The following is a 69,194-nucleotide window of genomic DNA, read 5'->3' as shown; positions in this document are numbered from 1 at the left end:
TCGACGGCACCCAGCACCTGGCAGGATCCTGCTCTCCCGGGTACAAAGTAAACAACATTCCAGCTGTCTGCACGGGGGCACTTAAAAGGTGACTTATAAAGGCGGGGTGGGGTGGGGGGTGGAGAGTCCGCTACGGTATACAAAAGCCATCTGGAAAGACTATAAACAACGAACCGATTCCGGTATTTTTTGGCCCCCGTTTAGAAAAAAAAAAAAAAAGGAAATTCATCCTAAAGGAATCTATGGTGAAGAGCTGAAGATGGAGAAAGCGGAGGTTTTTAAAGCAGTTCTGCTTTCTCGCAGTCCTGATTTAATCGCAATGCCCAATTAGCCCTCAGGAGAAAGGAAGTCCTTGTTCCAGGACAAACCCGCATTTTCATGATGTTAGTCAGAAAGAAAAACCGAGCAGAAGGAAGGAACGTACCCAAGCGCCCACGGCTTATTTACATATATGAAAATGCAAACGTAAACCCAGCCTCGGGCCGAAATACTCTTTCCCTTGCAGCCTCCTTTGTTTTCACCTGAAAATATGCTGACGGACCAGAGTCACACACGTGGCGCAGCTCGAGCGGCAGCCGAGGAGTCGGAGCGCGAGTTCGGTGCTCTAACATGGGAGCAAAAGCCCCCGGAGCCGCCCGGCAGCCACGTGGAATCGGTCTGAGCAGCTCCCACTGGGACTCGGGAGTGTTTGGCTCTGGCTGCAGCTCCGTACTCGGAAGAGCCGTGGCACGCAGGGCACACCCTTGCACGGGACACGCAGCGGATGAACTGCAGCGAGGCCTCTGCCCCAGCCTGCTTTCGGGTCCGACGTGACCGTGCTCCACTACAGCTTCCCCTTCCCCCTCAAGGCACATTCCCAGTACCGCAGTATTTACGCAGTGGTGAATGTGCACTGGCTAAGGCAGAGACCGTGAGAGAGCCGAAGAGTGAGGTACTCCTGCCTCGCACACTCATATTCAACGTGCAAACTGTCTTGATGGAGATACAGCTAATGAGAAGGGCTGTGAAGTTCACTCAACTTGAAAGCAGGGACGTCAGAGCCCCATGATGGCCACAGGCAAATGCTGTCTCGTTTCCACAAGAAAATCGGCTTTCAATTCTTCTTTCACTAACAGACCTATGCTGAACTCAGGTCTCCACCCAGAAGTAATCTTACATCCAACAGGGTTAATTATTGCATATTTACCAGACCTATCTGCTGGATTAACCAGCTGATACAACTGCTGCCTTTTCTCACTGGCCTGTTTTAATTAAAACAGCGATAGATTATTGTACATAGTTGAGGTTGGACAGGTAATATCCGTCTGGATTAGTCACTCGGTTAATGGCTGTTTGCTCAGCCAGCTGCACGCCTGATCCTAGCTGAGACGGGGACATTCAGGGTCTGCAATACTCCCGGTTACCAAGATTTGCAGAGGTTTTGCCACCACGACTTGTCTGGGTGAGGTCAGAGGAGGCCTTTACATTTACGGGTCTATGAACTCTGGGTGCCATGCTTAACTCCCCGGGAAAAAAGATAAATCAGGGTCTTTGAAGACAAGGTGGCCAAAAATAGGGGCAACCAAATCAATCACGAGGGCCGCCTCTTAAAGCCTGCAGAGCTTCTGCTCAGGTCCCAGGTGAATTCCCCCTTGCTGGGAGAGCCCAGGCCACAGGGCAGGACTTCTTGTGGCATAAAGCAGAAGGAACTGCTGACCTCTGGGCGTTCACACGTTGTTTCTCCCACGGCCGGCTCTGGGCTCCTGGCGCAGGCCCCGACCTCACCACACCTTGGCTCTGGAGGTATTTTGCTGCCTGCTGGGCCTCCTCACACATGTTTACAACCACGTGCAGGAAAGCGTGAGGCTGATCCACAGCATTCCCGCCAGCAGGTGCCGAGCAAAGGATTCAGTTTTTAAAAATAGCGAGGCGCGGGGGAGCTGCTGCAATCAGGCAGCCCGGGATCTCCGAAGCACAGGCCGGGCGGCAGCCTGTCAACTGCTCCTAGGTAATCGGCCACGCTTTAAAGCCTGCCAGATGTTTGAGCACCAGCCCTAACGCATGTGGGGTTCAGCGGTAGCCTAGGGCCCCCCATCCAAGTACTCGTCTGCCCCCCGAGAGCTCAGCAGCCAAGACCGGGGGCCTCAGCCTGCCCCGGTAGAGGGAAGTGACTCTAGCATCACTCCGCTGAAACATGCGGGGTGGTCCAAACCTACAACCGCGCGAGCCAGGGCAGGATCCTCCTGCAGCTGGACCGCTGGCCTGGGGCAGGGGCGAGCTGGCTTTGACTACCAACTCCCTGCAAGATCTCAGCCAGATCATCGAACTTCTCTATGCCTCCGCTCCTTCTTTCCAGGAATCAGGGTCACAGTTTCTCCCGGGCTCTGTCCGTCTCATCCTTATGTTCCCCAGGGCCAAGGACTGCCTCTTTGCATTGTGTCACCCAGCTCCACAGACCTCTGATCTTTAGGCGAGACGTACAGGTACAGATCAGAGATGGGAGCCCAGCCTGTGTGCTTAGACCCCGAGCGTGTGACCTGCTCTTTCACTTGTTCGCTGGAAGCCTCCAGCAGCTTATCAAGCGCGTCTTCCCCCACCGATGTCAGCCCGATTGCTCTTCATTTACAGGAAAGGAAAAGGAAAGGAACAGAAAGGAAAGGGAAAGTGCAACTTCAGTGTCATGCACTGATTCGCAAGTCCCACAGCGATCCAGCCCCTTTGCAGGCTGCGTGCCTCAAGCTGAGGTTCATACCCAGATGGCCCCTGCTTCCTGCCTTTACAAGCTCCACGTGACATGACAATAGCGTGTGTGGGCGGGTCAGGGTGGGGACGGAGGTCACCCCCACTTTTCCAAAGTCCTCACCGCTTCCTCCGTTCACTCTTCCTTGACTGACACCTTCCTCTTCCCTGTGACGGATGACTAATGCCACAGCAGGACAGGTATCGCCTGCACTGAAGTGAGCTCTGAGTTATTCAAGAGGATCAAAGCAGTGATAAGAAAGCCCCGGAGTCAACCTCGTGGATAACACCCAACGCAGACGCGCTCCACCGTGGGCCTGCATTGCCTCTCGGGGGTGGCAGCCCACCGAGGCCGCGAGCCTGCATCCCGCTGCTTCTACAAGGAGCCATCTTCTAGCTCCAGACCTGGGGCCTTGTGTTTTGGGGAGCAGGGGGCTCCCAGGTTTTAAACCGGCTGCCTGCTCACCCAGGAGAGCCGGCAACGCCAGGCACCGATTTCATGCGGGAACGGGCCCCAGAACCAAGAGACAAGATTAAGATCCCTGCTGGACAGGCCATCTCCTGGAGGGCCCGTCGTGCCCCCTGGAGGGTAACGAACGTCCCGGACGTGCTGCGGGGAGCCGCGGTCTGACTGCACGCCGTCCCCAGCGCCGCGCAGCACTTCTCGGCCCCGGAGCCTCCGTGCCCTCTCCCTTTCCACGGGGCGGGAGGGGACAGAGAGGCGGCAGCCTGCAATGAGAACACTGTTGTAGCCGTTTTGAAAAGTTTGAGACGTCCCGGCTGTTTGGTCTGAAAGAGTCCCGAGAAGTTGGACAATCCCCCTGGCTCCCCATTCCTGGGGTCCCCCCGGCCCCGACGCACGTCAGTCCGGCTTATGAAACAACGCATGACGCTCGCTGTTGGGAGCCCGCGTGTGCTTGGAACAGCCTGTCCCTCTCTGATTATGCTGGGAAACATGAGCAATTTAATTACCAACTGGGAGGATGGGATGGAGGGAGCCAGGAAACCCCGCTGGCTCCACCCCACCTCTCCGGAGAAGCAGTCGGGACCTGCAGTCGCTGCCGCCCAGCTTACTTCACAGAACGCCACCGAGCCTTTCAGCCTCCGTCCCTTAGCAGAGGGGAAGGGAGCCAGCTGCACCCCAGCCCAGCTCCCGGCAGGACCCTGAACCCAGGCTGATTTCTACAACAAAGAGCGAGCTGGAAAGGGAAGCGGGGGTTGTGGTTAGACCAGGCAGCTGGGGTCGTCCTTGGCCCTTGAGCATGAGGTGCCTCAGTTTACCCACCCCGTTCGAGAAGCGTGCTGAGAGCTCCTAACAAGCCAGCCAGACAGGGGACTTCATCTTGAAGCGACGGGTATAGAGGTACAGGCCACCCCACCTGGATGCCCTCGGGGCGCCGCGCTGTTCTGGGCTTCACGTGGTCAGAGCGTGCATTTGACCGCGGCTCACCTATACGCGGGTCAGCAGCGCTCAACCTCTTGGGCCCTGCGGGCTGGATCCCGTGCTTGGGACACACACACACGAACACATATTATATACAGGCGCGCGTCGGCGTCTAGCGCCGCAGGAGATGTCAGCCGGCGTCGCCCCCCGGCCGACTCGTCCTGCGGCCTCACTGCTGGACTCTGCTGTTGCCCCCCTGCCACTTGTCACGCCCCTCTGGCCCCGCGCTGGCAGAGCTGCCCCAGGGCCGAGGGCTCCCACCCGAGCTCCTGCCCCACGCGGGTGTCCCCAGTCAGAACCCGAGCCCCCGCGCGGAGCGGTGCCCCGGCAGAGGCCGGGCCCGCAGTGGGAGCCCGCAAGGGCGCGGGGTGCTGGCCGAGAGCGGCGGTGCCGGCGGGCAGAGACTCGGGGGTGGGGGGCCGCCGCCCGGCCCCACTGCCTGGGCGGGGCGGGGCGGGGCGGTCCCGGGCCCTCCCGCCCCGGGCACTCACCGTGCCGCGCCGCGCCGCCGTGCCGCCGTGCCCGGTGCGCCCCGCCGCCTGCAGCGCGCGGAGCCGGCCCCGCCCCGCCCCGGGGACGTACCTGCGCGCGGGGCCAATGGCAGCGCTGCGCGGGCGCCGGCCTTCCCCCCGCCCCGCCCCGCCCCGCCCCGCCCCGCGCGAGAGCCGGCACACCCCACGAGCCCCCGGCTGGAGCTGGCGCGCGGCTGATGCAGCAGGTCCCCTGGGCTGCAGAGGGGTGTGCGGGGGAGGCAAGGCCCGGGCTGACATCCTGCGTCCCGCCTGTCTTGGCGGGGTGAGAGGGCCCCCCCCGGTCCCATTGCCCCAGGACGCCCCCAGCCAGCGGCCCGTGCTCTGTCAGGCTTGCATCTGGGGGCAAGCCCACCCACAGGCAGCCCCTTCCCCAGCTAAATGAGGAGGAGCCTGGCTCTTGCCGCAAGGCAGCCCAACTGCCTGGGAAAGAGGTGGCGGCGGAGGCTGGCGTGGCTGCGGCCGCCGTCGGCGCTGGGAAAGAAGCGGATCTGCTTGTGCCGCCACGCGGGTTTTGCTCCGGGAGCGGCGAGTAAGAGCCGTGGATTTTGCTCCTTGAATGTTCACCGCAATTCACCTGCAAAGCAAACGCAGGGAATCAGAAACGATGCATCCCTGGAAGCGGAAATTCCCGCTGTCCCCAGACACTTGATCCGTTGACCTTGGCAGCCGGTGGTGGCCTTGTTGAGCCAATAAAAATAATAATGGGGCTTTTGAGCGTGGCTCCCTCCGGGCCTGATCCCACAAGCTGCTGAGCCCTCTGCCCTCCCACTACCCTCTGCGCTCTGTATCAGTGTGCATTATTTCTATTCCCGTTTCGCAGATCAGGAGACTGAGGGGGCGGGGGAGGAAGGACAGTGCTAGGAGCACTCCCTTTCTCACAGGACTTGGCCCAGGTCACACAGACAGTCAGTACGGGATGCAGGCGTCGAGTCAAGGGCTCTCAGTTCCCTGCGTCTGGTCCACACTGCAGCCCTCTGAGCCCACAGCGTGCGACCTGGGCCAAGGGAGCCTCGCTGCAATGCCGCTGGCTCGGCCCTTGCACCAGAGCGTCGCTCCTCGGGGGGCCTGGATCCGCAGGGTAGCTGCCGGCCCCCGCTCAGGCGGACAGAAGCTGTTTCAGCATGCAGACCTCTCAATGGAGAACACAGAAGTGAGCTATCTCCTGGGTCATGCAGCCCGGTCCCCCGCTATCCCGAGCACTGTGTCACAGGTTTCTTTTCCATAAACTTAACAAGCCCCCGTCTCCATCTTAAACCCCTCAGGGCTTTTATTTTTGCCACCACTAGTGGAAGGAACGTGCTTGCTCTGAGGGTTGGGAACCCTCTCATTTCCAGCCTCAGTTTGCTCATTCAGGCTTGGGCCAACCTCCTCTTCCAGCTTCAACAGCTCTTTTCCCTCCAGTTCAGTGATGTATTCGGTAGCTGTATTGGTCTGAGACAAAAAGAAATGCAAAACTCTAGAAGTCTCAGTCCAGAGATGATACCTTTTATTGGACTAACTAAGAAATTGCAAAAAAATATATAACTTTTTCTGCAAGCTTTCAGACACATGTGCCCTTCCTCAGGCTCAGGGAAAATTACAGATGGTAAAAAGTCCCCATAAATAGAAAATAAACGTTCTTACCTATGGGGCCATTTTACTGTCTTTAAAGAGTCTGAAGTTTTGCATTTCTTTCCCCCCCTTCCCCCAGGTCTATCTCAGCCTGGTGTTTGGTGATTCTCACTCCCTGCCTACCTGTTTTGACCTGTAAGGCAGGGTTGCTTCGCTGACTGTCCTTTTCTTATTCCTCCTCGGCTCTTTTGCTTATTCCTTTCATCTTCCCTGAGGTGGTTATTTATCCAGTTAGGCCTGGAGCTCCTGCCTGCTGGTTTCCTCCCTTCCCTGGGATACAGATTCCTGATCCTTTTAGCCCCTTTGACCTAAAGAAATGCCAGGCCTCTTCCACATTGCAGCCCTTCAGTCCCTCCCTCCACCTGCCTTTACTTCCCGGATCCTTTGTGTCCTTTTGAAATCCAGACCCTTAATCCCACACCTCCTTTCCCTTTCCCTTCCACTGAATGTAAAAGGAAGCAGCCTGCAATCACTTGATCCAAGGCTATTTTCTCCAGCGCCCTCATTATGCGCCACGACCAAATCCAAAATAGCATCGGCTCTTGCTGGTTCAGTTCCTGGTTGATGAAGAAATCTGTCAGCTCTTGCATGCAGGAGTATCTGGGCCCTGCTGCTATTAGTAGCGTTCGCCCTCTGAGACGTACCTGGGGAGCCAGGCTCACATGACAGCGTGATTCCTGGTAGCCCTCTTCTCCCTAACAACGTCGCAGAGGCAAACAGACCCTGTCTCTAAGGGACTTGCTGGCTTTATCTACGGGTTGTCAAGTTTGTCGCCCAGGGATCTGCTCTGGGGTGGTGCTAGCACCGGGCTGTCTCATCCCACGGAGAGCTGAGGATGAGGCGCAGCCCAGCAAGCCCAGATCTTCCCCTGGGAAGAGCAGCATGCCCGTGCTTTGCTCGGACCACGGTAACCCAGAAGCCGAGGAGGTGCTGGTTGTGGGGAGCTCGTGGACAGCGGCAGAGCTACTGAACCAGCACCTCTTACTCTGTGGGTCTCCTCTTATACGAGCAGGGGCCAGATATCTTCCAGCTCTCTCCTGATCCATAGCCAAGTGGTCTCCTGCCTTGCACAGAACCAGGAGAACGTCCTCCGAGAAGGCACCAGACTACTTTCTTCCCAGCACTCTGGGAATCACTGCCCCAGATAAGTGTTTTCCAGTAAGGAGGTTGTGAGAGAAGAAATATGCAGGAATATGGTGCACTGTTTTCTTCTTCTGTTTTAATGATATATATTTGTGTTCCAGGTCAAATCAGCCAAATCAGTTCCAAATCATATCGATCGAGCCCCGTGGGGTAAGTTGGGAGGGCAGTCAGCTCTGCCCTGGCTTGAGTGTACCCCGCTGCCCATGTCGTATGCAGCCTCTGCCTCTGCTTAGTGAGCTGCACATCCTCCTTTGGCCCATACGCTCCTGCCCCAAGGCTTTGTTTATCCTGCTCTCCCACATCTCCTGGTGGCACCCAGGACTGGTCAGACTGGAATTTTTGGAGCCATTCACATGCAAATGGCCCTGCCCGGTGCATAGGCAGCTTGTGCAGTCAGGGCAAGAGCTGGGGGCGGGCAATGCTCAGCTCCGGGGGAGAAAGAGTCCCAGCCTGACGTTGCATAACAGAAAATAGAAATCACAGGACCCGACCAGCAACGGGCTTCTCTGTTATCCCTCCGTGCTGGGGATATTCCAGCCTGGGCGCAGTCCTCCCCCCGACACATGCACAGATCCGCATCGGGCACTTGCCCAGGGAAAGCTACCGTCTAGGCTCCGGGGAGCCGTGTCCATGTCTAGGAGGAATCGCTGTGCTGAGGAGAAGCCGTCGCCAGACTCAGCTCACACGTGCCAGGGCCTGGGAGGTGCTTACAAAGGTGTGCTAAGGCAGCTAGGCACTGCCGTGCCCCTTTCCTCTGCCTGGTGAGAGGCTTTGCTCAGCCCTAGAGTGTTTCAGTGAAGGAGAAACAGCTTCCTACTCTGCAGCCGGAATAAGGACTCGTGGCCAGAAGCGGGGGTGGCCACCGCGGGGATAAATGAAGTGGCACCAAACCCAGTCTGGGCCAGGACTAGCTTTGCTGGCCTCGGCTGCACTCACAATAGATGGTGCCCTGTCCCAGATAAAGCAAGCAATGGGTCATTTCCCTAGCGTGGCCTGCACGTGGCAGGTGTGGCAGTCACCGGCCCCTCTGCACAATGGTTTCTAACAAGCAGCTGGTTCCCAGGCTGGTTTTTTTTCAGCGGCGCCAATCACCAGGTTCACTATCAGCCACTGAAGCCTCATAAAGATCAGTTCAATGTTGGCTTCATATTAACATTTACATTAATAAAGCAAATGGAGCCATTAAGTTGTTTACATGCCTGCTAGTGCTGATTTAAACCTCAGGGTTTGGCTCGTATTTGCAAACTGTTGGGTGACATAAATCAGACACACGCAGCTCTGCATGCACATCACGAGCTCGCGCGCCCCACTCAAAGTATGTAAACGGATCTATTTTCAGGCAGCCGGCGATCCTTCAGCTTCCAAATGCACGCCGGTAAGAAAGGAAGATAGTTATGTTCCCAGAGCCACTGGATTATGAAAACGGGTCTGAAGCCAGCGGCCAGTTTTTCCTGATTTAAGGCTACAATGCCTATTAAATATACAACTGTTCTGTTTTCTTCTGTACACAGGGAACAGCTGTAATATTACAACTATAATATTTTCAGTGTGAAGGCCTTTATTTGCTGTTAAGGAAATGGTGCGAGAAGAGGAGGCTAAACGTATGGTCTCTGGGAGAGAGGACAGCATGTGGTCTCAGGTACAAATCTTCCCCAGCAATCCTGGGATCAAAATGGCCACTGGTCTCTGCAGACAGCAGGACTTCCTGGATGCCGAAAATTTGCGTCTATGCTGTATCTGGCTGTGTGATTGCAGCATGCACAGACACACCTGGCTTAAACCAGCTGACTCGGGTGCCAACAACAGAGATGCTGCAGTTGCATGGGCTTCGGTGCTGGCTTTGTATGCCCCATTGAACCACAGACAGTGGGGGCTGGGAGGGACCGCGGGGAGTCGCATCTAGTCCAACCCCCTGCTCCAAGCCGGACCAGCCCCAACTGCATCAGCCCAGCCACGGGTTTGTCTAGCCGGGTTTTGAAAACCTCCAAGGATGGAGCTTCCACCACCTCTCTGGGGAGCCTGCTCCAGTGTTTTCATATCCTCCTGGTGAGAAAGGGTAATATCCAACCTCAACCTCCCTTGCTGCAGCTTGAGCCCATTGCTCCTTGTCCTGTCACCTGCCCCCACTGAGACCAGCCCAGCTCCATCCTCTTTGCAGCCTGCTGCAGGGAGGTGAAGGCTGCTATTCAATCCCCCTCGGTCTTCTCTTCTGCAGCCTAAATCAGCCCACTTCCCTCACCAGTCCTGTCCCCCAGCCCCACAACCATTTTCATTGCCCTCCGCTGGACTGTCTCCAATGTATCCACATCTTTCTGTAGTGGGGGGCCAAGAGCAGGACACAGGACTCCAGATGTGGCCTGCCCAGTGCCATGCTACAGCCTTCGCCACCCCATCGTTACCCCCATGGGTACCTGAGCTAGCTGGGCTAGGACCGCCAGGGTACATCTCTGACTGCGGTGTGGACATCCCCAAACCCGCAATGCACATAAAGCAGCTACATAAGGGACCAACAGGAAGAGGTAAACCGGAGGGTGAATCCCTCTCTTGGCTAGAGCCCTCGCCGGGAACGCAGGGAAGTTGAACTCACTTCCATGCCCTGCACAGACTTCCCTTTGGGCAGCTCCCTCTCTCCTGCATCAGTTGCTAACCTGGAACAAAGATAGCCCTGCCTGCCTGCCTGCCTGCCAGGGGTGCTGGCTGCCCCATGGGTGCTTTGGGGGTAGATGCCACTGAATTCAGTGTTGCCACATCCCAGTGGCGATGGACTTTGGTGGCATGGGGCAACAGTGGTGGCTGATTATTAGAGGGGCACTAGCTTGTACTTTGGACCTGACTTGTGGCAAGCTGGCAGGCTGTGCCTGTGGCAGAGAACCAGAGAGAGCCGGTACAAACAACCCGCTGGAGGCAGCACCCGCTTGCACAGCAGGCAGGCGGGTGAGGCAATGGAAAATCAAACTAAGCGCCCAGCGCCGTTGCCTGCGTGTAGGGAACAGTCAGAGAGGCCGTCATGGGCTGGGAGCCAGCTCCAGGGCTGACGAGCTCAGCCCTCCTCAGCCCCTGGAGCAGCAAGCCCCAGCAGCTCCCCAGCCAGGACGTCCAGCCCCAGCCTGGCTGTGACAACAGGGGGTTTTCACGCTTACAGAAGACGTTGCTTTCCCTGCTGTTTAGTCATTGGGTTTATTATGCTGAGAGTCATGGTTAGTCTGAAGTCGTGTAGAAGGCAGGGCAGATTTGCACCTTATAGACTAACCAAAGTGATTGCAGATAGATAGATAGGTAATGAGGAACTTACAGTAAATGCTGTGAAAATAACAGCCCGGGAGATATATAGATATAGCTATATTTCTCTCTCTCTCTCTCTATACATCTATCTATCGATAGATAGCTAGATAGCTACATGTGAGTGTATATGTGTGTGTATGCATATATGTGTGTATTTATAATCCCATGAAAGTCTCTGCTCTATATCTATTCATGAGATTATAGATATGTGTGTGTATATATCTATGTGTGTATGTATAGCCGTGTGTGCATGCATGCATATGTGTGTATATATGATCTCATGAAACATTGCATGCTCTCTCTATATAGTACATACTTTCATGAGCTGTAGCTCACTTCATCAGATGCTGTGACAGGATGTGCTGGCCAGGATTGGGGCCCCACCATACCGAGCACCATACAAACACAGAGAAATAGATAGTTCTTGTCCAAAGATCTTGGTCTGAATGGATGAGACAGACTAGGGTGGGGATAGGGTGGGACACACAGAGCAAAGGTGTTTCCTCCAGCACTGCTCTGTAGGGACCATTGCTCCGGGATCTGGGGATCTTGCTGGGCAGGAGCCCCACCCTTCAGCTGATGCCAGAGGAGTGGCCCAGGGGCAAGGAGCTGCGAGGTCTCCTATCTCAGCCTACAGCCGAGGACTCCCTTGCCCCGGTCCCGGCAGCATGCTGCATGGAGGAGGCTTCGCTGGAGAACACCCTGGGGCTGAGCAAGTGCCCTGCCCCTGCCAGGCCTGCGGGATGGAGCTGGCTTGGAGATCATACAGTTACAGACACCACGAATTAAAGGCCTGATCGTTTTTGTCCTTCTCTGGGATACCACAATGACAGCCCCACAGAGAAATCATTACATAAATATAACTCCGACTCTGTGCCCTGAGCGGTGCTTCAGCTGGGATCATGTTTAACCTTCCCAGGCTGTTATTTTCACAGCTGTGCGTTTACTGGAAGTTCCCCGCTATGATTACATGACGGTCTCCTGCCATCTCCGCACACCTACCAGGGGACAGAAACGTTTGAGCCCAGCACTGCATGACGCCAGGACACCTGGGTTGTACTCCCAGCTTGCTCCTGACCCCCTGTGCGACTTTGGGCGAGCCTCTGCTCTGCTCTGTGCCTCAGCCCCCCCATCTGCAAAAGAAAATGCAGGAATATGTAAGAGCTTCCTGGCATTTCATGGGGCTTCATTAATTAATGTGTACATGATGCTGGGTGATGTGGCAGTGAATCTGGGCTGTCAAAGTCCCAAGTATTGTTAATAAAACAACCCCTACACAGCTGGCCTGGGCTCACACATGATGGTTAGATAGTAATGCCCTTTTGTGCCCATTTACTGGCCACATAAACGGGACTTTTGGCACTTCCACACTGTCTGCGAGTCTGTAACTTCTGCGGTGTGGACACTGGCTCTGTACCCAGCAGCCTAGTGGGTTGAGCCCTCGCCTGAAGCCAGAGACGCTGGTTTTAGGCCCCTCCTCGCCCAGAGGCTGTTGAACTCTCCCCTGCCTGCCCAAATCATCCAGCCACAGGTCTGGCATTGGGCAGTTTCCTCCAGCACTTCGACCTGGGCTGGGTCTCTCTCCTGGTCGGTGGTGCCGCTGGGGGTCCCCAAACCTGGAGCCCTTGGCGGGGGAAGCCTCAGGTTGGTGCTGGTGCCAGCAACCCTCACCCAGGGGAAGCGCTGCTCAGTAGGTCTTCCTCCTCGTGCATCGCTGCTGCAGGAGGTGCCTCTGTCCCCAGCAGGATCGGCTCCTGCCTGACCCCTCATGCAGCTCTGCAGGGTTGTGGATGGAGCCCGGCTGGGATGCAGGAGGGAGGTGGGTGGGGGGAGAGATCTGCTAGCTGACAGTGCCACCTGCCGATGGAAAACCAGGATTTCCGATGGCTGCGATGATGGGAGCGGGGAAAGCCGGATTAGAAAGAGAGCTCCCAGCCCCTACGCCTACCCGCCCCCACCACGCAGGTTGGATCACCAGGGGCATTGCCGGTGCCCACCCCCTGGCCAGGGGACTGCCCCACTGGCCTGGCACCCTGTCCTCTTCCCCGTGGGACTGAAAGCAGGGATTTAGGGGTGTTGGTGGTAGCCGTGTTGGACATACGCAGACCAGATTCTTTGGGTAAATGTGATGTCTTTTATTAGCCCAACTAAATCATTGGAAACATTGTTCTTTGCCAGGTTTTGGGCACAAACACTCTTCTTTAGGCCTAGAGAGAGTCTGCTGGTGTATTGTGCGTCTGGGCAGCGATTTAGCGTCCTGGCCTCTGTGCTGGGTGCTTCAGAGGAAGGCAGCTCTGGTGCACAACAGGGGACTTCTAAGGAGCAATTAATTCCACATTTAAACCACATCTGGACATCAATGGATTTGCTGCCAGGGGAAAAACAGCCATCTCCTGGCCTGGGAGGCTTTGTCCTGCCACGGCAAAGGTACAAGGCGGAGATCTCACCTATGGAAGTTGCTACCCTCAGAGCCAAGCAGGGCCTGATCCTAGCCACCTCCAGGCTGGATACACAAGCCCCAGGCCCTGCCCCAGCAGCTCTCCTCCCTGCTCCCAGCACCTTGTCTCCCAATCCAGCCCTGTAGCTCTCCCGAGGCACCAGGACACAGCCAGGGGTGCTGAGACTGTAAAATCTCTGGGGGTTTGGACTTTGTCCAAAATTAATTAAGTGGTTTGAAAAGAAAACACTGACAGGTTTTGGTTGCAGAAAACACAATGTTTTGTAAGAAAACACAACCTATTTTTTTGGAAGAAAAAAAAAAAAGCCAAAGATGTTAATGATTTAAACAAATTCTTTCCCCACAACTTTGAACTAAACATTTTGTGGGAAATTCCATAGAAAATGGGCCCCTTTCACGCCTTGTAAAAAAGGGAAAAAATACTTAACTACTAACAGATTTCAGAAAATTGTCCGCGGTGTTCAGCTGTTGCAAGAGGGCTGGACAAGGACACGCTCGCATGAGAACAACGAGGTTGAATGAAGCACGCCATCTCCATCGCCGGTCCGTCTTTTGCCTCCTTTAGGCTGCAGATGAACAGCCGGGGCAGCTCGAGGAAAAGCACTGCGATGGCTGATAAGAAGCTTTGATGAAACACTTTCAGAGGGAAACTGGGCTTTCAAGGACGTGGACATTGGCATGGAAAGTGAAAAATGCCTGCTTTTTCCTGAGAAAATCCATCTATAAGTATTTAATTTTCAGCAGGCCCCAGGTTTTTTGCCAAAATGTTTTGGGTTTGATGTTTTTAATGTTTGGGACAAAAGCTTGGAGCATTTTTCTAGCAAAACAAGCTAACCTCATTTTCCAACTTACTCTGAAAAGGTCTGGGGCCAGGCATGTGTCTACTGCCTGTCCAAGGTCTTATCAAACCCACAAGTTCTGGCCAGGACAACCGGCATAACTGTTGCGGTGACATTGAATCAGTGTATCTGGGCCAGTAAAAACATTCCTGTGTCTTTGCAGGCTGAATGGTGTCCTTCTCATCTCCCCCTTTGCAGCTCAGCAGGCCTGAATGAACTACACCAGCAAAAGCACAAGTCCACGGGTATGAGCTGCGTGCAGGCTGGGAAGGCCTGGGCTGAGGGCCCCCGCTGACCCTTGGCTAGGGTTGAGAAAAAGACGTTCTTTTAAAAAAATAAGAGGTTAAGTCGTATTTTGAAATGGTAGTTAAAATGATGGGGTTCTTTTACATTTTAAATGAGTGCGTTTAAAGTGAAATCTGAATTTAATCCAAAATGGGTTGAGAGCTAAATGTTTTAAGAGAGGATAAGGAGCTTGACTCATAATGAAATATGATGAATTCAGGGGAGAAACATCTACATTTCCTTTGCAATCAGGACAGCTGGAAACTTTCGTTTCTTTTCTCTTTTTTATAACTGGAAGCAGATGCTCACAGGATCCCCTGATGTCGGGATATGGTAATGCTGCCTGAGCACTTGGAAAACTGGCCTGAACGCAGACCAGCCTCTAGGTACCGACCATCTTAGCAAGCAGAGATGGTGCTGCATTTCAAGCTGGGTCTGTGAAATGGTCCCTTGCAAAGCCAGCAGACCAAGGCACTCCCTTGCAAAGCCAGAAGACCAAGGCACTTAAGGGGGCACTTAAGGGAGCCCACCCCTGCCCCAGCCCTGGCACAATCTGTGGGCAAGGCAAGAGCCCCCAAGGGCACACTTGCCTGCCTGTACACTAGTGCCAGGAGCCTGGGCAACAAGCAGGACGAGCTTGTCCTCCTGCTCAGTGCAAAGAAATACGATGTCATTGGGATAACGGAGACCTGGTGGGACTCCACCCATGACTGGACCACGGGGATAGAGGGCTATACCCTGTACAGGAGGGATCGTGTAGACAAAAGGGGCGGGGGTGTAGCTCTCTATGTGAAGGAAAGCTACACGTCCCTGCAAGCTGATGTTGGCGACCGGCATGGACAGCTAGAGACCCTCTGGGTAAAAATTCGTGGGGAATTCGGCACAGGGGACACAACGGTGGGAGTCTACTACAGACCTCCCACTCAAAGTCCCGAGCTTGACCAGGAGTTCGCCCGGGAACTGACTGAGGCCGCTTGCTCCAGGACCTTGGTTGTCATGGGTGACTTCAATTACCCGGACATCTCGGGGGAAGATCACTCAGCTAAATCCGAGCGGGCGCAAAGCTTTCTCTCGTGCGTGGATGACCTCTACCTGACTCAAGAAGTCTATGGGCCAACGAGAGGCAAAGCGCTGCTTGACCTGGTACTGGCTACGGGGGACGACCTAATCGGCAACCTAGTGATCGATGGGAAGTTGGGTGACAGCGACCACGAGCTGATCACCTTCACCATCCGCCGTAAAGCTGGCAAGTCAGTCAGCAACACAGAAGTCCTTGACTTCAGAAAAGCCGACTTTGACAAGCTCAAGAGGCTAGTCGGTCAGGCCCTCAGGGACCATGACCCCAGGGAGATGGGAGTTCAAGAAGAGTGGTTGCTTCTCAAGGAAGCGATCCTCGGTGCACAAGCTAAATCTATTGCAACACGGAGGAAAGGCAGCAGGAAGGCACAGCAGCCCCCCTGGCTCTCCAGAGACCTAGCTGACCTCCTGCGGCTAAAAAGGAAAGCCTACAAAGGATGGAGGACGGGATTCACCTCCAAGGAGGATTACTCCGCGCTGGTCCGGTCCTGCAGGGACCAAACCAGGAAAGCCAAGGCTGCAACTGAACTCCAACTAGCTTCAGGCATCAAGGACAACAAAAAGTCCTTTTTCAGGTATGTGGGGAGCCGGAGGAAAAGCAAGGGCAATGTTGGACCCCTGCTAAACCAGATGGGGCAACTGGCAACTGACATCCAGGAAAAAGCCAACCTGTTAAATAGGTACTTTGCGTCAGTCTTTCATCAGTCACACGGGATGCCCATGCCTGCTATGGGACAGGGAAATCTGGGTGAGGGGGATCCCCTACCCTCCATCAATGCTGACCTCGTGAAGGAACACCTTGAGAAGCTGGAGACCTTCAAGTCAGCCGGCCCTGACAACCTGCTCCCCAGGGTACTCAAGGAGCTGGCGAGCGTCATAGCCCAGCCCCTGGCACGGGTCTTCGAGAGCTCCTGGCGCTGTGGTGTAGTGCCCGAAGACTGGGAGAAGGCCAATGTGGTGCCGATCTTCAAGAAAGGGAGGAGAGTGGATCTGGCTAACTACAAGCCCATTAGCCTGACTTCTATCCTGGGGAAGATCTTAGAAAAGTTTATTAAGGAGGCCATCCTTGAGGGACTGGCCCAGGCTAACATCCTAAGGGAGAGCCAGCACGGGTTTGTTGCGGGTAGGTCTTGTTTGACCAATCTCATTTCCTTCTATGACCCGGTGACCTATCACCTGGACAAGGGAGAAGAGATTGATGTCATATATCTTGACTTCAAAAAAGCTTTTGATCTGGTATCCCATGATCACCTCTTGGCCAAACTGGCCAGTTGTGGCCTTGGCTCCACCACTATCCGCTGGCTGGGAAATTGGCTTCGTGGTCGGACCCAGAGGGTTGTGATTGATGGCAGTCACTCATCGTGGTGCCCTGTGACCAGTGGGGTCCCTCAAGGCTCTGTCCTGGGACCCATACTGTTCAACATCTTCATTAACGATGTGGACATTGGAGTCAGGAGTGGACTGGCCAAGTTCGCCGATGACACCAAACTTTGGGGCAAAGCATCCACGCCAGAAGACAGGCGGGTGATCCAGGCTGACCTGGACAAGCTCAGCAAATGGGCAGACGAGAACCTCATGGTGTTTAACACCGAAAAATGCAAGGTTCTCCACCTTGGGAGGAAAAACCTGCAGCACCCTTATAGGCTCGGCAGTGCTACGTTGGTTAGCACTACAGAAGAAAGAGACTTGGGGGTCATCATTGACCACAAGATGAACATGAGCCTCCAATGCGATGCTGCGGCTAGTAAAGCGACCAAAATGCTGGCGTGCATCCATAGATGCTTCTCGAGCAAATCCCGGGACGTCATTCTCCCCTTGTACTCAGCCTTGGTGAGGCCGCAGCTGGAGTACTGCGTCCAGTTTTGGGCTCCACAATTCAAAAAAGGATGTGGAGAAGCTTGAGAGAGTCCAGAGGAGAGCCACGCGCATGATCAGAGGTCAGGAAAACAGATCTTACGGTGACAGGCTGAGAGCCATGGGACTCTTTAGCCTGGAAAAGCGCAGGCTCAGGGGTGATCTGGTGGCCACCTATAAGTTTATGAGGGGTGACCACCAGGATCTGGGGGAACGTCTGTTCACCAGAGCGCCCCAAGGGATGACGAGGTCGAACGGTCACAAACTCCTGCAAGGCCGTTTCAGGCTGGACATAAGGAAGAATTTCTTTACTGTCCAAGCCCCCAAGGTCTGGAGCAGTCTGCCAGCGGAGGTGGTTCAAGCCCCTACATTGAACACCTTCAAGAGTAAATTGGATGCTTATCTTGCTGGGATCCTATGACCCCAGCTGACTTCCTGCCCTTTGGGCAGGGGGCTGGACTCAATGATCTCCCGAGGTCCCTTCCAGCCCTGATGTCTATGAAATCTGTGAAATCCTCTCTCCCCGGCCCTGTCCACCGTCCTCCTGCAGCTCTGTTGCCTTCCCAGGTGTCACTGCCTGCTTCAGACTGACTTGCTGATCCAGCCCTGTCTTCTGCTGGGGCCGTGGCTTGACTTTGGTGATGAGGCCCTGACAGCTGCAGCCGCTTGGCTAGTGACTCTGGTCTCCATGCCTGCGTCCTGCTCCTGACACCCCTGGCTTGCGGCTCTGTCGTGGTGACTGCCCACATCCCAGGCCTCCTGACCCCAGCTCCTCATCCCCCGACTTTGCTTCCCTGAGCTTGTTGGTTTCTGATCCTTGGGGGGTCAGTCCCCGACTGCCCATTTTCTGTTTGCACCCCAGATGCCCCGCCAGTCCAGTTGAAGCCAAGGGCCATTCTCCACCAGTGGTGTGGCCGGTCTCCGGTCATTTGAGACCTGTCTGTGATGGGCATTGAGTCTATCCTCCCCTACTACCCCAGCTGGACCTCTCCCCCCTTCTTACAAGCCCCATCCCTCCCCCTCCTCCACCTCCCATTGGATTCACCTCCCTGCTTGCTCGTTATCCCCTTCCTCCCCTGTATCTTTCTCTGCCTGCTGGCTCGTGTCCTTGCCTGTCCTCAGCTGGATGAGATATCGATGGGCCCCATTACATGTGTGAAGGGAAGAGCTTCTTAGCCCACTTTGCACCACAGCTTGAAATCGCCCCAGAGGCTTTTCAGCCTCCCTTCAGGCCAGTGAGCAAGGCTGGGGGCATACCGCTTGGTGCTCTGATGGAGCTGGGGCACGGTTGCTGCGTGGCTGCCGGCTCCCCGGGCCCCGGCAGTGAGAGACGGACCCCGCTCCTGCAGCCCCTGCCCCCGTAGTGGCTCCCATGAAAGCTGTGGCTGGCCCGTTTCATGTCAGTGGGCATCGCTAAGAGGGCACTGAACTGGGCTCTTGTCTGAGTCTGGCAAGAGGAGGGATTTTAGCGGTCGGCTGGACATGACACTGCCCCTGTTAGGATCAGAGGGGGTCAGACACAGGGGAGCAGACCCACACACCTCCTGGCACTTGGGCTGTGCCAGCCTCAGCTCTGCCTCCTGGTGTGGTGCATCCACCGAAGGAGGGGGCCGGTCCCACAGGGCCTGCCCCCGCTTACAGCAGACACCCCCGTCCCCCAAACCCTCCGGGTTCCCCTTAATGCAGGACTCCAGCCGAGCCACAGCCCCACTCCCTCAGCTTAGGAGCTGGGGCCTGTGCAGGGCAGCCACTCCCGGGGCTGCTGTCTCTCCTCTTCCCGCGCCCCCCGGGCCCTCTCGAGTAGCGCAAGTGCCCCCTGCCACGTGCGGGCGGGTGGGCTGCCCTGTCGCTCCCGCCCCATGGGCACGCGGCTTCCCTTCCTGTACGCCAGCCTCTTCGTTTCACCTGCCAGCTCGGCGCACCTGTGCTCCCACGCCTGCTCCGCCCTTTCCTGAGCGGCTTCCACTTGCGCGGCGCCTTCCCGCTGTGCCGCCGGCCCCGCGCTGCCCAGGACGGCTTCCACCTGATTTCTTGGCTCTCTGCCTCCCGAATTGGTGTGCTGCCATCCAGCCCCTGCCAGGGCGCTTTTTCTGGGCCCGTGATTTGTAGAGTTGCTTGGCAGCGACGTCCTGCTTCTCTTTGCCAGCGTTTCCGTGATCCTCCAGATTCCTGCAGTCCGGTGGTGGCTGATCTCTGGCCTCCGGCAGCCCTGCCGTCCCTGCGAGGCACTTGCGGGTCCCTCGAGTCGGGCACTCGGCAGGTTCCCTGACTCTGCTCCTCGGGGCTGTGACTAATGGCAAGGGACCTCCCCTTGCCGTTGCCATTCTCCCACCCTCAGACTCCTACCTACAAGCCCATTTCCTTGTCTGCTCCATACTCATCTCTTTCTGGAGACTCGGGTCTCCTTGGGGCTACTACCCAGCCACCCGAAGTCCAGATTTTAGCCGAGTGACATCCCCACTTTGCCCCTAGAGACACCCTTCCTTGCTTTGCCGCAGGTCCCCATGCTCCTTTGTGGAAACTGCAGTAAGGTGGTCCCCACCACCCCGTGGAAAGATCTTTTTTAGATGCAAAAAACCCCCTGGTTGATGCAGGGTTTGCTGTCAGCAGAGGGAGCGCTCGCGCATCCGTCTCTTCCTTCCTGGCGGTAGGCTGCCTGGACCGTCCTCCCTTTGGGCACAGGTGAAAATGGCAGAGACACAGACCTGGGAGGAGAGAGTCTGTTTTTCCCAGCTGCTGAGAGGGTGCAACTGGCAGGGGAGGGAATAAAGCATCATCGTAGCGCCAGCGTCCTAGATACTCTCCCTTGAAATGGTTTCCATTTCCCCTCGTCTCTGCAATTTGGGGGTGGAAAAAGGCATACAGTTTGGTGCACTGCAAATGTATTAGCATGGATTTTTTAAGTCCTAAAGATGAGGCCGAGATGCCTCTTTATAACTGTATATCCCTTCTCGATTGACGGAGGGATGTCATGCAGCTGGCCTCCCCTCCGGGCTCTGGGTGTGTTGGACTGGGGTGGGGGGGCACTGGGGCCCTCTTCATGCCCCCACATGGAAAGCTCAGGAGAGGCACACTTGCTCCTTGCCAAAAGTCTGCCCGTGTCGGCTGTTGTTGTTTTTTTTTGCGGCTTCAGAAATCACTGAGCTCGAAAACCTTTGCCCAGACCTGAAGACACAAGTGTATATTTATCTATATATAATGACCCCGTTGGAAGGTATACTCACTCAATAATAACTTAAATCACTTGCCCTTACGACGCCTTTCATTTGCAGGGTCACCGTTTCGCCCAGCTTGCCAAGACTTCTCAGCTTTCCACCTAGGACGCTATTTCAGGATACTCCCAGGGCTGGTGTGGGGATAGGGCACTAGCCTGTGACCCAGGAGATCATGGCGTTATTTTTGCCTTGGAGTCCTTTCCCTCCTTCCTCCCACCCTTTGCTTACATATAGCTGCTTGTGAAGGCACAGGCCTGGCTTGGATGACCTGGGAGGCACCTTCCACTCTTCTGATCGATGCTCCGGCCGCTTGTTGCGGTAGTTTAGCTGAATCTGTTGATACGAAGTTAAGTTAAACCGGTGCAAAACCTTGTGTGGACTCAGTTCCAGTTAAAGAGCAGCCTATTTAGTTTTGATCCAAAATTGGCTTCAGCTTCAACCCGTTCCCAACTCAGCTAAGCTAAACAGACGAAACCCCCTTTTACGTGTCTGCACAAGGGCTCGCACTGCAGAGCCAGCCCCGGCCACTGCTGTGCCTAACACAACGGGGCCTCTAGGTGCTGCTGTCATACCGATAACGAGGTTGCCTGAAATGCCACCAGAAAGGACTATTAAACACTACTAAAGGCACGCTTAGACTTCGAGTGAGTGATACTGGTTTGGTATTTCACAGAAAGCCTATTATGGCAAAAAAAAGAGCCTTCTGAGCAATAAGATTGCTTCAGAAGCCAAAGGGAGTTGTGGCAGAGGGCATTTAAAAGGAAAAAGCACTTTTGTCTTTTATGCAAATATTTTTGACCCTGTAGAAATGCCCCACGGAAATGTGCCCCTTTTGGGGGCAGGGTCGTCTGCTCTAGCTAAGACTCTCCAAGCACTTAGGGCTTGGCTTCCTAACCCTTCCCCCTTTGAAGCTGGCAAGTGTCTTTGTTTCCATTTTACAGATGGGGGGACTGAGTTGCGGTAGTGGGATGTGAATTGATATCTATTCCGGTCATGGACTAGACCTCAAATTGCTGCCCTTTAGGCCTGTGCTCTGACCCCCAAGCCTGCCTCCCAGGAGGCCCCGCAGTAAAGCAGATTTTGACCTCCTTGTCGCCTCTCTCTGCTCCAGCCTTGCTTCTCACATGCTCCATTGAGCAGCCGGAGAAGAGAAAGCTCTTTGCTTGGCCCATTTTGTCAGATCAGTTAGCCAAACCACTCAGACGCCTCTTCCTGCTGCTCTGAACCCATCAATGTCTTGCATTTTGCAGGAGGTCTTGCATTTTGGTTGCCTCTGAAAGGCAGGTGATGTGGTTGTGCGCGTAGGAGACTCCCACACCAGATACCACCGTTGCCTACGGATTGCGCTGCTGGGAACGACAAGTGCTGCTCTCACCCTTACAGGCAAGTGCGCTGCCAGGCACTTCACAGCCTTAAAGCCAACAGAGGCATTTCAATCCTAAAGGCCCCTGAAACACATATCCCAGCAGCCCACGGAGTGGAGGTCAAGGTCCTCACTGATCTCAACCTACGCGTTTCCCAGCAGCTAACCTTGCACAGCAGCAGCTGGAGAAGCATGCATGGAGCAAGCATCCTAGGAAGAGCTGGCTAAGGCAAACCCAGAAGCACAGACCAAGAAGTCTTGCTTGTCACCCGTTGTACCTCAGGCCTCTTTGGCTCTTCCAGCAGTGTCTGCTAAACATATTATTAACTCTTTCATCTACATATTAATCCTTGATTAATTCTTTGCATTGTGACTGGAGGGCCGGTTGAAAAATGGCTTCTTTTTTTTCTCCCAGGGCAGTAGCTGACTCAGAAAGAAAAATCTGTCTGGGATCAAACAGAAACTCTGCCTCTGAAGTCAAATAACAGGTGCTCTGAGGGATTTTGTATGTAATGGGATGGATTGAATCCCAAAGAACCAGACCAGAAAAACCAGCTGTATTCCCGTGCTGAAATGAAGGACTGAACCTATTTGGCCTCACTCTACTGCTGATGGTGCTGGGCTGGGCCTCGGTGGTGCTTGGCAATGCACAGGCCAGAGCAAAAGGATGCAATGCTTTGTACGTGAAGGTCCTATGGCCCTTGATGAAGCAGGGCAATATCCTCCTGGAGTTACAGGGGGCAACTGAGGCCCAGAGGGGAGAAATGACTTGTCTGAGGTCATGCCGAGGGTGGGGGCCAGAGCCAGGAAGCGGTAGGTCACTTCAGTCTCCTTCTCCGTTCATCCAAGCTGTTGCACAGTGTACGTTAGTCTATCTCTCTCCTCCCCAAGGCAATGGGCAGCTCAAAGGCTCTTCTTTAAACTGCAGAGCTTTTCAATACGTTTTGCCAAGGATCTCCAACCTCAGAGGACACAGACGCGCTTGGAAGGGCAGCTCCCACGGCCTGGGGAACAAAACAGCGGAGGTGGCCTGCCAGAGACTTGCCCACTCTCGCCAGCGAAGGCTCTCACACAGTGCGCACAAATCCACGAGGCCCTGGGTCTCTATCACGTGTGGGGCTTCCTGTGGGACCTGTGCGCCCCGCTCTGCACTTTTGGCATGGGACATAGCTCTGGAGGGTTCATGCGGGGGCAGCTGGGATGGCCCTTGGGTGACTAGTCTGTGCGGGGGACAGTGCTGCCATGGTGCCCATGCTACCTACCGTACAGCCCGCCGTTGTGTCGGTGCAAATTGCATTCCCAGCAGTGACTGCGGCCTCTCCTTGGCAAATCAACATTTGGGTCAACCCCTCGTTAAGAAAATGCCAGGTTAATTCAGGGCTGCCCCTGCCTTGGCGGTGACTACTGATGTGCCAAATCACCCCAGCTCAGGGCTCTGGCTGCACCACGTTTTTGTGACTATTTTTGATTTTGCAAAGCATGAGCGGTTGTTTCCATGCATGTGGAAAAGACATGGTGCCAGGGTTGTGGGTTCTCACCCTGTGCCATGGGCTGAACTGCCACAATCCTCGGAGGCTTTTACCACCAAGGATAAGTGAGTGGAAAAGTGGACAAAAAGGTAGATGATTCCAGTTTGCTCCCCAGCCGCGAAAGCTGGGAGACTTCAGCTTTTACTATCCCAGCAAGCCGCGAGTGTGGCAGCAGCCACCTGTCTGGACTCATCACACTGAGGACACAACATTTCTGTGTCGATGCCCCTTGCTTTGTGGACATCCCCTCGTGCAGACAAGCCAGCAGCATGTTGCCCCCGCTCCCTGTGTCTGGAAACACCTGGTGCAGGGGGGCTGGCCCCTCTGAGTGCTGCAAGATAGGGCGATTAATTAGCAGTGACAATGCAGGGCATCAGCGGGACATGGATACAGCGGGCACCCGGTCCTGGGGGTCATCTGTTCCTGCAGACCCTCGCTGTCATTGCCTTGGCACTGCGGAGAGCGGGCGGGGGAGCAGAGCCATGCCGGCTGCTCTGGCACAAGCCGGGTGTTCATCTGTGCGGGGGCTGTGCCAGAGGCCGGGGGGGTCTGGTCCTTTCTGCAAGCTGCAGAGCATGAGGTGATGCAGGGAGGCCTGCCCCCTCGGTGCCTTCCCCGCCAGGCCCGGCAGGGGGCCCCGGCACGCAGCTTTGGCCTTGAACTTGGAGCTCCCTTCTCAAAGGCAGGGGGTGGGGGGAGAGGAGGAGAAAAGCAAGGGGGCTAGGCTGCTCTTCTTTCCCAGGGGCAGTCCTCCTTTAAAAAGCCCTGCAAGGATACCCCCAGGCATTGCATGCAGGCTTGGGAGCTGCACACAGGCAGCAGGGAGCTGGGGGCCGGGAAGTTGGTGTGCAAGTGGGTCACTGGCGCGTGCACTCAGCGGCTTCCAGCTCCCCTGCACTGGGCTGCGAAGGGACGGCGAGCAGGTAGGGATTGCTTCACTTTATGGGTTTGCTGTGTGGCCCCCAGGCCCTGCCAGCTTGTTGAACCCGGTCCAGGACGCCTTGCAAACGGGGCAAGAGGCTTTTCCTCACCACCTGCCTGCCCCCTTCCCCACATCCAACCTCAGGCAGCTTCTTAACACTGCCACTTGTTTTGAGAGCGAGGACCTCCTCAGCTGTCTGCTAAAAAGCACAATATCCCAGCCAGCTCTCTGGGATGCCCAGGGAAGGGATCAAAGTTTTCCAGGGAATTGCTCCATGTGAGTCACGGATGCCATCAGACCCTTTTCTTGCCTGTGAGGTCCACCCCTCCTCTGTGTGGCTGTTTTGGGGGGCGAGGGCCACAGAAGCACGCTGGAAAGTTTGTGGGGTAGGGTCTAAACTGGACAAATTCCCCCCCTTCTCCGCTCACCTCCCCTTGGCTGAGGGTCTGGAAGGGGAAACTTTTAGTACAGGAGCAGGGCGGAGAATTGGGTTTGTCAGCAGCGAAGAGCAAACTCCAGCTGAGCCCATCCGTGAGAGAGACCCCTCCACGCCGAGACAGCATTAGCAGCCCCGAGCGCCCGGATTAGCAGCGGACGAGCCGCCGGACCTGGCACTGCTGTGTTTCCCCTCAGCCAGCCCCAGAGTAAAGCACCAGGTAGCCGGAGCCGGTGATGTTTTTGGGGGTGTGGACAGGAACCGGGTAGGTGCAACGCTCAGGTTCCAGCTTGAGTGGGCACGGTGGCCAAGACGAGCCCGCAGACACCAGCCTCCCGCTGCTGGTCCTCAGCAGACCTCAGTGGTTTTGTCGTAGGGGAGAGTCCAGGCCCCGGTCGCTTTGTGCGGACGCCGGGCTGCGATGCCCTCTGTGCCCTGGGCGACCCCACCACGGGGACGAGCGGGGAGAAGGCTTGTGGGCAGCTTGGCAGGCGGCCTGGGCTCCCGAGAGCCTTCCAGGGGGGAGCGGTTGCACGTGTGTGTGTGTCCCTACTTGCCCTGCCGTGAGTCTGCAAGGAGCCCAGCATGCACAGGGGGGTCCCAGCATCCTGGGGAATATCCCCGGGGCCCAGGCCTGTCGGGGAGTGTCTGAGGGAGAGGAGAGAGCCAGCTCTCCCTGCCAGCCCCTGGTTCAGTGGCACAACAGCGCTGTCTGGTCTCTGCCGTGTTTGGTGCAGGTGGAGGACCAGTGGGCAGTGCACCCCCCGAGACCCCGTCCAGTGCCTCAGTGGGGGCTGTTTAGGAACGGAAGCTGCAGCCAGATCATAAATCTGCTGCTATCGGGGACACAAGAGTGAAGGGACAGCTTCTCCCCCATCCACAAACCCTACAAAATGACCTAGGAGTCTCTTGCAGCCAGTGTTGCTCCCCCCACCAAGCCCCTGGGCATGGTCCTTGCTACAGCACTGCCCTGACCCTCATAAACAACTTGACTCCTCGGGCTGGCTCTGAGCACAGGATAGCACCGTGGACTGTCCCCTGGGCAGGAGGATCCTCAAGGAACGGGTCTGGAATTGCTTGCAATATTGCAAAGAGCTGGAGGGATGGGGCTGGAGGTGATGCAAGAGGCAGCTCAGCCAGGCCCCCCCAGACCTGAGAAGCTGGCTGGAGGGGAAAGGGGGTGGCTCTGGGGCAGGTTTCAGCTGGGGAGTGTAGAAACTCCCTCTGCAGATGGCCCAGGGGCCCGATGGGAAGCACATGCAAAGTTTCTACCCCAGTTTGGCAAGGAAGATGCAGGGGAGGCTTGCACTGGGTTGCAAGGCAGAGAACCGCCACCCTAGCCAACCCTGGGAGCCTCACTTGGAGCTTGAGCTCCTTGGGGTATTCTGACCCCACGCCTCTCACTTCCCCCGGTGCAATGCCAGTTAAGTCAGGCCTCATCTTTGCCTTGCGCTGGCAGAGCTGCAGCCGGATTCGGCCCCTTTGGACCGGGAGACACAGCCTGCTCCTTTGCATCCCCGACTCTCCCTGCTGTGGCGGCCTGGCTGCGGGGTCAATCCTGGCACGCGGGCCTGATCCAGCTGCAGAGGAGTCACTGCTGCCCGGCACCGGGTGTTCTCCACTGTGGGGGCCCCGGCTGCATGGCTCCCTCCCCATGCTACTGCCTGCCACATCGCCCTGCCCATGCCTGGGCCGGGCGGGGGCTGTTTGCAGCCCTGGGGCAGCACAGGATGCCGGGCTGTCCTCTGGGCGCCGTCCGCTGAAGACGAGGCCAGACACCGGAGCGACAAATGCATTAAGAAATCAATGGGAACGCAGCATTACCTTCTGCAACCGGAGGTGGGTGGAGCCGGTGTCTGAAAGGGCCCTGAGCGGCATGCCCCCACAGGCTTCGTCTCTGAGACTTGTCTCCCTTCCTCCGGGCCCAGGGGTAGCCCTGAGGCTGGGCACCAGGCCACTGGTCCAAAGCGGGTGCAGAGGATGCCTCCCCCTTTGCGGTGGCTGCATGCTCGGACAAGCTGTTACGTGGCCCCGATGCTGCTGCTGGCTGGTTTTCAAATCCAGCCTCCCCCCCTCCCCTCCCCTCCCTGGCTCCTACAGGGCACCTTGGCCCTGACACACCCAGGGCTCCTCACGTGCTGCTGATGCTCCTAAGTCTTGATCCTTTTATTTCACTCCAAGCCCCCTTTTCCCAGGTTTGCGGAGTCCCACGGAAAACCCTGCTGGCTGCATTGGGTTTGGAGGGTCGTGGCTGTCTGTCTTGGAAGCCACCTTCCCCCGTCCCGCCCCTGCGCCCTTGGGTGGGCCTGGGGAGGGTGGGTTTCAACTCCCCTGAGCTGACACCAGCCCCATAAGCCTCAGGGCTTGATGAGCCAGGGCAAGGAGGAGGTGCAGAAGCAACGGGCAGTGAGGGTCAGCCGGGGACCTTGCACTGTCGTGGCATGTGCCACTGCGCCGGAAGTATTTAGCATCCAGCTCCAATTGCAGAGCCAAGGTCACGAGCTGTTGTGCCAGGCTGACTAAATGGCTTCCTGTTTCTGTAACATGAAGGAGATGTTGCCAACCAGGGCCAGAGTGCTTACCAGGCGTTACGGGAGGAAACGGGACTCTGGGGGTCTCCGGAGGTCAGGAGGAGACGTGCCCCTGTGATTGCCAGAAGGTTTCCTGTTGCTTTGAAGTGAGCACCAGGCACCTTGCCTCAGGGCAGTGCAGTTCCCGGAGAGGAAATCCTCAAAGCCCCAACTTCTCCTTTCTGCGAGCGTGCCCACAGGGGTAACAAGGGGCACACCAGTTCAGCAGGCTGCACAGGAAGGAGGAGATGCCAGGAGGGCTGGTGCAGGGCCTGGGTGACTCTTCTTAGGGACTTCACCTTGAAGTGTGGGGGAAAGGAGAGAAGAGGAAGAGGGGTTTGCTACAGCCCTCGTGTGCAGGCAGCGAGAGGAGCAGAGCTGAGGCTGGCTTGGGGCTTTTCTCCACCCCTTTGGCCCCGCATGTACGGCCAGCGCCCCGGATCCATGCACAGAGCTGGCTCTGCCACCCTCTTCTTGAAGCACAGAGGGCCCACTGCTTTCAGTGGCAGGGTAAATGGGGGCCACGAATAGCATTGCCTTGCGCTTCTGCATCCACAAAGGCCGTTGGCAGGGGGGAGCAAGCGTGCCAGGAGCCAACCAGCACCTGCAAAGAAGGGGCACAAGCTGTGCCCCCCATCCCTGCCTGGGCCGGATCGCGTGGTGCAGAGCGCACCAGGAGAATGGGACCAGCGGAGAACCGCTGCCCATGCTGTGCTAAGCTTGTGAGCAAAGTACCACGGGGTGTCTGAGCCTCCTTTTCCAAAGGAGTGAGCAAGCCTCCCACTGGTCTCCCCCTGGGAAAGACGTGGCATGGATGACGGGTTACAAGGGCTGCAGCCAGCTGTTGAATTCCAGTTAAGGGCAGGCGGGTCAAATTGGCACGTGCTGTCCATCTGCCCCGTGCCACGTGAATTGGAAATGTCACCCCCCTCCACTTTTTGCATTAATGACCGTGATTCCATGCCTGGCTGTGCCGCAGAGGGATTGGAGGGGAAGTATTGATTTATCTTGATTTTCTTTTTCTGGTTCCTTTGAGCGTTTGCCAGCAGCTGGTGTGGACGCCGGGTCTCTCTTTGTCACGCAGTTAGTCATTTTCCTTTGCTGGGGCTTGGTCCAAAAACAAAAGTTGTGCCAGGTTTGTTCTGCCAGCAGAGTTAAGGTGGCTGAAGTGATACTGGAATAAGAGGCTCACGCTGGGATGGGGAGTCTCATACAGGAACTGGAAACAGGATAGCAGGGACCTCACAGGCCATCTAAGCCAGTCTTAGCTGCAGCATCCCAGATAGATGCCTGGCCAGCCTCGTCTTAGCCTCTTGGTGAAGGAGGTTGGGCAGCTTTCTGGGTCCTGTTCATATGGGTAGGGTGTTTTTTCCCTGAGATTTGATTTAAATCTGCTTGCTGCTGTGTCAGCCTGTTGCCTTCTGTGGTGGTCTTTTTTTTACGGCAAGTAGCCTTTCAAGAAATGTGCTCCCTTCCTTGGCTTTTTCCTCTTACAGATGCTTTATCCCCTTTGTCACCTGCTCCTGGACCCTCCTTGTTTTTCAACATCCTTTTTAATAGGCGGAGTGCGGTGCTAACGTGGCTACGCTGCTTCTGATTCCGGAGCCACGTCGATACAGCCATGGGTTCAAATGAAAATAGGTAGGGCAAACTCAGGCATCACAGAGCTCCCTCCTAGCTTTATCTTGCAAGACCCCAAGAAGCTGGGTTATAGCAGAAGAGCTGTTAGGGTGCAGGTGAAATGACTGTCCGTTTTGTTCTTAATTGACTGGCTTATGTTGAAGTTTAGTAGCAGGTTTTGCTGGGATGTCTGAGTTTTGGATGTTGCTGTTTCACTGGCTGGGTGGCAGAGGTCCTGCACAGGGTGCTTGCGTGGTAGCAGAGATCCCAGGCCAAATACGTAGAAGAGTTAAGCTCCCAGCAAGAGCAGGCCGGGAATCACCCACTGGTTTTTGGGAGGAAGTGGGGTACGATTCTGCACTGATGACACCGGCAGCTGCCATCCCTTCATAACTTGGCCCTAGCCGCTCTCTCAGCAGTCAGCTGGCTTTCTGCATGGGTGGTGGCTCGGCTCAGCCTCGCTGCAGAGGAGGAACAACCTTGCAGGCTTTGATATGAGAATGCCCTGAGCCGGATGTTCAATATGCTTGCCCTGCCAGGCAGAGACAGGGTGGGCAGGGTGCGTACCCTATCCCTGCCCCTGCCCCTGCCCCTGCCCCTGCCCTCTGGTCTGCAGAAGCCCCTGCTACTCCAGGTGTGCGCCTGCCTGAAACAGCTGGGCCAGGGGAACTGGACAGGGGTGCTATCGCCACCGCACCCTGCATGCGTGTCGTGCTGAGATTGGGGCTCTGATTTCAGCCATGCTTTGTCTGGCTGCAGTGTTTCCAAGTAACTTGCTCTCTGTTTGGAGACCTGCCCAGCCAGCCACTGCGTTGCACTGAGCTAGAAAAGTGCTTTCACCAAACGGAGCAGATGGGATACCGGATGTCAGGGTCTTCTGCCTTGCTCCCATGCGTGGTCCAGAATCGCTTCCCTCTGCCCTGAACTGTCCTGGATTTCACCTCCCCCTGCACCAGGCTGCCGGTTCTTAGCCAGCCCATCCTGGCACCTAAGCTCACTGCTTCCAGGTGCCCTCCTGCTGCTGTCCATGCTTTGCATCACTTGTCTGGAGGGTGTTAACAGCTAATGGTGACTTCTCTGTCTTGCATTGTGCCCTAGATAGCTCCTTTCCTACAGTGATGCTCCTTGATTGCTCACTCATTGCAACCCTGGTTTATCTAAGTGACAACCTTCCTCACACCTCACTCTTAGTCAGTCTCTGCTCCTCCCCTGGGATGAACTATAATGCCCTGGGCACCGGCTGTGGGATGCAGAGCTGTTTGGTCCAGGGAGCTACAGGTTTCGCCTGCCCCCCCAGAGCTGCTGTATGTGGGGAGCTCCGGACAAGCGCGGGGAAGGCCGTGGAGATGTACTGCTGTGTTTCCTCCCTAGTGCAGCAGTGTGACGTGCTCTGTGTTTCTATCCCACAGGGGCCAGTACGCGGGATCGGACTGGTCCGAGTTATTTGCAGAGCAGACAGCTCCGGGGTGTCATCTTAACGACGCTTGCGGCACCATGAAGGCTCTTCTCCTTGTCCTTCTGACTGAACTTTGCCTTGGGTCCCTTTTCCCAGGTGAGTGGATCCTCACTGACTTGTGGGCATGCTTGCTTGGCAGCAATAGCTAGGAGTCAGCCAGAAAGCTTTGCTTTTGATCTGATCTTTCCTGCACGAATGCACTGGTAATTAATTATGAAGTGCAAAGCTCGTCCACTGGAGGGGATTCGTGTCACTCTCAGATGCACCCATGCAAAGCAGCAGCATCCTCTGCTGAAGGGTCCCGAGCTGTGGCTCCTCTGCCACGCAACGAGCACAAAACCGGCGTGTGACCAGCCGTGTGACACTTGGGGCTCACACACCGCACCACCAGGGCAGGAGAAAATGGTCCATCAGGGTCTTGTAACAGGCTGATGTTAAAATAACCTTTAATAATAATAAAATAACCTAAAATAATGGCCCTACAATAACCTTTAAGGTGGACGGTTGGCTAGTGCTTAGTCTGGGGCAACGTTGCTGTCTCTCCTGTCGGGGCTGTGAAATGTTCGTAGGGTCAAAGAGAAGTGGACTGACTCTATGGGCCAGTGGTTGTGACACTCTAATGGGATACCAAGGTCCAAATTTCTACTTTAATGGTCATTTAATTCGTTATACAACGTACAGCCATGCTGACAGCAAACACCGAGAGCCCTGTTTCGGGTTAATCACTGGCTTGGGGGTTAACGTGCTCCCTTGGGATGCAGCAGGTCCGGGCGTCATTTCCTGGTCCAGTGGGGTCCACCGTTAGAGAGCCAAAGGACGTCCCAGGCCATGGCCGAGGTGAATAGACAGGGCCAAATCAACCTTTCCCTCTCCTTGGACTTTTGAGCTTTTATTTTTCTCCGGTGAAAACCACACGCAAAGCCAGCGGCGATAAGCACTTCCTGCTTTGCAGCATGGAGCGATGGGCGAGGGAGGGGAGTGAGAGCAGGGGAAAAAGGCTGGAAACCTGCAGTATTGCTGCATAGGCCAAACTGGTTGCTCTGGCTGGACTCTTCTCCTCATTGTCTGCCTTCCTGCCCGGGGGATTATCTACATGCAGTGCGAGTCCGGAGGAATCTTCCCTCCACGGCTGCTCCATTGTCTTCCAGAGCCCTCCCCTGCCCTGTGTGACCCCGCTGTGAATAAAACTGCAGTGTTCAGGGACAGGGGAGCATCTCTTTAAATAGTCTGTGAGCACTTTCGTGGTGTCCACTGTGTTTTAGAAGCTGCTAGAAACCGGCTGGAGCATTAGCAGGCCCGTCACTCGGCCTCCCCGGGCCGCAAAAAAAGGAGAATCGTGAGCCTGGCCCCAGAAATCTCAGGACGTAACAAAAAAGCGGGGTGCTGTTCTGTTTATTTGCCTTTTCCGGTCCTGCCGGTTTTGAGGCTTTTCTGTGCAACCAAGAGGGCTGGAGATGACGAGAGAAAGCAAGGTTTTCCTGGAAAAGTCTCGTGCACCAGCCCGATTCCTGTCTGCGAAGCACGCCAAAGCTGGACTTGCGCTCACATTGCATGAGTTAGCAACGCTGAGTTAGTAAAAACGGGCACCGGGGATCCCAGCGGGCTGCGCCGCCCTGCGTGCTGTTGCTAGGGGATAAAACACGCGGCAGAAACTTCCCGAGCCCATTGTTCCTCTCCGTCCGTCAGCCGAGCGAGGGGGCTCGAGCCACAAAGGGCTTCCCCTTCTCTCCTGGCCAGGCAGGTTAAGCAGAGAGCAAAAGGACGTGCCCTGCCCTGTCGTCCGGGGCACCCTCTCACACTGTCTATGCGATGCCCCAGCCCTGGAGCATGGCCAAGCCCCTGGGGACACGTCTGGCTCCTGCGGGCTCCCCCAAAGGCGCGTCCTGAATACACTTGCAACCGGGGCTGCTTCTACCCAGACCCAACTCGCGTCCTTTCTCAGCCTGGCTACTTCTGCTGACGGGCGGCGGGGAGTCAGGAGTCCCGGCTCCTGTTCCTGGCTCCCCGCCTGACCTGCTGTCTGCAGGGACTTGGGTCGCTCCTTTTGGGCACCAAAACTGAGGCCACGAAGCCTGCCAGGTTTCAAGGAGATTGTCGCAGGGGCACTGTACCCCAGGCTGTGGACAAGCAAAACTCGTGACACGGGTGACGCTGTGTGTTGAGGCGCAGCGGGGTGACAGCTGCAGGGATGGTGGCCCCTGCTGTGACGCTGCCGGCTGTGGAGGAGATGGGTGCAGGGGGCTCTGGGGTCTGCACCCCTGGCTGCTGAGACAAAACTCCAGGGAAATCTGTGTCTGTCCTGGGGCAGGTGACTGTCTGCCTGGAGGCTTTCCTCTCCTTAGCCCGGTTGTGTAGGTGCTAACTGATGCTTGTTAAGTCGTTATGGAGTAGCCAGGTGCTGGGTATTGAGCCGGGCCCTGAGTGAATCGTGATCGATTGGTTGGTAACTGGGAGGACAGCCCCTCAGCAGCTGGCCCCCGGAGGGACATGCCAGTCCCACAGCTTGAGGGGCAGTCCCCCCAAGCCCCTGCACTGATCCTGAAGCTTGGCAGGCTTCATCCTCACTGCAGAGTCCACCGCCTCTAAAACTTCCATGCAACTCAGGCAAAACACAGCAAAGTTATAGCTCTTGTATTGTTTCCCCGTGATACCCTGTGGCCAGATTGGGGAAACAATATATAACTTGCATTGTTTCCCTGGATGTGCTGCCTCGGGCTGGAAGCATCCCGGGACCGAAACGCTGCCCGAAGCCGCCTGGCCGGAGCGCGAGGCCGGACGCAGGTGCGGGGAGACGCGGTGCTGGCGTCTGGCCTCCGCCGTGCCGACCCCTGCCCCGGTTCTGCTTTCAGAGAAGGAGAAGAGCCCCCAGTACTGGCGCGACCAGGCTCAGCAGACGTTGAGAAACGCCCTGAAGCTGCAGAAGCTCAACACAAACGTGGCCAAGAACATCATCATGTTCCTGGGAGACGGTGAGTGCATCCTTCCCGTAGCACCGAGGAGGCAAACCTCACGTCGGGCGGACCGGGAGCGCCCTCGGGGTTGTGACCGCATCAACCTTTCCTCTGTTTGCCCAGTTCATAAATCCCAGGGGATCGGTCTTCCCCCGTCCGCTGAGATGCCCCTGGGGGCCATTCCTGGGGGAGGATAGACACTGTGGGGACAGGGATGGGGAAAGGCTATTGGGTTTGCAGTAAGGAGGGTGGAGGTGGCCGCTTCCTGTCCTCCACCCTGCCTTCCTCCCCCTAGTTCGGGGTAAACCCCCCCAAACTGGTTCCCGCGGCATTGCTCCACGCTTGCTGTCCTCTTACCCCCACCGAGCGGTGAGAGGCCGTGGTCTGCCAGCCGCTGATAATAACCATGACTGGAAGAAGCGGTGCCTCGTTGCCACGCTGCCAAGCAATGCCGTGCTCCATCCGTGGGACGGCCATCGGGAGCACGTCAAAACAAGCTCCCCGTGGCTGCTCTGCCTCTGCTCCTTTTGAAAGCAGTGTTTTCCGTACGTGCCTCTCCCCAGGCATCCCTTTCCTCCACCCCGCTGCAGAGCTCCCTGCCCCGCGCTGAGCCTTCCCCCCCCCAAGGGAGACGGCAGCGATCGCTGCAGTGGCTCCGAGCGCCTCGTGCCGCCCACAGCCGGGCCGGGGTGCCAAGTCTCGCAAACCCTCAGCTAGCTGCTGTGCGGTCAGACGTCCTGGGAAAGTCTGGTGCAGAAGGACCTCCTGCTAGCGGTGTCCCAGGCCCCGCCAGCCAGAGCTGCTCCCAGGGAGACCCATGCATGGGAACATTTTTCCGCGGCCGCGGTGCGAGCCAGCTGGCGGGGGTTGCACCCCTCGGGTTCGTGCTGATTGCTGGGACTTGCCAGGGCGGGCGGGGGCTCGGGCTCTGGCTCTGTGTGGTGACATTGCAGCCAGCGCTGCGCCCGTCGTGCAGTGCAGACGCCAGCAGGCTTTAAACTGCCTCGCTCGGGCACCGCTCCAGCCACGGCGGCACGGAGGTGTATGCACGCTGCAGCCATCTGAGCCCCGCTGACTCCCTGCCCCTGGGCAGGGGCTGGACAGATGATCTCGGGAGGTCCCTTCCAGCCCTGATGGCTGTGAAATCTATAAAATCCCTAGGTACATCTTGGCTGAGCTCTTGCTACTAGGGCTAGAGCTAGCTCCTTTGAAGCTGGCACGGGGACGTCTACACCCGTGGTTCTCAGCCGTTTCAGCCTCAGGGTGCCCCTCCGTAATGTGTTTGAATATCACAGCTCAGAAGAGATGTGAGGGTGCCTTGAGGCAGAGCAAGCTGAGAAATGCTGCTCTGGTTGGTGCCAGGAAAGAGCAGCAAGGGAAGGGTCTAGCCCTGCCGTGTCCTGCCCTTTCTACTGTCTGCCCCCACCCCATTTCTGGCAAGTGCAGCCCCCGTGGCAGGGACTATCTCATGTGCCCGTGACCACCCCTGCAGCCCCTCCGGAGCGTGAGAGGAGTGGAGGGGAAGAGCTGAGTTGCAAAGCCATCCATGCATCTGCTCCCCGGCTGTCGCAGAGCGTGCTGCTGGGAGCGGGGGGAGCTGGCGCAGTGGCTGCCTGGGGGTGGGCAAGGCAGTGAGAAGCAGCTGCAAGCACCACTGGGGCAGGCCCAGGGCACCAAACAGGGGCGCTTCACCCTCCTCGCACAGACCCAAGCCCTGGCTGGGGTGATGTAGTTGGGGCTGGTCCTGCTTGGAGCAGGGGGTTGCACTAGATGCGACCTCCTGAGCTCCCTTCCCACCCTCGTGGTCTATGGCTCTGTAAGGCCGAGATTTTCACAGCTTCCCCCAGTTGGATTTGGTGTCTTTTTTCTTTTAACTTGAGCACAAACCAGAGGAAGAGGGAACAAAGCAAAGAGAGCAGGGGCGCGTGCTCAGCAAAGCAGCTTTGAAAGCCAGCGATGCCTAGGACGGCCAGCACAGGGGTGGGGTGGGGAGAAGTGAAGCCGCTCTGGTCCAGCGCTTCCAAGGTTCGTCCATTATTGCAGTCCATCTTGCTGCTTGTCGTTCATTAATCCTGGATCTGTCTGGGTCAGCTCTTGAACCCTTAATCCCACGATTGGCTTCCTCTTGCAAGAGGCCCTGTTTACAGATGCTTTGTACAGCACGTTACCTGGTTGAGTGCATCAGCCTGGGCAGGCAGCAGGCTTGAAGCTCTCCAGGGAGCTTTCCCCTATCTGGCTGCAAGTGTTGCTGGTGTGTTTATTTTCACACTTCATTTGGTGCAAAGGATCATTGCAATTAAACACTTCGGTGTCACGCGCAGTACCCACTTTCCCATGGCTTCAGCACAAATGCTGGAGCGTGTAGCCGGCTGGAAGATATCGTAGAGCTTCATAAGGGAAATGTTTTTAGTTTTGACCAAAATTGAAAAAAGTTTCCAAAAAAGTTTTGAAAAAGTAGAAAGAACTCAGTGTAATTTGCAAAGCATCTTTCTTAAAGCTAAGGTCACTTTTTACCCTCCTCTCAAATGCTGATTTAAATGGAGGGAAAAAACCAGTTGAGCCAGCACTCCTGGGATATAAACTACGAAAGAAAAAGTAAGAAAAAACAAAGACCTGCTGCTGAAGGGGAAAATCTTCACAAGAACTTAATTTCTACTCTCAAAAGCATGCCTTGATTTCCCCTTAGCTGCTGGGGGGTGTCTGGAGCGCTCTACTTCTCTCTTCCCCACCGTCCGCTCCCACATACATCTAAGTGGTTTAAAATTTAGGAGCCTGATTTCTACTGCACCTCATGAGATTTTAGGTTTCTAAACCCACTGGGAGCTTGTGAATTTGTTTTCCATGAACCTTAATAGCATCTTCTGCCCTGATCCTGCAGGTCAATCTGCCTAGGGTGACTGTATGTCCTGTTGCCATCGGGACAGTCCCATTATAAACATCTGTCTTGGTTTCTCTAAATGAATGCTTTTGTCCCCCACCAGCCCTTTTCAAGTTGCTCCATTTTAACCCCCAGGGCACATGGTCACCCTAGATTTGTGTGCGCTGCCCTCCCTGCCCCAGTGTCCTTAGGAGTCAGTCTGCGCAAGACACTAAGTGTGCATTAGCCTAATAACACTGAGCAGTAGTGCGTCATGGCAAAAACCATGCCAGTAGCCTACTGCACAGTGTTATTAGGCTAATGCACAGTAAGCATCACTAAATAACTCTAGTTACTTCATTCAGGAAGTACTAAACTACATGTGCAGTAATTAGGGTGCATTAATGAATGTGGAGTGCCTGCAAGCGCTGTCATTGCAACTCAGTCTGTTTTAACTTGCAGATTCTGGGCTCATGGGTTGTAAAGGGAAATCCCAAGGACAGAAATGTGCCCAAGCAGAATAAAATAATGAAGGATCATGTTGCAATATTATTATTACAGCAACACCCATGGCCAAGAAAGGGTGGGAAGGGAAATGGAGGCAGGGTGAGTTGCCCGATACCCAGAAGCAGATTACAGTGAAACCGTGAACGGATCGGAGCTTCCTGAATTGCGGGCTGGGGCCACATCTTGAGACAGATGACACCGGACATTTTGAGAGTGATTACTTTATCTCTGAATTTGGCAATTTCCCCCTGGAGCAGGACTTGTGCAATCATGAGTTGTGTTTAGATTTATTTTCCAGCAGCCGTTGAAATGATTTCAAAGTGAGACTTTTGTCATTGTTGTTGAGGGGACCCTATTTTTTTTTTGATGCTATGTCGTGATAGGTTGGTATTCGTGACCCAGTAGCCACCTGTCACAGGGATGTGCTGTAATTACAGTCTATTAGTCAAAATCTTTGATTTTAAATTTCCAAAACCATGGAAGACAGCTGCTCTTCAGAACTGGTCAAAAGTCCTGTTTTCTTGACCAAAATAGCTTTTCTTTGCTAGGAACAGAACCGTTTGCCATTTTGGATGAGAAAAATGAAAAGCATTGGCTTACTGATAGCCTGAAATCATTCCTCTCATTTAGGGAAAACAAGACTATGTGGAGGCGAGGAGTTTTTTGGGATGGTCTCTCTCATTTTGCTAACTGTAGGGTTGGAATAAAGTCAGACGAGCTTGCAAATGCTTCCAGTTCTTCTTCCGCTGAGGGTCTGCTTCCGGTGAAGGAGACCTGCTGGATGCTTTGCATTTGAACAGGACACGACACAAGTTTATCGGTTCTCTGTCTGGGAGGCAGCGGGTCCCCGGCTCATGCTGGTGCTTCGGGTGAGCGAGACTGGCCAGGAGCTGGTCCACGCACCGGTACGGGATCCGTGCCGCTCACCTGCTTCCTCTGTTCCCCTCGGCTGCAGGAATGGGGGTCTCCACGGTCACCGCGGCACGCATCCTCAAGGGGCAGCTGCAGCACATGCAGGGCGAAGAAACCATGCTGGAAATGGACAGATTTCCTTACGTGGCCCTGTCCAAGGTGAGCCCCTGTGCGGGGAGCCTGGAGGCTGCGCGCCCAGCTGTTCTCAGCGGCGGGGGGTGAAGTAGGAGCCAGCTGTGCAAGCTGGAGGGGGGGGCAGGGTCTGTCACTGGTAACCTCCAGTCATTTGGTCTGCTCTGGATTTCATGGGAAGGACTACGTGGAGGCCTTTTGGCAAATGTCGGTGTTGGGGTCTTGCGATGCAGCTCAGCTCCAGCTGGAGACTGCTCGGGAGGTCCTAGCCCAACTCCGTAGCTAAGGACTGTCTTGCACCCACTTGGTGGTGGAGTCGGGCTGCCTCTCTCCAGCACCCACTTCCCTCCCAGCTGCCTGGCATCAAGGCCACCTCAGCTCTGGGGCTGGGCTGCACCAGTGGTGCTATCCCTGAAACTAGGCCTAGGAAGCTTTGCTTGCTTCTCGGGCAGCTGCCTCTCCAGTCCCTGCGTGGGACTCTCTGGAGGGTGATTGCAACCGGTCCTTCACTTCACATTCAAAGTCACTTTCTGCAGGGGTTGGCACCAGAGGCCACCTCATGCCTTCTGTTTCCCACCAGCTCCTCTGGGAGGAGGGCAGGAGAGGGGAGACTGAAATGAGTCTCTGGGTCCAGTGACGCCAGTGCTGTGCCGTGGGCACCCCAGGCAGAATCCTTTCCAGTGACCTGAACAGCATCAGAGCAGCTGGTATTGATGGGAGCTGTGAACAAACCAGACTGCAAATAGGTCGCTGCCAGTGGCAAAGACCTGTGTCAAGAGGCTGCAGCTCCCCGGGCAGTGAGGGAGAGCCCTTCTCCAAGGGTTCGACCTCATGCAATTGCTTGCAGATGTGTGGGCTTTACAGCACTGAGCGCACAGGTGACTTGCCCTTTAAGGGCACCCATAAAAGACCTTGAAAAAGTGCCTGGGCCAAATTTTAAGGGTCAGATTGTGGTTAGGAAAACACCTGAAGAATGTTCTGTATGAGGACAGTGGTTAGCCAAAGGTTGTGTATATTCAGGGAGGGACAGCACTGGCACAAAGAGGTTGGCACTTATCCCTTTATAGGGCTCTCTTTGGGTTTCTGTTTACAGAAGAACTTGAATTGCTCTGTCACGTGCTCCCCCCCCCGCACCCTGCCGCAACTTTGTGCCAAACTGGGAATGCTAATGGGGCTGGGAAACAATGGTATTTTCCCTGGGATTTTGAAAGAAAAGGATATATTGGCTGCAGCTCAGGAGACTGGTCAGAAGTGCTCCTTCAAAAGACAAAGCACCTTTGTTCAGTGAGTTCTGTGTTTCTCAGCTTCCTCTCCAACCAAGTGACCACCGTCCTCACGACCCATCCGACATGCACGTGTGCATCTTGGGTGGACAAACGAAGCTCGACATTTTGCCAGGAAGGGTAACAGCATCCTGGGCTGCATCGGTAGGAGCGCTGGCAGCAGATGGAGGGCAGTGATTCTTCCCTCTATTCAGCACTGGGGAGGCCACATCTGCAGTCCTGTGTCCAGCTGTGCCCCCCACTGCAGAAAGGATGTGGACACATTGGAGACTCCAGCGGACAGCAGTGAAAATGGTTTGGGAGCTGGGGGACAGGACAGGAGAGGCTGAGGGAAATGGGCTGATTCAGTCTGCAGAAGGTGATAGCAGCCTTCACCTCCCTGCTGGGGGGCTGCAAAGAGGTTGGAGCTGGGCTGGTCTCAGTGGGGGCAGATGACAGGACAAGGAGCAATGGGCTCAGGCTGCAGCAAGGGAGGTTGAGGGTGGATATTAGGAAAAACTGTCTCACTGGGAGGGTGGTGAAGCACTGGAACGGGTCACCCAGAGAGGTGGTGCAGTCTCCATCCTTGGAGGTGTTTGAAGACCAGGTAGACAAAGCCATGGCTGGGATGATGCAGTTGGGGCTGGTCCTGCTTGGAGCAGGGGGTTGGACTAGACATGACTCCTGAGGTCCCTGCTAACCCTCATTTTCTGTGATCCTTTGATTTTCAAAGCAGCCTCAGGTTCTGGAATGGATGGGGCTTGAGGGTCCAGATCCCCTTGCTCAATTTGCAAGTTAGCCTGAAGAGCAAGGGGCTTTGGCCCTGGTTTCTCGGATCTGAGCTGCTGCTCGCCGTGCTGCCTCTGACACCCTGAGGTCTTGGGTATCTTTAGCAGAACAACAGGCAAATGGGGGTGGGATCGTGACCCTATTGAAGCCAGTGGCCAACCTCCCATGGACGTCAGGGAGGCCACGATTCCTCTCCAAGCCTCTGCCAGCGTTGGCTTCTTCCCCCCCACCCCCCCGTGTCCTCACCCCTATTAATAACAAACCTCCAAGAGGAAACGCAGAGACTCGGGATACGAGGAGACATCAGAGGCCTGGGGTTTGTGGCCTTGTCCCCTGTGACTGCCTGGTGGGTTGTCGGTGGGAAGCCTTTGTTTGTTAGGCCTCCCAGGGTGGTCCAGGGCTTAGGACAGCAGCCTGGCACTGGGGGGGGCTGGTTTGCACGCTGCCCGGCTGCACACTTGCACCGTGACCTTGGAGGTCACGTCACCTCTCTGGTCTCCGAGAGCCCTGTTGTAGAGATGGGGAAAATAGCAGTGCCCTATGTCATGGGGGTTGTGAGATGCTCGGGCCACGGGGCCACAGAAGTGTCCTAGATGGGTGGCACTGACAGCTGTGAGGTGCAGAGCAGAGCCCGTAGCTGTGGGCCTGGTGGTTGCTTGCTTCCCATGGAGGAAACCAGGGCTCTTCCCTCCCTCCTGCTTTCTCAGCGGCTTTTTCCTGACCTGAGCAGCAGTGCTTTACCACCCTCCTCGTGAGAGAGTTTTTCCTAGTATCCAAGCTTCCCTTGTTGCATCCTGAGCCCGTTGCTCCTTCTCCTGTCCTCTCACTGCTGAGAGTCTCTGAGGCTGAGCGCTCCTGGGCTTTGCAGTGTCGAGCCTCGGTCGTGTCGGGTGGCAAATGGGGAGACGAGGCAGTGACTCGCTCAGCAGCCAGCAGTCCGATCCGGCCCTGGCGTGAAGGGTGTGCTTGCTTCCTCCAGGAATGGCCTTGGCCCATTGCACTTGCCTGCCAAGGAGTAAAGCAGCACGGAGATGAGCCACTCTGGAAAAACAGATTTAAAATACTCAAAAGCAAAATCTAGTTTTGCTCAAGCTGTTTCCCCTGGTCACGAGGCTTGGCAGCTGGAGTGGGAACGTGGCTTGCTGTGCCAGCAGCCTCTGGGATGTGCTTTCCACCCAAGCCGTCTCCCGGAGCCCAGCCAGCTCCGGGTGGCTGGCCTGGCACGGGGAGACCCGCTGAACCGAAGCCCTGCTCCTCTCTGTGCTCTGTGTCATCGGACACGGGGACACGCAGGGTGAGGCCAGCCCGCTGCTCGCCGCAGAGCTGGCCGAGGGAGACCTCGCTCCGGAGGAAAAACGGCAAAAAATAACCTTTTGAAAATCAGATCAAATCAAATATTTGTTGCCACTAATTCCCTGCCTGCTGCCAGGTTAAAAAAATGCTCTCGACACAGTTAAAAATACTTGTGGAGGTGAGTAGCTCAGATGGTGGGCAGCTGTGGAGCAAGCATCGGCGCTGGCGAGCTGTAGCGGCCCCGCCACGGGAGAGCCAGGAGGTGCTGGGCGCCGGCGCAGAGGCAAGCTGTGCGTGCTTGTCCCCCTCCCTCGGTGCGGCCAGCGAGGAGGCTGGGGATACAGGGGTCCCCGGAAGCCGCTCCTGCCCCCCTGCGCAGCGCTTCGTGGGTTTGCAACCACTGCCCTACCCCGACAGCTCTGGGAGGCACGATGCCTTCCCGGCTGCGGCTGGGGCTGGGGCAGTCTTTCTGCGGGCTCAGATGGGTTGGTTAGGGTTCCCAAAGGGGCTGTTTTTGAAGCAACTCCTAGAAGCCCTGCAGCTGGTGGGGGGTGGGGATGGATGGACGAGGGCCAGCAGGCCAAGTGGGGACTGGGATCATCCCTGCGTGTGTCATCGGGGGGAGCATCTGTTCTCTCTGCCTCGGGCATGCCACAGTTGGGTTCGAGGCAGTCCCCTTACAACCCTTGAGTTGCACTGGGGTAGGCCTGGGACCTGGCACGAGCAGCCAGCGCTGGCCCCAGACCGGTGGCGTTGCCCTTGGCGTGCAAGGTTCGTGCCAGGAGCCTTAGGGCAGAGTGGTGAACCTTGCAGCAGCTCTGGCCTAAAAACAAGTTTCATTTGCCTGCCCTGGGGGCAGAGGCACAGAGGGAAAAGCAGCTGGCGGAGAGCATCAGGCAAAGGCAGCCCTGCCCTCTCCCTTTGCTGCCTCCCTGTTTGCCGTGGAGGACCGGGGATATTCCTTCTCCAGGCCCCCTGCGTGCCAGGCCCAGCCACCGCGTATCCCGCCCCACCACAACCTCGCCAGGGAGCCTGGGCATCGAGCCTAGCTCAGGGCAGCCGTGAAGAAAGCCTTGTGCAATGACCTATTCTTGGCTCGGAGAATAAAGTGCCCGGCCTGACGGGCCAGCCCCCGAAGGCTTGTACGTTTTCACTCTTCCCAGTTCCCTTCCTCCTAGGCCACCAGTTCAGATTTCTCCCTGTTATCCAGAGCTGGCATTTATGTGACCCCCTCCCCACAGTGGGAACAGCTTGTAGGGGGTGTGGGGATTTACCATGCCATTTATCACATACTTGCTCTTATCTCGGGGGGGACAGCTAAATTGGGAAGCTTTCCCTGGACTGAAATGTGGCTAAGTTGCCCCTGGTTGAGCTTTCACTTGTCACTGGATAATTAAGAGCCCGAACAGTTATGCCAGAGCAGCTGGGGCACCATACGCCCCTGCCCCTGTGCAGGTAACTGGGCACGGAGGGCGAGTTGCACGGTCAGCGGAGTAGGGGCTTTGGGGATTTTGCAACCCCACTTGTATCTGCTGCGACCCCGCTCTCCGTTTGGCTTTGAACGCGTGTCCGGTGGACGAAGGGCGGGTGGTGCAGGCTGATGACGATGCCGGTCTTGTTCGTTCCCCCTCACGGCTTCTCTTTGCAGACCTACAATACCGATGCCCAAGTGCCAGACAGCGCCGGCACGGCCACGGCTTATCTTTGCGGGGTGAAGGCCAACGAGGGAACGGTGGGTGTGAGCGCTGCCGTGACGCGAGACCAGTGCAACACAACGGCGGGCAACGAAGTCACGTCGATCCTCAAGTGGTCGAAGGAAGCGGGTGAGCGAAGGGCCAGAGGCGGCAGGGCTGGGGGTTGCCTGGACCTCCCAGCTCTCCGGGCGTCCCTCGCGCTGGCTGTGAAGGGCTCTTGGCCCTGGGAGCTACCTGAAGCCGGAGCGAGGATAAGGCAGGGCTGGAATAAGTCGGTGTATCCCTCAGATCAGGAGTTCTTGTGCGTGCGTCGTCTTTCCATGGGCAGGTCAGGAGCCAGCACACCTGATCCCAGAAGCAAATAACGTGCCCAAAAACCAGGACCCAAGTACTATGAGACCTGCTGAGGTGCAGTCTAGCGGGGGAGTACAGGAGCGCGAGCCACAAATTCACATTTTTAACACCTTTCCCAACCACTTCTGTGATGCTGAGCGTAACACAACTTGCCCTGTGCCTCAGTTTCCCCATCTATTATATGATGGTTCGTGGCAGGGGGACCAGAAGGGTTAATTAGTCCATTCTTTGCAAGGAGGTTTGTGGGTGAGGAGCTAAAGCGGGTGTGGTTTTCCAACCCCAGTAAAGTTTCCAAAAACTCCCCTTGTTTCATGTTGGGAAGAAACAAAGACCTTTTGACGTTTGTCATAGGAGAGAGACAAAGCCATGTCCCCCACATGCCAGGTGAATGCCCTGACTACTGGGTTATTTGCTTTTCTCTCTTCCTTGCTATAAGTTACTTGAATTTTGGCCAGAAATTCCTTCCTTTCCCTGACCGCTCTTTCTAACCTAAAATGTTTTGGCTTGAACAGATCAGCCTTTTCTGCCGACAAGCTGTTTTGTCAGAAAAATATTCCCACCAACTCTTAAGTATTATTGTAGTTCCTATGATTTCTCATCAGTTAAAGGACCATTGATGAAGCTAAAAATCAAATCCGGCTCTTTGAAATCTCTTAATCTGCATCACTGATAAGGAGGGGTGAGTGACTGACACCTGCAATTACACACAAAGAGCCCTCTTGTCTTTGGGTTTAATTCTTAAACCTTTCTGCTCCTCCGGCATCCTGTTTTGACCTGAGTCTCCTACGAGTGCAAAAGAGGGGCTTTGCACCTGAACCAAAGAGGAACTTAGAGACTTAGATGCAAACGAGTTTCCAGTTTCAGACGAACCTGAGAAGGCCAGTAACACTCGAGAGAGGACAAGTCCAGATGTTGGTCAAAACTTGTGTGAGCTGAAATGATTGCATTTCACTCAATTTTCCTAACAGCCTTTGTTCCCAAGCATCTCTCTTCACCCTTCTGGCTGCCAGTTTTTCTGTTGCACTCGATTGCAAATCCTCAGTCATTTCACTTGGAGGAAGAGCCCACACAACCTGGAATGAAGTCTATCTAGCACATGTGTAAGTGTTGGGAGGAGCAGAGCCTTTTCTCTACACAGTGACGTTGGTTGTGTCCGTGTTGGTCTAAGCACACAGGCAGACGAGGTTCTCTGGGTAAATGTGATCTCTTTTATGAGACCAACTCAATAGTTGGAAAAATTGAACAATGTTTCCAGCTACGTAGTTGGTCGAATAAAAGAGATCACATTTACCCAGAGAACCTCGTCTGCTTATCTAGATAGTGAAACTTGACAGGTCACTCTCATTCTTTGGCTCCTGGGGGCCATGTCCAGCTGCCACATCTGTGTTTCTGGCTGCAAGAAGAAAAGGGTTTTACATTTGACAAGAAATGTCACCGAAAGTTCATGCAACTCCATGACTCATGGAGTCTCATTCTTCCAGGCGCTCCTCATCACTTGCTGCATAGTAAAACAGACCAAAACCTCTGGAGGAGGGCTAGAGCGAAGCACTACATCCAGATTTAAATACCCAAAGTGCTAAGCCCCTGCAGCTTTCATGAGCTTCGACGGCAGCAGCATTTGCTCAGCACCCCTGATGATCTGGGCTTCTTTGCTGAGAGTCTAATTCAGGCACCTTCCTTGAAACCTTTTAGTTTTTGTTTTGTTTTTTTCTTTTTAACATGCTCACTTTTTCAGCCTGCACGCTCTTCTATTGATCAGTTGAGTCATGAGAGGAAAGAAATGTTTCCTTGAAAAAAATACCCCGTCTTCTAGATACGTCCTATGCTGTGCTTTTAGGGTTGCTGCCAGAAAACATCTGAACCCTCAAAATGCAGCGAGCTAGGGAGAGAAAAGTGGGGTATGCTTGATGGTAGGATCCCAAAATGTTTTGCATCTCTTGCTCTGTCTCACCCGGGGGTGCATGGGCACTGGGGACACGTGGGTCTGAGTAAGATCAGGATCAGGCCTTTCGTGTATCTCACAATCAAGCCAGCGCTCCCCCTGCCTGCGCACTCACCCCCTTTCTTTCCCCATCTCTCCTGCTGCAGGGAAGTCTGTGGGTATCGTCACCACCACGCGGGTGAACCATGCAACGCCCAGCGCAGCCTACGCCCACTCGGCCAACAGGGACTGGTACTCGGATAACGAGATGCCCCCGGAAGCCATTCAGCAAGGCTGCAAGGACATTGCCCAGCAGCTGTTTGAGAACATCCCTAACATCGAGGTAAGTCAGCGACCAGAAAAAAGAGCTGCTGGGTTGATGGGATGAAGCGAGGAGGGAGGCAGGGGCCGTGCAGTTAGGACCAGTGTTCAGGACAGCCTTCAGATTAGACAGTAGAGTTACAGCGCACCATCCTCGCGTGTGATGTGTCCGCCGTCTAGTGCCTTGTGGAAGAAGATAGCCACCTCCTGCTAGTTAACTGAGCTTCCCTTTTTGGCTAAGCAGTAGCAATATGGGGTTTTTTAGGTGCATGCAGTGCTGAATGCCCACCTGGCCGGACCCCTCGAGGAATTCTCTTCCCCTGGAGAATGAGCAGCAAACCCATTGCCCGGGTGGTTTAAAGCTGGACTGGACGAAGCACCAGACAATGCAGGGAGCAGTTCTGCTCTGGCCAAGGATAGGTCATCTCTAGGGACTCGTGCCTCCCTGTGGAAGTGGGGAGCGGAGCTGGGGGCCTGTCGGGGAACACTGCCGCAGTCCACAAGTGCCGCTCTGTGCTGGGGGATGCGTGTTGTAGCATGTAAATGAGGGGCAGAGCGTGCCCACTGGAGCCCCCGTGCCCACACACGTGGGGAGGGAGTCCTGCCTGTCTGTGGCTGACGGTAACTCAGCTGCTCAGGGTGCTTTGCTCAAGGAAGTCTGTAAAGTTGGCACGTTCACTGTAGATGGAGCCTGTGTCTCGTTAGTGCAGTGGGGCTGCCTGGACGCGCCGTCGTGGTCAGGGGCTCCCCTGTGCTCGGCGCTGTACAAACCGAGGGTGCAGAGATGGCCTCACCCCGAAGTGCTCATGGGCAGCACCCCTCTCTGCATCTCCTTTGCCCCTCGCTGCTGAGAAAAGGTTTTGGAGGAGGGGATGTAACCGAGATGCATAGTACCTCCAGGACAGTGGGAATGAGAACCACGTGGGGAAAAAGCACCGCCCAAATCCCCATCAGGTGCTATGGCCTCCCCACTTACTAGCCACCTCCTTTGTGTGATGATGGCTTAGAAACACCTGGCTGTGGCCTCCCATGGAGACCTAAGGAACCTGCTGGCAATTAAAGGCTCTGAGATTAATGACATGGGATCTAACGACTTATGCAGACTCAGAGGAAGTTGCCTGCTCTGTCTGCGCTCTCCAGCTGGGAGCTCAAGCATCAAAGAGTGTAGCTTCCCCACACCTACGCTCCCCGACAGGCCCACCGGCGTCTCCTTCCTCCATGAGACCGCCATCGCGGCGCTTTGGGTTCCAGGCTGTTGGATGGCGAAAGAGAGGGCTCCAGCACCCGTATCGTCCAGGCTGTTACTATATCCAGGCCTTAATTTGGGATGGTGGCAAGTGATGGGAGCTGCCTAAGATCTTGGCTCCATGTGGCACTGATCATTCTTCCTTCCCAAGGGGCTGGGCCTGTCTCGGGACCGGGGCCCTCAGGAAGTGTTCCCGGGGAAGGAGTCTGAGGAAGCTGTTCCTCCAGTGGGCACCGGCTTGGAGTGTGTTAGGAAAGGCTTCCCTGCAAAGCAGGCTCGAGGTATCCCATGCACCAGAGCTTCCAGCTTTGCTTGGGCTCTGATGCAAGATGTGCAGTTAAACAGCCATTAGATGTCATTTCCTGGAATTTGCTAGGGTAACACCGGTCCTTCATGATGCAAGGGCTCGCCTTCTGATGGGAAGGGGGTTATGCAACCGCTGTGGGCAGTGCAGGGATAGGGAATGAGCAAAGGCACTAATGGGAGGAGACTTGTTTTCTAATAGTGGCTGCAGCCCGGAGGTGCTACAGGATGTGGGACTTCGTCTCATTTACTGGCTTCGTTACTCATTGGTGTATTTCTACATGGCAGCCTCTGCTGCTGAGCAGTCTCATTTGCAAGGGGCACTTGGTTTCCAGCCAGATGGGAAACTTCTGGGCTGTGACTTGGTCAGCTTAGCAATGACAGCTGGGTCTTGGGCAGGGTCTGAGTGATGCTGGGGCGTCATTTCTGGTTCTGCTTTTACAGCATGTAGCACAGCAGGGTGCTGGCTCATGGCTGCATTGCTAGGCACAGCCACAAATACCCAGAGTAGATAATGTGCATGGTTCAAAATACCTTTTCCAGGGGAATTCAGCCAGGTGCTTCCTAATGATGTGAGCAGGGCTTTCTCACCTGTGTCAAGGTCTGTGTTGAACTCCTCAGACATTGCTCTCAGCACCAAGATGCATCCATTCAGCCAGGGATGGGCAGGGGTCAGGGTTAGCTGTGGCAGGGGTTTCCTTGACAGACAGACAGTCACGGCTAAGCAGACCGTTCTTGCAGATGGACAGAATAACAAAAAACAGGAGAAAAATAGTCTCAGCGAGGGAGCAAAGGGATCGCCCTGAACTAACCAAACACGGCCGGTGTTTTGACAGGACTCTGCCCTCATTGTTCTCAGCATGGGGGCAAAGTCTCCATTGTTCTCAATGGGAGCTGAACAACTCTGAAAATCCGGCTGCTTTATTTATGGGCCTGGGCAGGAGCTGAGCTCTCGTGTAAATCTGTGCCAGGTGGCTGCTGCCTGCCTGGGAAGTCCTGAGCTTAACGGGAGAGCAGAGAGCAAAGGTGCAGCAGGGATTTCACTGGCTAGACCGCTCCAGGGAGAGCCGAACACGTGTCCAAGATACGATTTCCTTTCCCCTCTGGCCGCCTGGGTGTTTCGAGGCAGGAGCCCACTCCACTCACATTCCCAAGCAGTTCATTTTAAGGTAAATGAGCTCTCCTGGGAATACCGCTTGATTTCCAGTGGCATGCGGGCCTTGTGAGTCATGATGGATTAGATTGGGGTTGGACTGAAATACTGGATCCCAGCCCCCACCCCCCCAGCCCAGCTGGGATTTTGAGCAGCTTGGACGTGTCCCCAGGTTTTGTGGCCGGGTATTGAATTAGCTCTCTTCTTGGGAGAGACTGCTTTCCTGACGGTTTATGCGAGGCCATAATTCTGCGCTGTCAGGAGATGGGGAGGAGAAAGAGGACAGACATGCGAGCCTTGAGGTGTGGGCTCCTGGCTCGAGAGCCCGACCGCAGCCGTTACGGGAAACGAGGTGGCGCGTGAATCCAGAACGCGCCTTCCCACCGAAGGGGTCTCGCCAGCCAGCGCGGCGGCGCAGCCTGCGGGGCCACAGGTATGCCAAAGACCCTCCGGGCCCTACGTGGCACCAAAAGAAAGGACCTGATCATTGCAAGGGAGTTACCCGCTGGGTTGGGGCAGCAGTTTGGAAGCACGGAGATGGCACCGAGGCGCAGTCAGGGCCTGGCTTTGTCGGTTTGACCCTTGAAAAGACCGTCAGTTTTCCCCTCTGTTGCTAGCACGGTGCCACGGGATCAGGCAGAAATTCTCTCTGGTGGTAACCCTGCAAATAAATACGCTTTCTCGGCCTCAAAAACAACCCCAAATCAAAACACCCAAGCCTGTCATTTACCGGTTTAATGGGCACGTTTTCTCATAATTGTAACTCTGTCCCGGGCTAGAAATAATTATATGCTGAGGATTGGGCTATAGATACATATATTTTCCCCTTAATATTTTCGTTGTTGTTTTTGCAGCTTTGTAGTTCCCTTGCTATGGTCCTGAATCTGAGGAGGAAAATCTGTGCCCAGGCTAAAAATAGTGAAAGGCAAATAAATGCACCTTCCAACCAAACGCCTTGCGACGAGGCTTCGGGGCGGTTGGGGGTGTCACTGTGTATCGTGCGAGGTCAGACCCAGGACTCTGCTCTGATCCAGAGGACTGGATTTTGTTCTTGTATTAGAATTAAATTCACCGACTTAAGAGAGAGCGTGCAAGAAGAGCATCAGATCCTGTTTGTCTAGGAGGTGTTGGCTGCTGCTGACTTCGGTCGGTCTCCTTCTCGGTGGCTTTTCTTAGTATAGGAGCCTTCCCCTGAGGCTCAGCCCTGCTACAGGGGCTATTTCTAACCCAGCAAGGCTTCTAGCTGCCCCACGGTGTTTGCACAGATTTTCAGGCTGGCTCCTGGGAGTCTCATTCCCTGCCAGAGCACGTTATGTCGCGAGCGGCGTTTTCCTGTCGTGGAGCGCGTGCTGCCCAGGGCTTTGCCGGGGGGCGGTGGGTTCCCGAGCGAGCTGGCCATGAGCGCGGTGTCCGTTCAACGGGCGTGGGGCTGGATTTCAGGTGATTTTGCATTGAACAGTGGTGAGAGAGGATGGGGACAAATTGGAGTCCAGCGGGGGGCAAAGAAAATGGTTCAAGGGCTGGGGCCCATGACTTGGGGAGGAGAGGCTGAGGGAAACGGGTTTATTTAGTCTGCAAAAGAGAAGACCGACAGGGGTTGAATAGCAGCCGTCACCTCCCTGCCGGGGGGCTGCAAAGAGGATGGAGCTGGGCTGGTCTCAGTGGGGGCAGATGACGAACAAGGAGCAATGGGCTCAAGCTGCAGCAAGGGAAGTTGAGGTTGGATATTGGGGAAAAAGTTCTCACTAGGAGGATTGTGAAGCGCTGGAACAGGTTACCCAGAGAGGCGGTGCAGTCCCCATCCTTGCAGGTTTTTAAGGCCCAGGTAGACAAAGCCGTGGCTGGGATGGCGTAGTTGGGGTTGGCCCTGCTTGGAGCAGGGGTTGGACTAGATGCGACCTCCTGAGCTCCCTTCCCACCCTCATTTTCCATGCATCTATGAGCTGTATACTACAACCTTGGGAAGGATCCCTTTGACTATGGGGTTGGGGGAGGTCAGGCTCTAAAGGCCTGCTGGCAAGCTTATTTTTCCAGGTTGGATTTCAAGTTAGAGTCAAAAGGCTAGAAAGGGTTTCTGTTGCGATCCAGACCGGGTAGGCGGAAAGCTCCCTCTCCTAGGGCACAGTCTCTCCTTTCTCCTGGCTTTGAGCGGCGGTTTGGGCACGGCTGCCTCGTCCGTCTGGCAGTGCTCAGCCCAGGCGGCTTGGCCAAGGTCGCAGCACGCCTGTGGCAGCGTGGCGGGCAGAGCCCAGCTGGCCTGGGGCCAGGCTCCGGCCCCTCCGTGAGATCCAGCTTCTTCCCAGGGACTCGAACAGACTCGCTTCAGTTTGGCTGCAAGCAGCTTTCTGGGTGGGACGAGGTGCTCCTAGTTCCCAGGCTGGGTGTGGAAGGACATCTCCCCTTTGTCCCAAGGACACTGGAATCCGTGTGTGGAAGCCAGCGCCTTGGCGTGTCTCTCTTCGTTTTAAAATAGCAGGTTTTTTTGCAAACCAAATACCCGGGACAAGCGAAAGCAAACACCGTCCTTTTAAAAATACCCCGCTCTGCGCCTCGCGTCCCCTTACGTAAACAGGCCGTGTGTACCGGGGGCACGCTTGGGCTGGCGGGGCCTGTTTGCACAGGGCTGTGGCCTGGAGGCGAGTCGCCCTCGCTGCTCAGCCCGGACCTCCCAGCGCTGGGGAGGCGAGGTGGGGCCGAGCGACACCCCCAGGCTGGGGCTGCGCGTGCAGAAGGCAGTGCCGCGGCACTCGCTCGGGAGCTGGGTTCACCTCCCCACAGAGGAGGTAGCCGCGTGTTAAACACCTGCCTTGTATTTTCCTGCTCAGAGCGTTTCACCCCACCCATCCCCAGTGCTCTTGGAGGGGGTTGCTCTCGCATGCGTGCCCCCCAGCTCCCATGCACCAAGCCTGGACACGCAGTGGTGAAGCCACTTGGGTGCCACGCAGCCGTTCTCCGATGCGCTGGAGTTCGTGGTCTGGAGGGCGGCTGTGGGGGCATCCCCAGGGCTTGGCGCTTGCAAATGGGCATGGACAGCAAGGTGTGCTGGAGAGCTGCTGTCCCTCCGAGCCCCTGGGGGGGATGTGAGCATACCCTCAACACCTGGCATTGGTTCCCTCTTCTTATGGCACGTGGGGCCTGGGAATGAGACGGGGCGGGTGCAGCTGGCACGTGGCATCTGGCTGTTGCTGTTTGGCAGCAGCAGTTACCGTCATGGAAATATAAGGCTTGAAGGGGCCTGGAGAGGTCGGCAAGCTCCTCGCCTTGCAGAGGCAGGATCAAGGACACCGGAGGCTCCTTGACAAGCCGTCTAACCAGTTCTTAGACCCCGGCAATGGTCTCCCTAGATAACCTGCCGCAGTGCCTCACCGCGCCGGTTGTTAGAGAGGTTTAGGTACTAGTCTGCCTAAATCTCCCTTGCTGCAAATCAGACCCCCACGACTTCTCCTCCTCATCCATGCCACTGGCTCTGCTGGCACTGCGGGCTGGGCCGTGCCAGCCTTGGAGGGGTGGGGGGCAGCGGAGAACAAAAGCCAGGGGAGGGCGAGGGAGCCTGGAGACCCCGACTGCAGAGAGGGAGGGACTGGTGCCAAATGGGAGCCTGGGGGCCATGGCTGAATTCCTCATGGGTCCTAGATAGCCCGTGGGCTGCACAGCCGGGCAGCCCAGCCCTGCTCTGAGGTGCTAATGAAAATTAAGAAAAAGCATTGGACCCAGAACTAGCTCTGGTGGGATGCCCTTGGATTTGTCTTCCCGGTTTGACAGCAAACCATCGTTAACTGGTCTTTTAGCTTGGCTTACCGACCGCTCGTGCACCCATCCTAATGTCTTCCTCTAGACCACGGGGGCCAACCTGCAGCCTCTGGGTGTGACATACGGCAGGTTGGGAGGGGACGGGCGGCACAGTAGGAGATAGGGCAGGGAGCAGAAAGCAGAGCAGCAGATCGGGCAGGGGAATGGGATTGGAGTAGGTCTCAGGGAGGGCACAGAGACCATTTGTGGCATGCCTGCTAAAAAGGGTTGGCTTTCACAGCTCTAGGCCCTGCTTTCCTGAGTTGTTCAGGAGCTTGCCATGTGGCGCTGTGTCAGAAGCGCCCCCGAAAATCAAGATCAATTGTGCCGACTGCCCCCCCGTCCTGTCCCTTATGGGCATCTCTGCAGTCTGGCACAGCGGGCTGCCACTTCCAGCACAAAGGACTGTTTGTCTGGGGCCCTGGAGTTATTTCCCCTCGGGTCCTGATCACTGCAGAAGCCACGTCCCTCTCTCGTGCCACATTGTCTGCCGCTTGCCCTGTCCCTCGGTACCGTGGCGGCGAGTGTATTTTCCCATGGCGTGTAGGAGCCCGCCAGTGGCCACGGGGAGCTGCGTGCTCTGACCAGGACTTGGCCAAGGGGTGGATTCATGGGTTAGTCCCGTTTTCCACCCCCTGCCCTTGCCACATCAGAAACATTGAGTACAAGGACTGTTCTGACCAGCCAATGCAAACACTGGGCTCTTCTGACGGATGAAGTCCAGGCGGATGAGTCATTTTCCCTTTGAAAATAAACCCTCCACCAGCTATCAAAGTCCAGGGCCTGCTTTCTTGTGGCGGAGGCTGGACTGAGATGATAGGGGGCTTGGTGACTGCCCGTTGGTGCAAGGATGGGCAAGAGAAGCAGACCTTAGCCCCTCCTTGTTCTGTTCGGCAGACACGGGGTCGGTGGAGGTTGGCATCCTAGGGGGAAACTGAGGCATGGGGAAGCAATATAACTTCCTTTGGTCTGGAGTTTGGTCCTAAGTAGTCTTGACCCTGTGACTGCACCACTAGCTCTGCTACATCTCTGTGACACCGCAAACAGGAGCTTCAGGAAACCTCCGTGCCCTGTTACTGCCATCGGTTTAACCTGCCTGCCCGCTGCTGGGCTGGCATAATGGGAACCGGGTTAATTTTTTCTTTTTGAACTTGATTTATTAACAAATCTAGCTTATCAAGTAACAAAATTAATGGTTAAAGATGCAGCTGAACCACCAAGGCCACTCCAGCCAGACTTTTTTGGTGAGCATCCCACAAGTTGGGTCCAAACTATGAGACCTTGTCCCTCTAATAACCAGTCAGTGTCATGGCTCCATGCCACCAAAACCCATTGCCACTGGGATTAAAAGTGGTGGCACCTATCTCTGCAGCTCCTGGGGGGCCGAACCTCTGAGCTAGCACGGACCCCCAACGCCTGTCCCCACCCCGCTCGCTGCCCTGACTCCCATCACCAGCGCCCCCTTGAACTCAGCACCCAGGCCTCACAGGGCAGACTCACGGGCTGCCCAAGCTACCTGTGGCATGCATGTTGCCTTAAGAAAGACAGATATTTTTCTTCCACCAGCAGTGCTCCCCCAAGCATCTTCTCTCCCCGTCGGTCTCCACCAGCTCCTTTCCATGTCGCACGTGATTGAAACCGGGTTCTTTTTGGTGTCCTCCGCCAGGTGATCATGGGCGGCGGCAGGAAGTACATGTTCCCCAAGAACACCACCGACGTGGAGTACCAGACTGAAGACAAGTACAGGGGCACGCGCCTGGACGGGAAAACCCTCATCAGTGTCTGGAAAGAGAAGAAACCTAAAGACAAGGTAAAGGGGGAGGCAGATGGCTACGTGGCTGGGGAGGGGTCCAGCTGGATGGGCGTAAGCTGCATGTTTAAAGTTTCCAGGTCAAATTCCTACTAAAATTGGACAGGGAAATAATCCCGCTTAAAATCACAGACAGCGAGGGTGGAAGGGGTCTCAGGAGGTCACATCTAGTCCGGCCCCCTGCTCCAAGCAGGACCGGCCCCAACTACATCATCCCAGCCACGGCTTTGTCGAGTCAGGTCTTCAAAACCTCCAAGGATGGAGACTCCACCACCTCTCTGGGGAGCCTGTCCCAGCGTTTTTTACTACCTTCCTAATGAGGAAGTTTTTCCTAGTATCTAACCTCAACCTCCCTTGCTGCAGCTTGAGCCCATTGCTCCTTCAGTCATCTGCACCACTGAGAACAGCCCAGCCCAGCCCCATCCTCTTTGCAGCCTCCCTGCAGGGAGGTGAAGGCTGCTATTCAATCCCCCTCGGTCTTCTCTTCTGCAGACTCAATCAGCCCAGTTTCTTCAGCCTCTTCTCATCCATCATGTCCCCAGGCCCTGAACCATTTTCGTTGCCCTCCCCTGGACTCTCTCCAATGTGCCTACGTTTGCATGACCCCGTATGTGTTCAGAGCGTGGCCATGTTGGAGCTCTCCTCCAGGGTCAGGGGACGGTTTGCCTTCAGCGCAGCACCATCGCTTGGGCTGAAGAGCCCCGGGAGCCCTGCAGACATTGCGAGCTCTGCGGCGAAGTGGGAACTGAGGAAGGTGGGTTCAGAGACTCAAATAACAAGTCAGCGACAGAGCCTGGGTTAGGACTGACGTGCTCCTGAGCTGGCGTGCTGGACCCTCCCAAAGGAAAGGCGCTATAAGAGCAGGGGCATTACCAGAAGGAGGCCCCCGAGCCTGACCGTACGAAGCACTTTGCTATCTCTCTGGCCCCTGGGGTGGTTGTGCCTTTGCTGGGAGGCAGCTGCTGAGGTCCCAGCTGGTGCACGCTGGTGACACGGAGGATGCTGTCAGTTGGCATCCTTTCTCTAGGTCGAGGGCCGACCTGTGCAGATCTCCCTAATTGGCTTTTATTAGGGAGGCTCCCAATTGTTTTTTAGGCGTGTCCGGGTTTGGTTATGTGCACCAAAGGCTCCCTAATGGGTTTTTATATGCACCAGGGCTTTGACTGCGCAGGATCTGGGCCCTATTGTACAAATGCAAGCAGAAGTAAGGGGATAAAGTGTAGGAGGGTAAACTGAGGCACCGAGCGGGGCAGTGGCTTGCTCAGGATCAGTGGCAGAGCTGGGCTCGGGCCTCCTCGTGTGTAATCACGTAGCCACTAGACCTCCCTGCCTCTTCCCAGAGTGCCTGCTTTCAAACTGGCGGGTATCTCCAGTGCTGAAAGATGAACTCTGCGGATGCAACCTCCTAGGCAGACTCGTGGCCTGCCCGGCCTGATCCATGCGTCTGGTATTTCCTGCACACGCTGCTCTGGGATTGAGGAATCCGCCTCTCGCTAACGACCCTGGGGTCCCAGTTCCTGCCTGGGGTGGGAGAGACAGTCAGGGCTGGAGTTATGGGGACCGGGGAGACTGGAAATGATGCTGGTTGAAACCACTGAAGACAGTGGCGAGCCACTGCGGTTTGAACAGCTTTGATGTTGCTGAAACTTTGTTTCGGGGTTAGATTTCTAATTGGCTTCAGCTTTAATTGCTGCCGGTTTTGCATCCATCAGGATGACGCTGGGCCTCAGCAGAGGATACAGGAGGCTGATTACCACCTAATGGATAATCTGGTGTGCAGGAGCCTTTGAAAAACCCTGGCTGCTCTGGAAGCAATGTGGAAATGAGCCCCTGAGCACCCTGGGCAGAGAGAGGTACGGGGCGGCCTCAGCCCGGGGGCCCGTTGGGCTGTGGCACCCCGCTAGCTCAGCAGCGCGCGGAGGGGAGGTGGCAGCATCGTGCCGTCACCTTTGGCTTCCCGGGTCCGCTGACGAGCCAGCTGGCAGCAGCTTTTCATACCTGTCTGGAGCAAAGCTTGAACAGGCGTTGGGAGGCGTGTTACCAGCTCTGCCCTGTCTCGTGCCCAGCTGTTCTTCTCCAAGCCAAATCCCCTCTAGCTGAGCAGCAGAGTTGCAGTGAGCCTTGTGGCCTCCTCTCCTCCTCCGTGCAAGAGCTTCGCTCTGGGTGCTGGACTTCTTCCGGCACCCCCTCTTTCTTCCATCGTCTTAGTGCCGTTTGTTGCAAAAGATCCCCGAGGGTCGTCGAGACGGGCGAGCTCGAGCTGCTCTGCCCACCGCGGAATCGCGCGCCCCTCTCCGGCGACACACGACAGCCTTCGAACAGCCAGAGGAGAAGTCTGCATCCGAGGGAAACCATCTCCCCCATTGGTTTCTGCCTGCTGTAAGGCTTTGCTGGGACCCAAACCACAGGGATCGTTTGAGGTGACGCGAGGGCGGCTCTGTGTATTCTGGCTGCCCGGGGACTCAAAGGGATTCTGTTGCTGCTGCTTACACAACCCGAAGGGAGCTTCTCCGACGTCCGTGCTCGTGGCACGGATGCTGCTTCGGCAGGAGGGAGGCGGGCAGGCGTGCCCTTGGCGGGATTCTGCTAGCACGGGGCATCCGGAAGGAGACCGAGCTGGCTGAGAAGGGCCATCCGCGCTCCAGCTGGAAGAGCTCGACCAGGTTTCAACTCCGTCTCTGGAAGCACATGTCTCCCTGTGCACCGTGGGATCGGTGTGCTGCATATGGTTTGACTGGAGAGGGTCACGCTGGCCTGAGTCTTGCCTTGATTAGGGCCATCATCTTGCTTGATGGCCTAGGAGGCCAAGGAGATGAGGGGAAGCATCTGAACTGAGTTGAACCGCCGAGCTGCTGGAAGTCTCCCGTTGCTTCTCTTGTGAAGACGGGAGGCAGGGAAGGGCTCGTTTCCCTCCTAACAAAGTGACCGCGCAGGTGAATCCGATTGGGGGATTATGCTCCGAAGTCCATCTGCCTGAGCGCTGGCGGTCTGCGGGGCACTGCTGCTACAAGCCCTGATCAGGCGAGATGGGTCAGCGCCGGCAGGGCTTCAGCCCCTGTCTCTCCACCCAGAGGGGCCGAGTATGCAAGTTCTCAGGGAACGGCAGCAAAGAGCCAGCTCACTGCGGGCCTTGAGGGTTTCTCCCACCCTGGGCTAGCAGCATGTTGTGGGGGGGAATTTTGCGCTGTCGATCCGAACCTGAACTTGAGCGTTTTGCCTTGAACCCTCTCCTGGACCTAAGCCTCATCTTAGGGTTGTAAAACTTGGCTCGGAGCGAAGCTTGGTGTGTGGGATGTTCACAAACTTTTGGTCACGTTCCAAATCTGATACCCTTGAAGCCAAGGAGAGTTGTACTCGTGTCTTCAGTAGAGACGGGCCAGTGCTGGGTGCGTTTATTTGTCTTCCCAACAATCCCTGAGAATAAAAGATCTGATCTGTGCACACACTACCCATCTCATCCCACTACTTGCCTACAGATTCCCCGTGACGTTGTTGTGGGGCTTGTGACTTTGTCCACACCCCAGAGCTCGCTGCATTTCCGTGCTGCTGTTTGTGTGCTGTGTGCATTGGCTACCGTGTGATATTTCTACCTGTAGACCACAGTGTTAGGAGCTGTACAACCCCTAAGAGCTTATAAGGTGTTTCTGAAGTGCTTTAGTATCTAAGGGAGTACGAGCATTTAAGATTATGATGCTGACTATTCATCGAGCATTTAAGTCCCTATGCTGTGATATATGAAAGAGGGCACAGTCGCCCAATTTTCATGATGGCAAGGCTGTCTGGGCTGATGTGGAGGCATTTACCTGATGGCTGTGGCAAATGCTGCGTGCGTGTTCAATGTGTGCGGGGAATACCTGGTCATGGTGCTCTTCTGTTCCCTCCTAGAGCGCCCATTACGTCTGGAATCGCCAGGACCTGATGGCTCTCAACCTGGACAAAGTAGACTTCCTCCTAGGTGAGTATCCAAAGGTAAGATGCCCATGGGTGGCTGTGCGCATACGGTGCTAGCGTCCCACCTGGGAGGTGACCTGGCTATATCTAGTGGCACCAGGGGACATTTTGCCTCGTGTCTCAACCACCACCAGTCACAACCCAGAAATGTCGGCTGCGGGGCTGGGAGAAGCCGAGGAACAGCTGGGTAACTAAGTAGGTGGGCTGGAGCTGACCCTTTGATGCAGCGAGGAACAGCAGGAGATGGACTCCAGGCTGGTCGGCAGGTTTCCTTTCCGGGGGGACTTCAGACACTGAGAAGCCTCCAAGCCCGGCAAAGACTAAGAGCTCGTACAGGGTCTCCCCGGTAGCGTGAGTGCAGCCGCTGTTAATATGCATCCAGCCATGCATGTCAAGGCCAGAGCGCAACCACAAGTCTGTGGATGTCTGTGGCTTGGCGGGGTGGAGGCAGGCTGCTCATTCTGCAGGGCTGAGATTCTTGGCCTCTTCCAGACTGGGACCTGTGTTACGGCTGCAGAGGGCTCTGGCGGGGGCCTCTGTGCAGTTGGGGGGCCCTTAATCCCGCGCAGTCCGGGTTGCGATGCTCATCCGAGCATCCTGGCTGCGTGGAGCTGGTGCCCTGTCTGTCTGGCTTCCTTGCCATTGCCTGGCGCGTAAGGGAGGCAGAAGGGGGTGGAAGGGGTACTCCTCGTGATTCTCATTAGCCAGTCCTTTTGGCTGGCTTCCTCTTCAGCTGCGAATGGTGTCAGACTCACATTGCAGTCCCAGCCTGCCAGTGTTTTGCTGCCGTGTCTGACGTGGCAGCAACGTGCGCTTAGAAAACCATGCCAATGGCTGCGGGCGCATTGCTCCGGTTTCAGCCAGCGGGGCTGCGTGAGTCCCTACCCTGCCGTGCCAGCAACAGTGGTTTTGGAAAACAATGATCAAAGCCAGTGCTGGCCTAACCCAGCGGCGGGGAATGCATTTTGGGGAGAGGTTCTCAGAGCTGCAGCCTTCTGCCAGGACGTGCCATGCATCAGCTCAGTACGAAGTCCCTCTGAGCTGTACTCCCTGATCCCAGAAGTTTTAAACTAGACCCAACGCCTGCTAGCTGCTGCTCCTGGAAAAGGCTGCTGCACTGGCTGGGATGATCAAGCTGGCCGGCCTAAACTCACAGCTCAGCTTGACAATGACTTCTTAAAGCAAAGCAAGAGGCTGCTGGTTAAAACGGAGCCTGATCCTTGCAGGGGTGCGACCCGTTGGAGTACGGCATAGAAGAATTCCTCCAGGAGATGTGCAGAAACACTGTGCATGCGTGTATGAGTGTCTATGCATGTGGAGTACATCGAGGTGTGCACACACGGAGCGTGTGTTGGTACGTGCGTGTGTTTGTGGGTGTGCATGTGTGCACAGGCCTGTGTCATGGCTTCCCTGACCTCTGGAGGGGGTTTATTGTGTGTTTGTTTTCAGTGACTGCCCCCAGTGATCAAAGATAACGATCCCTTTTTTTAAATGAGCATAGGGACCTAATAGTGCAGGAAATCGGTGTCTTCCAGCAATTCAGCTGAGGTTCTCAGCTTGTTTGCAAATGCATGCGGCGCCGCTGGGAGAGGCAAACAGCAGCGTCTCCACTGGAAGCGCCTCTCTGTTGGTTTCACATCCAGCTTGTGCAAAGCATCTGGCCCTGCAGGCTGTGGTCCCTGCAGAGCTGCCGAAGCCTTCGACAGATGGGCGCCTCCCCCTCCGCACTCACCAGAGCTGCTGCCTAAAACCCTGAGCAAGTTGGTGCAAGCTTTGCGACAAGCCTAGGTCTCTTGGCACGCAGGCTTGAGTCCAGATGTGCCACCACCTGGTGACCCTTTGGCCTGGAAGCAGCATCCCTAGGACCACCCTCCCCCAGAGCCAGCGTGAGCAGCAGGTCAGAGGCAGGAAGCGGAGGGGGCACTGCTGGAGGCTACATGGCTAATGCAAAACAGCAGCAGATCAAAGTCCAGCGCAGCAGGACCAGAGGTTAATCTGATGGGGAAGCGTCGGAGCAAAACAGCAGCAGATCAAAGTCTAGCGCAGCAGGACCAGTGGTTAATCTGATGGGGAAGTGGGTGTAGGGCCGTTGTATCTGAGTCTGCATCTCTCCCAGCCACCAACTAGAGGGAAACCCACTGTGCGCAGGGGGGAGCACTCGGCTCGTCTGGCCTGCAGCAAAGGGGGCACGCTGGCCCTGCAGGGAACCAGCCGCCTGTGCCCTAGGTACTCAAGCTGAGCAAACTGGCTAGCTCCCACCCAAAACCACCTCCAGTGGCCATGCCAGCGTCTGCCTGGGCAGATCCGCCCATATCAGCCTGGGCTGTCAGAGCACCGGGAGAAATCTGTCTGCTGAGTGGCAAATAGCAAATGGGTCAAGCATCAAAGCATGGAGGACTCTGCTTGGCTGGCCCAGGCAGAAGAGAGGGGTGGGGAAGTGGCACCAGCACAGGGTCGGAAAAGCTGCTGCGGCTGGTATCTCCCATCAGTTGGTAGCTGTGCCACGAATGGGGAAGTGGGGCACAAGACAACCAGCCTTCTGCATCCTACCTGAAGCTGTGGGTGGAAATGCAGAAGGAAGAGGCGATGCCCTACGTCTCAGCCTGTTGGGTCTGGTGAATCTGCAGCATGGCAGCAGCGGTGCCCCTTGTTTGGGTGTCTGGGAGCCAGGTCACACGGGTCTTCCCCCATCCCAGCAGTTGGCTCTGGTGTGACAGATGTGCAGATCATAGAAAATTGGGGTTGGTCATCTAGTCCAACCCCCAGATGCAGTGTGAGCCAGCTCCTCAGTTCTGGTCCCATTCACAACCTCCCCAAAGCATCCATCTGCTTCCTCAGGCCTCTTCGAGCCAGTCGACCTGATGTACGAACTGGACAGGAACAACCAAACTGATCCTTCCCTGACTGAGATGGTGGAGGTGGCCATCAAGATCCTCCAGAAAAACCCCAAAGGATTTTTCCTGCTGGTGGAAGGTGAGTTCTGGGGTGCCCAGGAGGGGGGGTGCACCCACCACCCACAATGTCATTTGAGGAGCTGAGTCTGGTCTCTCATCCTAGCTTTTTGGGGGTCTGGGAGCATCCTATGATGAGACCTTGCACTGTCCCTGGGAGGTCGCTGGGTTAGAAGCCAGGTACTCTGTTCTTACTGGTATGTCCCTCTATGGAGACCCCGAGCAGATAGACAGAGAGCGAAGCCCATGACTGTTTTGTTGGCTCTCGGACATCTGCCAGGGGAGGAAGAGCTATCTCCCCTGCACGGGTGTTATTGGACATTGCTTTGGTGCAACAGAGGATAGTATATGAGCAACAAGTCCAAGCACCTCCTGGCCCCTAAGGAGTACCCTATTTGCTCACCTGTAACATGGCCCAGAATAAAATACACACATTATTTTTGAAAGGAAGAATGAAGAAAGCACAATCTCTCCTTGTAAGCAAATGAGTAGCAGCAGCTGGGGGTCCGAGCCTGCTTATTGTTCTGTTCCCTATAAATTACATGGAGATTTTACTTTTGCTTTTGCCCAGTAAGGCAGAAATTGCTCTAACCATATTTCTCATATGTAATGCAGCCTGCAATTTCCAGCAGCTGGTTTTATGTTTGTTTTTTTTTTTGGGGGGGGGGGGGGATGCATGTTGTATGCAAGACAATATGGTAAATCATGCTGACCTCAGTAGTGCCCTTCCAGCTACAGCTTGATTTCTTTCCCACCCTTGAACAAAGAGAAAGGGGTGGGATCGTGGTGAAGAATACTTGTCACATCAGAACTGCACCTCCACCGACTGCTCTTATTTCTTCTAAGTGGGAGTCATCAAGGAGGAAAAAAATTAACGGCTTTTCCAAAAAATATTTTTAAAAATTGCATTGTTAAAATTTTACATCAAATTGTTGTCTGTTAGTATTTCAATGGCAATAACATATATTCTTTTTGAAAAGAAACCTATTTAAAATGAGTTTGCTAGAAACTATTGTAAAGCCTACACTATTACAATCTGCTAAACATGAAAATAAAAAATGAAGTTGTGGCATTCAGAGCCTCTAGCCACACCTTAGGGTTACAACCTGCATGCTTTTTGTATGTACAGAATGAATCAGGGGAAAAACATCTCACTTTTCAGGTCCAGCTTTATAAATGTGGCCTAGGAGTTCATGTACTTTATTAAGGGTTTGTCTTGAGGAGATGTGCTACTGAGGGCAAGAGGGAGAGACAGTTCTGTGACTCCCTACCCGAGCTCTGGGTTCATGTGCCGTTTTGTGTGTTTTAATTCCAGTCGCCATCACAGGAAAACAGGAGTCGGGGGTCTTGAGTACCACTTAGTCCAAACCCCTGCTCAAGGCAGCATCGTCCCTATCAAAACCATTCCAGGCAGTGTTTCCTAATGCAGCTTGATGCAAATCGTGAGCAACAGAGAGTTATCTAGTAAAGACGTAGGGTATCATCCATCATATTCTAGCACGCCAGAAATGAGAGTGCAGTACGATGCTGAAAATGCAAAGCCACACCACTGGTGATGTAAATGCGTGTAGTCGCATCGTGCCAGGAAGGCAAACGTGTCATTAGTTAAGGCCCTATTGCACCGTAGTGAAATCTAGTGTGAGGGCTCTCCTTCACTGTGAAACCTCGTGTTGTAAGGGTTATATCCACAAATGAGAAGGCCTTTAGAAAGGAGCTGATGCGTGGGTGGAAAAGTTGATTCAAGCTGGTGATTGGGGTGGAGGCTTTCCACGTGGTGATTCCACTCAGGGTCGAACATTCAGGTTTAAATCCCTCTACACTGATCTCTGTGTTTTCCCCCGTGGCATGTTCTTGGGATGCAGAAGGAGAAACCTCTGTTTTGGATGTGAATCTATGCATCACACAAACAAATGATGCCCAGTGCTTGCTCAGTCCCTGCATATCAGGAGCCAGGGTGCCTTTTCCCTTCTCCAAATGCCATCTCAGATATTACTACAGTTAGGTGCCTATTTCCCTGAAGGATCAGCACTGGGGGACGGCTCCCCAATTGCACGGCTCTGTACACTTGACTCTGACCGCTTGTCTTTTCTTGCTCTTTCCTTCTCAGGGGGCAGGATCGACCACGGCCACCACGAGGGGAAAGCCAAGCAAGCGCTGCACGAGACCGTGGAGATGGACAGAGCTATCGGCTTGGCCGGCCGCCTGACCACGGAGAACAACACCCTGACCGTGGTGACGGCAGATCACTCCCACGTGTTCACCTTCGGGGGCTACACACAGCGTGGCAACTCCATTTTCGGTAAGCGTTTAACCCATCAATGACCCTGGGGATCCAGGGATCCCTTTGCTCCCAGAGGTTGCTCCCAGGCTGTTGCTGTTTGCACTTTCTGCCTGGAGAGGCTGGCACCTGCCCCCATGCAGATATATATGCGGTCCAGAGAGTGTTGAACCTGGGGCCAGAAAGGGGCTGGAGAAGACCCTCCAGTCTGACCTGCTCAGCACAAGCCTGAGTAAGTCCTGGCTGAGCCCAGCGGTAGTGGCTGATCTACCACACACTGTTTAGAAAGGCATCCAGGCTTGATTTCAAACCTTCTAGTGATGGAAACCTTTCCACTCTGAGGTTTTGGCCACAGAGTCATTGTTTAGCATCCAGCTCACTTGTACAGCTCCAGACCAAGCTCCCGTGCCAAACTCCCCCACGTTTTGTGGGTTGGGAACTAGATCTCTGTTTTACTTGAGCCGATGTCTAAAGCAGCTCAAACTCACTGCAGACATCACTGAGACCACACCACGCACCGGGCAAAATGCCCTGAGCCTCCCAACTCATGCAGTGGCAGAACAGCGTCATCTCTCCTCCCGTGAAACTTCTGCCCTCCCCAGCTGGTCGGCACCATGGAAGTGCCCGGTGGCACCTGCTGGCATCCAGAAGCCCTCAATATGAGAAGCAAGTAGGGAAAATCACGTTCAAGTAAAGTGACAGATTTCTGGAAGTGCTCAGTGGGGAAATGCATGGTGTTTTATGAAGGGTATGGAGCCCTTCATCCCACAGTGACCCAAACAGATATTTGTGACTGTCACGGGGCTGGGTCTTGACTACACTGCTCCCTAAGCCAAGTCCCCCAGCTGGATGAGCTTCGTGTCAGGCCACTGGCTCCACTGAAGGGCCAGTGCCCGTGTTGGCTCATGTCGGACCACGAGCTCTTCTGCTGAGGACTTTCAACACCGCTTCCTTTCTGGGGGTGTCTCCCCACCTGGTGCTGGCCAGACCAGACCAGGCTCTGCTTAGCCGTGGAGATCTGAAGACCTCCAAGTCTGGATGGAAGAGCTTCTTGATTAATGAATAATTGGGGCTTTTTATAAAAGCAATCAGGAACCCCATCCTATTCTGCCTGTTAGGCATGTAAGTGGTACCGTGCCCTATTGCACCCGCTGCAGACCGAAGGGCATGGTGGTGGGGTGTCCTCCTCCTCCTCGCCCCTGTGTGGACATAACTTTCAGAGTCAGATGAAGGAATAGCCATGCTGGCAGTTTCTTAGGGACATGAGCAGGGTGGCATGGGACCCCGCTCAGTCACACGGATGCCTACGAGGTATAATGGGATGTGTCCTCAAGCCTGTACCAGTCCCTGCCCCAGCCACGTCTGGAGAGGGGCGAGGCTGGAGGACGAGTGTTGGGTGTGCTGTGGTCTCTCAATGAACAAAGCTGCCATCACTGGTGTGTAACCTCTGCTCTGCATGCAGGTCTGGCTCCGATGCAGAGTGACGTGGATAAAAAGCCCTTCACTTCCATCCTGTATGGAAATGGTCCTGGGTACAAACTCATAGGAGGAGGAAGGGAGAACGTGTCCACGGTGGACTTTGGTGAGTTCTGGGGCAGGACGGTGATGGCCACGGGGATTCGAGGTAATGCCCTCTTCATCAGCAGCTCGTTCTCAGTGAGCAGGGGCCCTGTCAGAAACCCAGTGCCACTAGCTAGGCTCCTTGATGGGCAGACTCGGAGGAGAAGCCACGGGCAGGAGCCTTGGAGAGACCAATCCGGGCCCCAGTATAAATGAGTTTTATGTGCTGAGATAACTTAACTTAACCAGGGTCAGGAGCAGACAGACATGCCACCGTCCTGGGGCAGGTCCTCTGTTTCTTTGAGCATCTACGTCGCCCTTCTCTGCCACTCTGCTGGTTTCAATGCACAGGGGGTCAGATTTGCCGATGCTAATCTAGCGGCTCTCCAGTGGAGAAGGGGTTTCACTCTCCAGCACGAGGTGCCACGGTCCCTAACGGCGGCTTGTTCCCTTTCCCTGCAGCTGACGCCAACTACCAGGCCCAGTCAGCCGTGCCCCTGCGCCAGGAGACCCACGGCGGTGAGGACGTGGCTGTCTTTGCCAAGGGGCCCATGGCTCACCTTCTGCATGGGGTCCACGAGCAGAACTACATCCCGCACGTCATGGCTTATGCTGCCTGCGTTGGCCCAAACACCAACCACTGCCGCTCCGGGGCTCCCCGTGGCACGGGGGTGGCTCTGCCTCTCCTCTCCACCTTTGCTTCTCTCTTCATCCTCCTGTGCTTGTTTTGAAGACTTGCTCTCAGGCAACTCACTCCCTCCTGCCACAGACCAGAGCTCCCCAGCTGTCCCAACCAGAGGTCTCTACCCCATTGCAAGACCCCCATGCAATATGGAGGATTTGGGAGCAGGGGGTTTACCCCGCTGGAAGTCCTGCCAGGGCTCCCTGTGTCCCCATCTACAGACCTGCTCGGCCCTCTCCCCAGGCCGGCGGTGAATCCTTCTCCGGGCCCAGAAGGGGTGGTGAGCTCTGCTCGTGGCTTAGCCATTGCTGACTCTGGCGAACATCCCCTGTCTGGCTGCACCGGATTTGATGTTGGCTTCGAGGGCTGGAAACGCGGGGCTGTTTTTACAGTTATTTCCTGGACCACGATGGGAACGTTCCTGATTCTGTGAAACCAAAGGTAGAGATGCAACGGAGCAGTGGTTCTGGGACATGTTTCGTCTCTGAGAAGTCCGTCAGGGTTTGTCGAGGGCTTCACTCCTCCCGGACATCACTCGGGCAATTTAAAAAATCACACAAAACAATCACAGAGTAGCAGACTTCCTCTCTTCCATCTTCCTGTGCTTGGCTTTCTTTTCCTTTCCCCTGTGGCTGCTGCTTTCCTGAGATATTTGTATGTAACTAGAGGCCGCCATCCCTGCGATCAGGGTCTATGTCTGATGGGCCCAAACCAAAACCCAGATCCCGACTTTGGGGGCAGAGGCTGTTGGGATCTGAATCAAGACCCAGATTTTGCTTCTGTCGAGCGTGCCTCTGGTTTGTGCTGTCGAAGCACCCTCAAGAAACTAGTCATGTACATCTAACAGTAATTGGGCACCTGAAATTTCCTCCTCCGTCTGACAGATCCAAGTCTGAGGCAACTCAGGTTCTGGGCCGTGGCATCACTGGTGAGAAAATCTGGTGATATGAAATATTCCCTTATTCTGTTCGACTCCTTTCCTCAGCCCCTGCCAGGTTGGATGCCCCTAGGTGTGGCTTGGGTTGGCCATTTATCCCAGGCCTTCTGGCACGATTTTGATTTTGTCTGGGCTACACGGCGTCCCTCCAGCCCATCTTGTAAGACACGAAAGGGCTGCGGAGATGATGCATCTTAGTCAGATCTTGGCAAGGCCGTGACACCAAGATCCTGAGACCAAAATGTGAGATCCTGGGCCACCCAAACCTTTGCAGGCTTTGCAAGGAACGTCCAAGATCCCTGTCGCTGCAGGGTGGGCTCGATCGCGGCGGAGTGGGGGCCACAGAGCGAATGGAGATGGGTTGTAACCCGACTTCCCTTGAGCATATAAAAGGGACTGGTCTGTGCATCCGGCAGGTTCATATTTCAACCAAGCTGTTTTCGAATCGTGTCTTGATACCATGATGCTCCATTGGGACATCAGGAGATAGTTGCAAAAGCCTCAGTGATTTAGAAGTCTAAATGCCATTGGAAAGTAATGGGGCTCAGGATCCCAAATCACTTTGGCCCAAATGACTGTTATCTTACCACTGCTTTGTGGACTCTTGCCACTCGCTTAGATACTCCAGTGTCTAGGGAAAAGGTCCACAGTCCTATCTCCGGGTGCCCTGAGCAATGGTGATGGTGGGGAACTCTCTGCCGTGGCCAGTGAGGATTGGTTCCATGATGGGAAATATGAACTCCTTTCCCAATCGCTGAGTATCCAATTCGGGTCAGTTTTGTCATTTGAGTTATTTTTTTTAATAAAGACTTTCAAGAAAATGATTTCAATACATTTTGAGGCCATTGTGCATTGTTTGAAATGCCTCAGCTTCTTGGCACAAACCATGCCCTGGAGCCACAGCTTCTCTGGGCTTCAGGGGTACGACTCTGTCCGGGGGGGCAGGAACCAGTCCATATTTCCACAGTGAACAGGGCTCTCGCGTCCTGGGTGTGGACAGCGGCCCTCATCTCCTGCTGCCCTCTTTTCCTTAGGATTGTCTTTGGATTCATTTCTATTGCAATAGCAAGCAGGAGCTTTGGTTGTGGCCCCAGCCTCTACAGCGCTAGGTGCTGTACAAACCCTCAACACAAACATGGTCCCTGCCCCAAAGAGGTTTGCATCACAGACACGTTTTCCCCCTCCCAAAATACCCAGTGTTGAGGGTTGTGTTTGACTCTTTATGCTCTGGGGGGGTCGGGGTGGAGTGAAGGCAATTCCCAGGCAACATAGACACAGGGGCAAGAGGAGTGCTTTATTAATGAATAGTTATTTTAGCTATAACCATTATCATTTCTCAGTGTAATGCACCAGGCCAGACCTCTGGAGCCGTTCCAGCACAAGGAGTTCAGGCTGAGCTCTGGGACCAGCATCCAGCTAAGTGGTCTGCCACGTATGGACCCTTCTTCCAAGGGGTCGTGCAGTGAGACCTCTTTACCTAGACAAATGCAGTGCATGGCCCCATAAGCACGGGGTGGCTTTGCAAGCGTTTTTATCTGAGAACTGGATGGTAGTGGAGGAGAGGGAGCACAGTGCTAGCAAAGGAGATGGCGAGGCAGCAAACCCATGGGGCTGAAGAGCTGCGAGCTCCGGAGACGTCTGCAGACTATGCGGGGGGCCAGCGTGGGCTCACCTCGCTCCCCAGGTGTGTAGCTACAGCTCTGGCCACACAGCCTGCTGGCCACCCCCCTGCGCCAGGGTCCGTCATGGCTCATCCTCCCCTTCCAAGCCATTTGTGATTGTCCTGGTTTGCTCAGGAGAGCAGCGGAAGGAGACACCTGGGCAGTCCCTGGAGGCCTTGGGAAAGTCCCCACGCTCATGTCTGGTGCAGCTCTTTCTGTGTCTATTTTTTGCCATGAAATCAAACCAACCCGTTGGCCCGCAGCCAGGAAAGGGGCAGGGGAGAAACACAAACTGGTTCCTCGTGGCTGCCACAGAGATTCATCACCTTGTCCTGGGGTGGCTGGGCCGGGCCAGGGTGGAAGGTACTCGTAGCCCCGGGACTTCCAGCCAGCTCGTGTCGCCCGCAGGCAGGTTCAGGCCGGGCACCGCTGCTCCGCTCTGCTTGGGCTCCGAGCTCGGGGAAGGCCAGCGTCCATCTGGCTCAGGCTCGGGCTCAGGGCGTTTCAGGGCTCCTCAGGGATCTGGGCCCTGGGTCTCCTTGTTGTCAGGCCCAGCTGGCTGTTGCAACTCCCCATGCCCTCCCCTTCACTCTGGACGTTGCTGCATTGTCCCTTGCATGGGCCTGATCCCCCAGAGACTTTTTTTTTTCTCTCTCTGTTTTTTTGCACCGGTCCTGGAAGCACTGCAATACCAGGTCAATGCATGGAGTGGATGGAGCACGCTCGGGTTCCACCACCCAATACCAAAAAGAATCTGCTCAATATAGACCTCCTATGGAGGACATATCAGAGACAATTACCCTGGGGAGCTCGCCTACGTGGTCACGCTGCTTCCCCTGCCAGGTAAGACAGCCCACTGATCTCAGGGGCTTGACTACCTGGGCAGGTGAGAGTGAACCAGGCTTGTGGTCTTTGAGGCTGGAGCCTGCAAGGTGCCCCTGGCCCCCGGGTGAGCACCCAGCTTCATCAGCCCAAGTCACCTTGATCGGGGACAAGTGGCTGCATTGTCTGCCTGGCATCAGCTTCTCACCCCATTAGGACCCGGGGCCGCCTGTCCCCTGGGCTCAGGGCGGCTGACAGCCTGAGCAGCCCTGGGCCAGCCCTGTTTGCCTGGTGAGAGGGGCTGCTGGCTCCCTGATTGCCCCCAGCTGGCTGCCCTTAGGTGTGGGAGTGTCTGCCGGGATATTGCTCCCTACCCTGCACAGCCAGGTGCGTCTTGTCTCTGGCAGACCAGCTTCCTTAGGTAAATCTGATATCTGTTATTAGATATTAGACTAACTAAAAGAGTTGGAAAAAATCTTCTTTGCAAGCTTTTGGGTACAAACAGCCTTCTTCAAGCACAGGAAGCGTCTGCAGTTTTTTCTCTGGCAGCTCCCAGGCTCCTTGTACTTGGCTGTTGCCTGCTGGCCTGAGCCCCTTCAGGTGAGACTTCCTGCCATCTTTCTTCCCCAGCCAGAGCTGGGAGGGGTGGGGAGACCTATTTTCTGGGCTGAAGAGGAGAGATGGGTTTGCTCCTTGCCCTGCT

The 69,194-nt window shown here is 55.5% G+C and overlaps 2 protein-coding genes across 8 annotated transcripts in view; one reads left to right on the top strand and one right to left on the bottom strand.

Annotated features, from left to right (window-relative positions):
* ECE1 (endothelin converting enzyme 1) overlaps nucleotides 1–4,716 on the bottom strand; it is a 57,154-nt gene extending 52,438 nt beyond the window's left edge. The window contains exon 1 of one of the 2 annotated variants that reach the window (XM_090023367.1): nucleotides 4,654–4,716. The gene's annotated coding sequence lies outside the window, so the exon portion shown is untranslated. Of the gene's footprint in view, nucleotides 50–4,653 lie in introns of those variants that run through there. The other variant, XM_090023366.1, reaches the window with a different exon arrangement.
* A 19,338-nt stretch (nucleotides 4,717–24,054) lies between these two features.
* On the top strand, nucleotides 24,055–66,842 carry ALPL (alkaline phosphatase, biomineralization associated). 6 transcript variants are annotated; one of them, XM_090023379.1, is made up of 13 exons: nucleotides 24,055–24,274; nucleotides 24,776–24,929; nucleotides 30,309–30,451; nucleotides 33,205–33,324; nucleotides 37,626–37,741; nucleotides 42,707–42,881; nucleotides 45,195–45,370; nucleotides 53,506–53,649; nucleotides 57,535–57,604; nucleotides 60,439–60,573; nucleotides 62,659–62,850; nucleotides 64,292–64,411; nucleotides 64,852–66,842. In XM_090023379.1, the coding sequence occupies exons 3-13, from the start codon at nucleotides 30,394–30,396 to the stop codon at nucleotides 65,118–65,120; spliced, it is 1,575 nt and encodes a 524-aa protein (XP_089879505.1). In that variant the 5' UTR covers nucleotides 24,055–24,274; nucleotides 24,776–24,929; nucleotides 30,309–30,393; the 3' UTR covers nucleotides 65,121–66,842. The 6 variants fall into 6 exon arrangements, with proteins under 6 accessions (XP_089879505.1, XP_089879502.1, XP_089879504.1 ...); XM_090023376.1 differs by having other exon boundaries at nucleotides 24,745–24,929; XM_090023378.1 differs by having other exon boundaries at nucleotides 24,740–24,929.
* Nucleotides 66,843–69,194: the final 2,352 nt, after the last annotated feature.

This window comes from Crocodylus siamensis, chromosome 12 (assembly GCF_052110815.1).
Source record: "Crocodylus siamensis isolate JL-2025a chromosome 12, ASM5211081v1, whole genome shotgun sequence".
In the NCBI taxonomy this organism is placed as follows: Eukaryota; Metazoa; Chordata; order Crocodylia; family Crocodylidae; genus Crocodylus; species Crocodylus siamensis.
Note: the sequence above shows the minus strand (reverse complement) of the source record. Positions and strands in the feature narration are given on the sequence as shown.

Coding starts and splice junctions, on each gene's coding strand:
- ALPL (XM_090023375.1), top strand. CDS start 30,394: ATGAAGGCTCTTCTCCTTGTCCTTCTGACTGAACTTTGCCTTGGGTCC. Junction 62,851..64,291: donor GCGTGGCAACTCCATTTTCG/GTAAGCGTTTAA, acceptor CTCTGCATGCAG/GTCTGGCTCCGATGCAGAGT. Junction 64,412..64,851: donor CGTGTCCACGGTGGACTTTG/GTGAGTTCTGGG, acceptor CTTTCCCTGCAG/CTGACGCCAACTACCAGGCC.